The sequence below is a fragment of the Triticum urartu genome, chromosome 3A (assembly GCF_056163025.1).
Source record: "Triticum urartu cultivar PI428250 chromosome 3A, HENAU_Tu73, whole genome shotgun sequence".
Classification (NCBI taxonomy): Eukaryota; Viridiplantae; Streptophyta; class Magnoliopsida; order Poales; family Poaceae; genus Triticum; species Triticum urartu.
This window is the reverse complement of record NC_141875.1, coordinates 601383163-601455089: the sequence shown is the minus strand read 5'-3', so window position 1 is coordinate 601455089 and position 71927 is coordinate 601383163. Positions and strand designations below refer to the sequence as shown.

Here is a 71927-nt window from a genome sequence, read left to right as displayed (position 1 = left end):
CCAATCTATCCCCCTAGGAGCATGCACGCAGTACTTTGCTTCGATAACTAATAGATTTTTGCAATAAGTATGTGAGTTCTTTCTGACTAATGTTGAGTCCATGGATTATACGCACTCTCACCCTTCCACCATTGCCAGCCTCTCTAATACCGCACACCTTTCGCCGGTATCATAAACCCACCATATACCTTCCTCAAAACAGCCACCATACCTACCTATTATGGCATTTCCATAGCCATTCCGAGATATATTGCCATGCAACTTTCCACCGTTCCGTTTACTATGACACGCTCCATCATTGTCATATTGCTTTGCATGATAATGTAGTTGACATCGTATTTGTGGCAAAGCCACCATTCATAATTATTATATAAATGTCACTCATGAGTCATTGCACATCCCAGTACACCGCCGGAGGCATTCATATAGGGTCATACTTTGTTCTAGTATCGAGTTGTAATGTTTGAGTTGTAAATAACTAGAAGTGTGATGATCATCATTAATAGAGCATTGTCCCAAAAAAGGCCAAAAAGAAGAGAAAGGCCAAATAAAAAAGAAAGGCAAAAAGGAGAAAAAAGAATAAAAAAAATAAATGGGACAATGCTGCTATCCTTTTTTCCACACTTGTGCTTCAAAGTAGCACCATGATCTTCATGATAGAGAGTCTCTTGTTTTGTCACTTTCATATACTATTGGGAAATTTTCATTATAGAACTTGGCTTGTATATTCCAACAATGGGCCTCCTCAAGTTCCCTAGGTCTTCGTGAGCAAGCAAGTTGGATGCACACCCACTTAGTTTCTTTTGTTGAGCTTTCATACATTTATAGCTCTAGTGCATCCGTTGCATGGCAATTCCTACTCACTTACATTGATATATATTAATGGGCATCTCCATAGCCCGTTGATACGCCTAGTTGATGTGAGACTATCTTCTCCTTTTTGTCTTCTCCACAACCACCATTCTATTCCACCTATAGTGATATATCCATGGCTCACGCTCATATATTGCGTGAAGATTGAAAAAGTTTGAGAACACCAAAATTATGGAACAATTGCTTGCCTTGTCATCGGGGTTGTGCATGATTTAAATACTTTGTGTGGTGAAGATGGAGCATAGCCAGACTATATGATTTTGTAGGGATAGCTTTCTTTGGCCATGTTATTTTGAGAAGACATGATTGCTTCGTTAGTATGCTTGAAGTATTATTATTTTTATGTCAATATTAAACTTTTGTCTTGAATCTTATGGATCTGAATATTCTTGCCACAATAAAGAGAACTACATGGATAAATATGTTAGGTAGCATTCCACATCAAAAATTCTGTTTTTATCATTTACCTACTCGAGGAAGAGCAGGAATTAAGTTTGGGGATGCTGATACGTCTCCAAAGTATCTATAATTTTTGATTGTTCCATGCTATTATATTATCAACCTTGGATGTTTTATATGCATTTATATGCTATTTTATATGATTTTTGGGACTAACCTATTAACCTAGAGCCCAGTGCCAGTTTCTGTTTTTTCCTTGTTTTAGAGTATCGCAGAAAAGGAAAATCAAACGGAGTCCAATTGACCTGAAACTTCACAGAACTTATTTTTGGACCAGAAGAAGCCCACGGAGTATCGGAGTTGGACCAGGAGAGTCCCGGGCTGCCCACGAGGGTGGGGGGGCGCGCCCACCCCCTGGGCGCGCCCCCTGCCTCGTGGACAGCCCGGAGGTCCACCGACGTACTTCTTCCTCCCATATATATACCCATATACCCTAAAAACTTCGGGGAGCACAATAGATCAGGAGTTCCACCGCCAGAAGCCTCCGTAGCCACCGAAAACCAATCTAGACCCGTTCCGGCACCCTGTCGGAGGGGGGCCCTCTCCAGTGGCCATCTTCATCATCCAGGCGCTCTCCATGACGAGGAGGGAGTAGTTCTCCCTCGAGGCAGAGGGTATGTACCAGTAGCTATGTGTTTGATCTATCTCTCTCTCTCTCGTGTTCTTGAGGTGGTACGATCTTGATGTATCGCAAGCTTTGCTATTATAGTTGGATCTTATGATGTTTCTCCCCCTCTACTCTCTTGTAATGGATTGAGTTTTCCCTTTGAAGTTATCTTATCGGATTGAGTCTTTAAGGATTTGAGAACACTTGATGTATGTCTTGTGTGGGATACCTGTGGTGACAATGGGGTATTCTATTGATCCACTTGATGTATGTTTTGGTGATCAACTTGCGGGTTCCGTGACCTTGGGAATCTATGCATAGGGGTTGGCACACGTTTTCGTCTTGACTCTCTGGTAGAAACTTTGGGGCACTCTTTGATGTAATTTGTGTTGGTTTGAATAGATGAATCTGAGATTGTGTGATGCATATCGTATAATCATACCCGCGGATACTTGAGGTGACATTGGAGTATCTAGGTGACATTAGGGTTTTGGTTGATTTGTGTCTTAAGGTGTTATTCTAGTACGAACTCTAGGGCTGTTTGTGACACTTATAGGAATAGCCCAACAGATTGATTGGAAAGAATAACTTTGAGGTGGTTTCATACCCTACCATAATATCTTCGTTTGTTCTCCGCTATTAGTGACTTTGGAGTGACTCTTTGTTGCATGTTGAGGGATAGTTATGTGATCCAATTATGTTATTATTATTGAGAGAACTTGCACTAGTGAAAGTATGAACCCTAGGCCTTATTTCAACACACTGCAATACCGTTTAGTCTCACTTTTATCATTAGTTACCTTGCTGTTTTTATATTTTCAGATTACAAAAACTATTATCTACTATCCATATTGCACTTGTATCACCATCTCTTCGCCGAACTAGTGCACCTATACAATTTACCATTGTATTGGGTGTATTGGGGACATAAGAGACTATTTGTTATTTGGTTACAGGGTTGTTTGAGAGAGACCATCTTCATCCTACGCCTCCTACGGATTGATAAACCTTAGGTCATCCACCTGAGGGAAATTTGCTACTGTCCTACAAACATCTGCACTTGGAGGCCCAACAACGTCTACAAGAAGAAGATTGTGTAGTACACATCATACGCCATGCCTCGTTTCCATCGGCTGTTCCGTCCAAGCCGGTTGGCTCCCGATGAACAGCACGCGTTCCGTTGCCTCCCGATGAACAAGACGCATTCCGTTGCCTCCCCATGAACACGACGACGGTGCAACTTCTCCGTTCCGACCCGGCCATGTACACGAGCCCTGGCCGTACGTATGCGCGAGTAGGCATTCGAGACCCCGTCCGTATGTAGGTACGTGGCCGTATTTTCTTTCTTGCACCCTGGCCACTGTACGTACGTGTACATGCTATGTGCGCGCCTCTACTACGACACGTGCGCGCCTCTACTACGACACGTGCGCGCCTCTACTACGACACGTGCGCGCCTCTACATCGACCAGTATGTACGTACTCGTTCGCGACCAGAATGACAAAACTACGTACGCTTCGACCAGGTGGGTCCCGACTGTCAGGCACTTCCTTGCGTGCGAAGATGTAGCTGGTGGGTCCCAGCAGTCAGGGGGGGCGAATCATTTTTTCCCCGTAATATGGACGCACTTCCTTGCGTGCGAAGATGTAGCTGGTGGGTCCCAGCAGTCACATGGGATTTTTTTCATGAAATACGGTGGCCCGTCCGATGGGTCCCTGCTGTCAGGTGAGTGAATAATTATTTTGTGCGTAATAAGGAGGCACTTCCTTGCTGCGGCCGTGGACCCAGCTGTCAGCCTCTCCACGTACAGTACTCTTCCGACGGAAGTTGTTCGTTGACCACATTGACCATGCCGCACTGAGAGCACCAGGGCGGTGGACGACGGCGAGGCCTAGGAAGGGGATGACACGGAGCCGGGGAAGACGCGACAATGGATGCCCACGCGGAGGGGACTACGTGGATTGACTGCTTCGGCTGCGGTGTGAGGCTACCATCGCCGGAGAATAACAGGAGGTATGGGTGAGTATAGAGGGATGGCATGGCCAGCGGTGGCAGCACAGCCGGACATGGGAGGCAGGAGCAGGCGGCACGACCAACGCTTGTTTGGGCGGCTGGAGCAAGAAGACCAGATGTTGAAGAAGCACTACGGCCGTTGGATGGACATCGTACGGTCACTGGAGCTAGAATCGTTCATATTGACTAAGTTGACAAAGCCCTCCATCCCCGTCATCTTAGTAGGCCCACAAGTCAGCCTCCCACTATGGTGGATCCCAGTTAGCAGGGGGTATTCATTTTTTTGTGCGTAATAATGAGGCACTTCCTTGCGTGCGAAGATATAGCTGATGGGTCCGACCTGTCAGCGGGGGAACATTTTTTTCACGAAATACAAAGGCCCTTCCGGTGGGTCCCAACTGTCAGGTGGAGGAATCATTATTTTGCGTGTAATAAGGAGGCCTTTCCTTGCGTGTGGCCGCGGACCTAGCTGTCAGCCTCTCCACATACAGTCCACTCCCGATGCATGTCGTTCGTTGACCACGTTGACCATGCCGCGTCGAGAGCACCAGGGCGGTGGACGACGGCGACTGCGAGGCCTAGGAAGGGAACGACATGGAGCAATGGAAAACTCGGCAGTTGTTTCCCACGCGCAGGGGAGTGCGAGGGTTTACTGGTTCGTCTGCCGTCGCCGAAGAATAACAATAGGTGTGGGTGAGTAGAGGGATGGCTAGGCCAGCGATGGGAGAACGATGGGGCAGTGAGGCCTGCGCGGCAGCATAGCCGGCCACGGGAGGAGGGAGCAGGCAGTCCCGCGGACGCTTGTTTGAGCAGCTGGAGCAGGAAGAGCAAAGATTGAAGAAGCACGACGGCCGTTGGATGGACATCCAATAGTCACTGCTCTCGTGTGTTGACTAAGTTGACACGTCATTGCGTGTGGTTAACCTTATTTTTTAGGAAAGCATACGCGTCAACCTGTAGTAGGCGCACAAGTCAGCCTCAAATCTATGGAAAACAGCATACAACCCATCTGCCATTATTTCTAATAATTTAAAGCCCATTTGCCAATTCTTAAGAATTTTTTTGGAGCCCATCTTCTTTTTGTTAGCATTGCACCCCATATTGTGGCCACGGTTAAAAATTATACGAAATTTTGCATATTTCAGTGCGGTCAACTGTTTTTAATCCTGAAATATCGAGTCACATTCAAACTATTTTGAAAAATAATTTATATAAATATAAAATCCAAATAATTGTCCAGGCATAAAAATCAATGGAATTTAAAATCTTGTAAGTAAAAAAATGAAACTAATTCCCGGTTTGATGTGTTTTAAAAATGTACAGCCCATTTCTAGGCAAACCGAATGAAACTCTCTCCTCGTCTTGAAAGATTTGCAGCCCAGCTAGGCTAATAAAGCAAGTAGGCCTCGTTTAGGTATTTCTTAAAAAAATAGAACTGGGCTAGCCATTTTCAGCAAGAAAAAAACACAACTGGGCTCATGATGTGGTAAACATAAATAAAACCCTGGCTAGACGGGCCACAGCCCCCGCACAGCCCCATTGTTACCCTGATCTGTCGCTAAAACTAGTATAAATAACAACTGCTTGTTCCTAAAAAAGTAAATAACAACTGCGCGACCTGCTGGGTCCCTGGTGTCAGCCGCTCGTTGTGTAATTCTCTCGTTTATTGACTACATTGACAATGGCGTGAGCCCCAGATGTCCAACCATTAGGAGGGACCATTTTTTTGGGGCTTGTAATAACGAAGCACTTGCTTGCGTATGATGACCCACAAGTATAGGGGATCTATCGTAGTACTTTTGATAAGTAAGAGTGTCGAACCCAACAAGGAGCAGAAGGAAATGATAAGCGGTTTCCAGCAAGGTATTCTCTGCAAGTACTGAAATAAGTGGTAACAGATAGTTTTGTGATAAGATAATTTGTAACGAGCAACAAGTAACAAAAGTAAATAAGGTGCAGCAAGGTGGCCCAATCCTTTTTGTAGCAAAGGACAAGCTTGGACAAACTCTTATATGATGTAAAGCGCTCCCGAGGACACATGGGAATATCGTCAAGCTAGTTTTCATCACGCTCATATGATTCACGTTCGGTACTTTGATAATTTGGTATGTGGGTGGACCGGTGCTTGGGTACTGCCCTTACTTGGACAAGCATCCCACTTATGATTAACCTCTATTGCAAGCATCCGCAACTACAACAAAAGTATTAAGGTAAACCTAACCATAGCATCAAACATATGGATCCAAATCAGCCCCTTACGAAGCAACGCATAAACTAGGGTTTAAGCTTCTGTCACTCTAGCAACCCATCATCTACTTATTACTCCCCAGTGCCTTCCTCTAGGCCCAAATAATGGTGAAGTGTCATGTAGTCGACGTTCACATAACACCACTAGAGGAGAGACAACATACATCTCATCAAAATATCGAACGAATACCAAATTCACATGACTACTAATAGCAAGACTTCTCCCATGTCCTCAGGAACAAAAGTAACTACTCATAAAGCATAAACATGTTCATAATCAGAGGGGTATTAATATGCCTATAGGATCTGAACATATGATCTTCCACCAAATAAACCAACTAGCATCAACTGCAAGGAGTAATTAACACTACTAGCAACCTACTAGCACCAATCCCGGACTTGGAGACAAGAATTGGATACAAGAGATGAACTAGGGTTTTGAGAGGAGATGGTGCTGATGAAGATGTTGATGGAGATTGCCCTCTCCCGATGAGAGGAGCGTTGGTGATGATGATGGCGATGATTTCCCCCTCCGGGAGGGAAGTTTCCCCGACAGAACAGCTCCGCCAGAGCCCTAGATTGGTTTCGCCAAGGTTCCCCCTCGTGGAGGCGGAGTTTCATTCGAGAAGATGGCTTATGATTTTTTCCCATCGAAAGACTCCATATAGAAGAAGATGGCCACCAGGGGGCCCACGAGGTAGGGGGGCGCGCCCTAGGGGGTAGGGCGCGCCCCCACCCTCGTGGGCAGGGTGTGGCCCCCCTGGTGAAGTTCTTGCTCTCGGTATTTTTTATATATTTGGAAAACATCTTCTGTGAAGTTTCAGGACTTTTGGAGCTGTGCAGAATAGGTCTCTAATATTTGCTCCTTTTCCAGCCTAGAATCCCAGCTGCCGGCATTCTCCCTCTTTATGTAAACCTTGTAAAATAAGAGAGAATAGGCATAAGTATTGTGACATAATGTGTAATAACAACCCATAATGCAATAAATATCGATATAAAAGCATGATGCAAAATGGACGTATCAGCGTACTGCCATGACGCTGGTGGGTCCCTACTGTCATACTCACCACGTACAGTCATATCCTTGTTCCTCTCGGTTGTTGACGGTGTTGACAACGCAAGAGGGTGGCGCACCGTGCACGGCGAGCGAACTAAGGCCGAGCACAACGGCGAGGCCTCGGACGGAACGAACAGGAGCCGTGGAAGATGCGCCGGTCCAGTCACAGGCGGAGGGGAGTACGAGGGTTGACTGGTTCGGGTGCGGGTGTGTGTTGGGGCTGACATCGCCGAAGAATAACAGGACATGTGGGGGAATGGACGGAGGGACCGGCCAACGTTTGAGGGTACGGTAGGGCGGCAGAGGCGCAACCAGCCATGGGAGGCGGGAGCAAGCGGAGCCGACGGGGTGGTTTGGTTTGGGCGGGCGGAGGAAGAAGACCAGAGATAGAAGATACACGACAGATGTTGGATGTCAATCCAATGGCTGGTAGGAAGAAACATTTTTTGAATAGCTAGTAAGTCGACACCACCTTGGATAGGCTATTTCCTAGTGGGTCCCTGAAAGTGCGTTATATCGACTAGAGGGGGGGTGAATAGGCGATTTTTATGAAAGTCTTCAAAACGTGAGAGTTATGAAGACAAACAGTGAAGATTATGCCTATTACTATGCAGCGGAAGTTAGATTACACTAGTCCAGCCATGGTCATGTATTCAATAGAGTGAAAGCGCAGTGACAAACAGCTTCAGTGTAATAAGGATCAGGTAGGAAGAAGTTATGAAGCCAAACAAATCATACATTCATGTTGTGAAGACAAAAGATAAAGCAAGCATGCAATGGCTTCACAATGAATAACTGTAAGCGAAAGGAAGTGAAGATGAAACCAGTGACACGTTGAAGACAATGATTTGTTGGACCAGTTCCAGTTGCTGTGACAACTGTACGTCTGGTTGGAGCGGCTAGGTATTTAAACCAAAGGACACACAGTCCCGGACACCCAGTCAAGGACACTTAGTCCAAGACACCCAGTCCTCACCGTTTTCTCCTTGAGCTAAGGTCACACAGACCTCGCCCAATCACTTAGGTAAGTCTTCAAGGTAGACTCCCAAACCTTCACAGACTTCGTTCACTGATAATCCACAATTTCTCTTGGATGCTCAGAACGCGACGCCTAACCGTCTGGAGGATGCACAGTCCTCAAGTGTAATAAGTCTTCAAATCACACAGACACGAAGACTTAAGTGATGCCCAATTTACTCTTGCTCTGGGTGGTTAGGGCTTTTCTCCTCACTGGGAATTTTTCTTTCAAAGGCTTCGAGGTGGGTTGCTCTCAAACGACAAAAGCCGTGCACTGAAATCTGAGCAGCCAACCGTTTAAGGTTGTGGGGGGTGGACTATTTATAGCCACTTGGCAACCCGACCTGATCTGTCCGAAATGACCCTGGGTCACTAAGGAACTGACGCGTGTACCAACGGTCGGATTTCGAACTCACACGACAACTTTACTTGGGCTACAAGTAAAGCTGACTTGTCTGACTCTGGACAAGATTTTCTCTCATAGGCCTCGCTCGAAGACATAGGATTTGAATTAGGCATCACTTCAGTCATTCTGACTGGTTCTCTTCGACCCCACTTAACAGTACGGTGGTTCCTATGACACAACATGAATGAAATAAAACTACGAAGGATCTAGGTCTTCGAGTTTCAAAAGCTTCATAGGGAGTCTTCTCATGTCATTGTCTTCAATATGAATATCTTCATAAACCACCATTGTCTTCAATGTCTTCGTACATTTTTAGGGGTCATCTCTGGTAGTAAAACCGAATCAATGAGGGACTTCTACCTGTGTTTTCCTGCAATTCTCACAAACACATTAGTCCCTCAACTAGGTTTGTCGTCAATATTGCAAAACCAACTAGGGGTGGCACTAGATGCACTTACAATCTCCCCCTTTTTGGTGATTGATGACAAACTAGTTGAAGTTTTCAAAGGGAAACATAATTTGTGAAATTGTAAAAGAATTGTCTTCATAAGTTGCAAGGGCTCCCCCTGAAGATGTGCATATAAGTAATTTGCTTCTTGAATGCAAATGCACATGGCAGGTTGTACTTGTGGAGATCCACTTCAACTTATGACAATCCACTATGCATGTGAAAGTATATGAAGATAATGACATGCATAATGGAAAATGGACGTCTGCAGAATGAGATGAGTGCGGAATTTATCTTCGCAAACCGGAGTGACAAACAGGTAGCAGACGACCATCAAGGCTAAGTGTTACAACTCAATGAAGCAAATGTAGCAAAAAAACGGGAGTTGTAAGGACGAAGCAAAATGTAGCAAAATATGAAGGCACCCGCCCATAGTGACCCGCTTGAAGACTATAACCATCATATGCTTCTCCCCCTTTTGTCAGTGATGACCAAAAAGGTTTGAAGACATAGAGGTTTCTACGCGTTCCCAGGCGCAGCAGGGTCGGTGGAGTTGTTTGGCGGTGGTGCAGACGAGCTTGGTGCAGATTCGACGCGCGTTGAAGCAGGTGGAGATGATGTCGTGTCGTCTTCTTCTTCAATAATCCGGGCAGACACGGTGGCAGCAGAAGAAGAGAACTCTGACTCTTCAAGTGATGGTGTGCTGCGCATCACCGCTCTTCTTGGAGGCGTGGAGTCAAATTTGAAGTGCTCTGTGAAGCCATCCTGATGCAGTTCAGCTTCAGGGCACATCATGGTGAGGCCCTTCCAAGTGCGGCGACAGGTCTCGTGTGTGACAAATGCATTCTTGGTTGCCATATTTCTGATGCGATTGACGTCTTGCATGATGCTTCTCATCTGCCTCTTGAGCCAGTCGTGATGCCTATCTTGCTTTTGGTGAAGAGCCACAAGAAGCTCTCTGTTATTGAGTGCACGAGCGCGCTTCTTGGGTCTCTTTGCAGCTGTGCTGTTGGTGGCTTCAGTTGATGCAGGGGCACGTGTGGTGCCAGCCATTGGATACACTCGGGAGAGAGCTTCAACACCTTCAATATTTTGAGTGAAGCTCTGGTGTTCTGCATTCTGAAGACTTAGTGGTTGCTTGGCCGGCTCTGGATATATTGCTTCAGCAGATGTGTCCATATCTGGCAAAAATATCCTATGATTGCGGGCTGAGGGTTGATAGGAGATTGCAGAGTGAAGCTTGATTAGCCTCATAACCCAAGGAGGATAAAACTTTAATCCAAACATTTCTGAAGCAGACGCTGCAAATTGACGGATGAAGAGATCCTGTGTATTGAAGCATTTGCCGTGAAGAATGCAGAAGATGAGAGTCTTCATTGCACCATCAATCGTTGCATATCGAGAGTGTCCCTTGACTGGCCAGAGAGTCCGCCTTATGATGTGATATATTGTTCTGGGCAGGTACTCTAAGTCTTCAACGAAGAACCTAGTTGGATAGGGTGCATTTGGAGGAAATGGCTTCATCATTGAGAGCATCTGACTCATATCTGGCTCAGGACGCTGAAATATGCTCTCAATTGCTTCAGCATGGAGTTGGCACCCTTCTTCAAAGAATTCGCCAGGAGTGGGAAGGCCGGTAAGCTCAATTAGGTCGAAAGCATTGGCTTCATGATGGATATTGCCTGTCATCCACTCCAGGATCCATGTCTTCGGATCTCTGTTATAGCCTTTGATATGCAAAGTGGCATAGAACTGGAGCAGAAGCTCTTCGTTCCAGTGCTCTTCGTTAGTGATAAATGGCAGCAAACCCACTTGCTTGAAGCAATCCAGTGCTTCTTCCAGACCAGGCAGACCTGCAACAGCTTCAACCTCAAGGCGCTTGTGAGGAAAGATGCGGCCTTGGTTGTAGAGGATGCATGAATAATAGCTGCGCTGTTGATGGCTCCAGAACCTATCTGATACAATCCGTTCCCTTGAATAAGGGTTCTTGGAGCGGTCGAAAAACGTGTTATCTGCCCTGAAGCCGTTGATGTTGAAGGAACCAGGAGCTGATGCAGGACCTGGGAACCTTGGTAGTCGTGGGATCGGCTTCTGGACCTGGGGCCTGTGCGCAATATGATAGTTGAATTGTGGTCCGGCAGCAGACTCAGGCACAGAATGTTCAGGAGCAGTAGCTTCGGTGTCTTCTGAAGCTGTTGTTGGGGAGGGCTCCACATTTGCTTCGGCGTTGTTTGTGGCAGCCTCAACATTTTTAGCTTCAGGCACGTTCTCCTTGAGAACTGCTTCTTGTTGGTGCGGGGGAGTTGGAGCTTGTGGTATTTCTGCTTGCTCTTCGGCTGATGCAGCCGGAATGTCTTCAGCAGCCTGAGCCCTTGGCCCTTTGCGAAGCCTATGGAGTGTAGGCGCTGGTGGAGTTGCAGTGGGTTGGGGCTCATCTTCCTCCTGTGGGCGATCTGCCCACGACGCATTTTGTGTGATTGGCGTCAATGGACGACCAATACTGATCTGTTCGCTTGTCTCAAGCTGAGGAAGGGCTGCATCACCTTGCACATTGTCTTGGGGACCAATGTCTTCAGCAGCATTGGGGTTGGCTGCTGGAATGTCTTCAGCGTGCGGAGCCTCTATGTAAGCAGGCTCATGCACTGTCAACTGACGATCTGCGTCAGGATAGCGGACGCAGAGTGGTTCAACTATCAGGGGCTCTGTGGGAGCAGCCCGAGATTTCTTGGTCTTGCGCTTCTTGATGATGGGTTCAGAAGGAGAGGCTTCAAAATGTTTTCTCTTCTTAGCTTCAGCCTCTGCAGTCCGTGTCTTCTTGTGCTGTGAGGCGGTTGATCGACTCTTTGGCTTCGAGCCAGTCGTTGCAGCGGGGAAGACAATCGGAGCATCAGGTTCTGACCTTGGCACTTCAGGTTCGGGCACAGCCGCCTTCTTTTTCTTCTTCGCGGCCATCCTGGGGTCAATGCCGGGACGCCCAAGTGCCTTGCGCTTTTCTGCCTCATTGTAGGCTTGCACGCAGCGATCAGCCAAAGTCTTCATGCGTTCTCGCGAGCCTTGAGCTTCGGCACGCGTCTTCAGGAAGTTTTCTTTCAGCTCGTGCAACATGATCTTGAAGTTTTTCACTTCTTGCACACTGAGCTTGGCCACGTGCTTCTTGAACTGAGTCTTTTCATGATCAATTTTCTGCTTCAGTTCTACAATTCGCTGGGCTATTGCAAGTTCTGAAGCGATTGCACCTTGAAAGGCAACGCTGAGGCCTATGGGTAGCTGCAGATCATTGAAGCTTATGTCTGGTGTGTCAAACCATTCATTGATGAAGTTGTGGATGATGGCGACATCAAACAGAGGCAGATTGTTGAAGATTTCAGCCTCCTCCTTGCTCTTGATGAGCTGCTCAAGAGCATCATCTCCAAGATCTTCATCGCTTGAGAGATCAATGGCTTCGCAGCGCAGAATGTCAGTAGCTGTGAGCTCTTTGCCTGTGTGTGGCTGAGGCTTCTTGGCTTCTTGGGGCTTGGACACTCGTGATAAGCCTTCTGACTGCACACTGGCTTCAGGAGCTGCAGTTGCTAAAGGCTTCACTCTTGCGATCTTGGGAGAAGCGGCTGGCTTTGAAGCTTTTGGAGCTTTTGGCTTCTTCTGCTTTGGCTTCAGAGCAGCAGGGGCGTCATCTGACTCAGTACCTGCTGGAGGGTCATTCACAGCAGTCCCTTGGACTAGGATGCGAGTGATGAGGCCTGCAAGATTGGCATACGGCCCGATGATATTGGGATCGGCGTTGCGTGTGCCATCTGCCCTTGGTGAGGAGGGACCAGGGTTGAAGTCAAGCCCAAATTTCTTCTTGTTTATCTTCGCTGACTGTTGTGCAAACTGAAAGTTGCGCTTGAAGAGATTATCATCGTGGCACCAGAGAAGTGATGACGGATGTGCCTCAGCTGGCTGTGGTCCTCTCACCATGCATGGATAGAAGCCTTGAGCAATGGCTTCGTCTCTGGACCTGGGTACGAGATTTTTGTATAATACATCTCCCCACGGTCTCTTGATGGCGCACTTCTCCGCATATTCCTGAGTGACGAAGCGGTAGTGGAACCATTGCTCTGCCCAATATCTTCGAATCCATTGGATTCGTGTCTTGCGCTGACCATAGCTTTCTTCAGGATCACTTTTGTACATCTCTGCCAATTCATCAGGCAGATCTTTGGACGTTTCACCACGTCGATGTCTGCCTCCCTTCCTTGCTGCTGTTTCTGAAGCCATGAATAACTTGGAAGGCTTCAAGATGTTCAAAGGCTTCAAAGGCTTCCTTTTGCAAGAACTGGCTTCAGGCGAGTTGATGTGATGCTGCAAGTACTCTGCAAATGAATGCAGACTATGAGAACCAAAGGATTCTCCCACGGACATGTACCTGTGACAGCATTAAGGTGCGAGGGAAGGGGAAGAGGTCATATGCATTCTCAGAAGATTTTGAAGATAAATCGGTTTAGAAGACATTGACCTCATTATGCGAAGACATTCACTTATAGATAAGAAGTTGGTTCCAGATTTGTACGAACCCATAGATCAGTACAAGTGAGGAATCTAACTACTTTATGAAGCACAAGTGAATATACTAGGCATGTTATGAGATGCAGCGAGAGATTTAACTGGTGTGAAGAGAAACTTCTTATGGCAGAAAGTGACTGAACTGTAGGATCAAAAGAGGCTGTAAAAAGAGGTTTTATTTACCACACTTGGAACTGCTAGACGAAGTGAGAGTTGAGGCCCAGCAGTTCGATCCTCCGTGCCCTAACTTGGCAACGGAAGACACCTACGGCGACGGCGGAGAGAGCGATGTCCGCTGTCGGCGTGAAAACGGCGTCGGAGAGGTTGCGGCAGTGAAGCGCTTCATCGCTGGCATCGTCGAGTGCTAGCGGTGGCGCTAGGGTTCGTGCGAGGGTGGAAGAAGGAGATAACGACCGCAGTGAATCGTGTATTTATAGGGATAGAGGCGGCACTGCGCTATTGCGCAGGTACCCCTGGCGGTTTGCATTTGGGGCACGCGTGGCCAGTTAGAGGAAGATTGGGATTTGTTCCATGTCCCACGCACGCCTAAATTGTCGGGCGGTCGTTCCTTCTTCTCCGGATCTTATGTGGAGGAATGAGCTTTAAAAACGGACTTTTATGGTTGTCACTATGTCTTCAGCTGACAAGGACACAGTGAAGACATTTGACAGTTTCAACAGAATGCATATGACTTGGAGAGATAGAGTTTGAGATAGAAAGCATAGAGAGGTTAGGGTCCGATCACATTCACTTAGTTCAAAAGATTCAACCAAGAAGACATAGCTATAAGTGAATGCTGTAGAGGACAGAACATCAGTACATATATATCCATATAATCAACGCAGTGAAGATAATCATGAAGACATATTGAGAATGAAATCAAACCAATTGTGAAGACATTGAGAGGTAACGCCATGAGAGAAATACTTCAAAATGGAACGTTTGGTGGTGGCGTTACCCACCGTATAGGAAGTATTAGACCCAGACACGGCGCACAATTATCGTGGCGCTCCGAAGTCAAATTCCACATTAATGTATTCACACTTAGAATGTATGTCTTCATTGTTTGAAGATATACGCTACTTCGTGTGTTGCACATCTAAGTCATCAATATGCTTAAGTGTTAGGATGTGTGCCTGATCACAGGACATTTGAGGATTCCAAGATATTTAGCTCACACCGTAACTTGCAAAATCTCTTCTCATCCAAGGGCTTTGTGAAGATATCTGCCAATTGCTCTTCAGTGTTGACGTGTATGATATCAATGTCTTCCTTCACAACATGATCTCTGAGAAAGTGATGACGAATTTCAATGTACTTTGTCTTCGAGTGCTGAACTGGGTTGTTGGCAATCTTGATGGCGCTTTCGTTGTCGCAGTAAAGTGGCACTTGCTTCAGATGAATGCCATAATCCTTGAGTGTTTGCTTCATCCACAGAAGCTGAGCGCAGCAAGATCCAGCAGCAATGTATTCAGATTCAGCAGTGGAGAGAGATACACAGTTCTGCTTCTTTGAAGACCAACATACAAGTGATCGTCCCAGAAAATGACATGTGCCTGATGTAGATTTGCGATCAACTTTGTCACCAGCATAATCAGCATCCGAAAATCCAACTAAATCAAACTCTGAGCCCTTTGGATACCATAATCCTAGAGTTGGGGTGTGAGCCAAATATCGAAGAATTCGCTTCACAGCTAAGTGATGCGACTCCTTTGGTGTCGCTTGAAATCGAGCACACATGCAAACACTAAGCATGATATCTGGCCTAGATGCACATAAATAAAGCAAAGACCCAATCATGGAGCGGTATACCTTTTGATCGAACTCTTTACCATTGTCGTCGGGACCCAGATGATGCTTGGCTGGCATTGGTGTTGTGAAGCCTTTGCAGTCTTGCATACCGAACTTCTTCAGGCACTCTTTAAGATATTTCTCTTGTGATATGAAGATGCCGTTGCGTTGTTGCCGTATTTGAAGACCGAGAAAGAACTTCAGCTCCCCCATCATGGACATTTGATATTGCTCTTGCATCATGTATCCAAACTCTTCACTATACTTCTGATTGGTGCAGCCGAAGATAATGTCATCCACATATATTTGGCACACAAACAGTTCACCATCATATGTCTTCGTGAAAAGAGTGGGATCCAGGGAACCAGGTATGAAGCCTTTGCTTTTCAGAAAGTACTTGAGTGTATCATACCAGGCCCTAGGGGCTTGTTTGAGGCCATACAGTGCCTTGTTGAGCTTGTATACCATATCAGGATGTTTTGGATTTTCAAAGCCAGGTGGTTGTGCAACATACACTTCTTCTTCAATCTTGCCATTGAGAAAGGCACTTTTCACATCCATCTGATAGAGAAGTATGTTATGATGATTTGCATAGGCCAGCAGTATGCGTATGGCTTCAAGCCTAGCCACAGGAGCAAATGTTTCATCGAAGTCAATGCCCTCCACTTGAGTATATCCTTGAGCAACTAGACGAGCTTTGTTTCTGACAACTTGACCATGCTCATCTTTCTTGTTGCGGTATATCCATTTGGTGCCTATTATGTTGTGCTTCCGTGGATCAGGACGCTTAACCAGTTCCCATACATTATTCAGCTCAAACTGTTGAAGCTCTTCTTGCATAGCTTGAATCCATTCAGGTTCCATGAAGGCTTCTTCAACTTTCTTGGGTTCTGATATTGAGACGAATGCGAAATGCCCACAGAAGTTTGTTAGCTGAGTTGCCCTTGAACGAGTGAGTGGACCAGGTGCATTGATGCTGTCCAGTATTTTGTCAATTTGTACTTCATTTGCAACACGAGGGTGTGTGGGGCAAAGACTTTGCTCTTGCTGATCTATGTGGTCATTTGAAGGTATATCTTCAGTTTGAGCATTGTCTTCATGTGGATCAGGTGCTGAGATGATAAGTTCTTCTTCAGGTTGAGCTTCAGAAGGTACAATTTCTCCAGTTCCCATAAGCTTGATTGATTCATTTGCTGGAACTTCATCTAGCACATTTGGCAATTGCTCTCTTTGTGATCCATTGGTTTCATCAAATCGCACATCCATTGTTTCAACCACTTTGTAGTGGAAGAGATTGAAGACTCTGTAGGAGTGTGAATCCTTTCCATATCCAAGCATGAAGCCTTCATGTGCTTTTGGTGCAAACTTTGAGGTGTGGTGTGGGTCCTTGATCCAGCATTTTGCGCCAAATACTCTGAAATAACTGACATTTGGCTTCTTGCCAGTTAGGAGTTCATAGGATGTCTTGTTCAGAAGCTTGTGAAGATAAACACGATTGATTATATGGCATGCAGTATCAATGGCTTCAGTCCAGAATTTTCTTGGAGTCTTGTATTCATCTAGCATTGTTCTGGCCATCTCAATGAGTGTTCTGTTCTTGCGTTCGACGACGCCATTCTGCTGTGGCGTGTATGGAGCTGAGAATTCATGTGTGATGCCCAAGGTATCCAGCTATGTATCAAGGCCAGTGTTCTTGAATTCAGTGCCATTGTCACTTCTGATGTGCTTTATCTTGGCGCCAAAATTGTTCATAGCTCGATTTGCGAAGCGTCTGAAGACATCCTGCACTTCAGTCTTGTAAAGGATTATGTGCACCCAAGTATATCTAGAATAATCATCAACAATTACGAAGCCATAGAGGCATGCAGAAGTAGTAAAAATTGAGTAGTGAGTGGGACCGAAAAGATCCATGTGAAGCAGTTCAAAGGGTTGTGTAGTAGTCATGACTGTCTTCGAAGGATGTTTTGCCCTTGTCATCTTCCCTGCTTCATAGGCACCGCATAAGTGATCTTTCTTGAACTTGATGCCTTCGATGCCTATGACGTGCTTTTTCTTCGCAAGGGTGTGGAGGTTCCGAATGCCAGCATGCCCAAGCCTTTGATGCCAAAGCCAGCATTCTGAAGCTTTTGCAAGAAGACATACTGCAAGTTGTGGTCCTGCTGAGAAATCTACCACATACAAATCACCTTTCCTATACCCTTCAAACACTAGAGATTTGTCAGATTCCATTAGCACCAGGCAGCGATATTTGCCAAACATTACAATCATATTCAAATCGCAAAGCATTGAGACAGACATTAAGTTGAAGCCAAGGGATTCAACAAGCATGACTTTATCCATGTGTTGATCCTTTGAGATTGCAACTCTACCTAGACCCAATACCTTACTTTTACCAGTGTCAGCGAATGTAATGTGGCTCTTGTCGGATGGACGTAAAGTTGAGTCCATAAGAAGGCTTCTTCTGCCAGTCATGTGATTTGTACACCCACTGTCAATAATCCATTCTGAAGACTTTGAAGTCGCTGGTATCGTACCCTACAGTGCAGTTAGGGGGATAGGCTTCACGAAGAGTGTTGTGAAGCATAAACATTTGACGAACCAGTGGGTTATGAAAACTTAGATCCAGATTAGGACTAATGGGGAGAGTAGCATGCGATTCAGGAACGAAGTACATAATGATGCCATTTGGGCATTTTATCTTGCGCCCCACAAGATTTCTATGGTCCCCAGCAATAGCATCGGAAGATTTTGTTTTTGTGCTGGAGACCTTTCCCTGCAAAGGAGAGTTAAGCTTTCTTAACCACCCACATCTTCAAGGGTGGCTTAGAAGCTATAAGTCTAAGTGCAGCATCTGAGAATTTTGGCTTTGAAACCTTAGCAAACAGTCTAGCAGGTGGACAATAATACTCATAGGAATAAGCAGAATAATTTTTGGTCATATGAACATGACGGTTCGATGAACCACTCTCATATTCATATGCCTGAGTATGGTTCCCCTGCAAAACATTTGCGTTAGTGCGACTCAGGTGAGTCCCCTGTTTGTATGAAGCATTTGGACCATATGAAGCCTTTGGTCTGAGGTTTGTCTTCTTCAAGTGAGGTGTCATGAATACATTCACAGGAAGATTTTCCAGACATGTTTTCGGAACCCAGATCTTCTTCATAGGCGGTCCATTCCTGCAGTTAGTACCAATGTACCTGGAAAACACTTCATCATTCTGATTCTTAAACAGTTTATAGTTTGCATCAAAGGATTCATCAATGATAATTGGGTTAGCACAAGTGAAGCCAGACAGATTGGATGGATCTGTTGAGGATTCCTTTGCAGCAACCCATGTGGTTTTGGGGTACTGCTCAGGTTTCCAGTAAGACCCATCTGCATTAATTTTCCTCACGAACCCAACACCCTCTTTCCTAGGGTTTCGGTTCAGAATCTGCTTCTTAAGGACATCACATAATGTCTGATGCCCTTTTAGACTTTTGTACATCCCTGTTTCAAGCAATGTCTTCAACCTAGCATTCTCATCAGCAATAGCAGTGGTATCCTCAGCAGATGGGTTAGTTACCACATCAACAGTTGAAGATATTGAAACAGTAGTAGCAGTGGAACATTCAGCAACAGAAGCAGCATTATCACGCTCAATGCATTTAAGACATGGTGGTTCAAATCCTTCCTGAGTGGGACTGATCTGTTCAGCACGAAGTGACTCGTTTTCCTTTTGAAGATCTTCATGAGCCACCCTCAATTTCTCAAGTTCTTGCTTCCTTTGAAGATAATCATAGGAAAGCTTTTCATGAGTTGTTGAGAGAGTATCATGACGATCTTCAAGTTCCTGATACTTAACGTGAAGGTTTTTTATGTCTTCAATTAAGGATTCAGATCGAGTCATTTCAGCACCCAACAGATCATCGCTTCTGTCTAACAATTTTTGAATATGTTCCATAGCTTTCTGTTGTTCAGTTGCAATTTTAGCAAGTGTTTTGTAGCTAGGTTTTGAATCACATTCAGAGTCATCGTCACTAGATGTTTCATAGCGAGTTGTGCGTGTGTTTACCTTGGCACCGCGTGCCATGAAGCAGTAGGTAGGAGTGGAGTCGTTCTTGTCATTTGCGTCGGTGTCGGTGATGCAGTCATTGTCTTCAGTATTGAAGATGGACTTGGCGATGTATGCTGTAGCCAGACTCGCAATGCCAGAATCAGACTCCTCCTCAGACTCCACCTCTGCCTCCTCAGATGCGGATTCCTCCTCTGAATCCATCTCCTTGCCTACAAACGCACGCGCCTTGCCAGATGAGCTCTTCTTGTGTGATGAAGACTTTGATGAAGACTTGGAAGAAGACTTTGAGTGTTTCTTCTTCTTCTTGTCGTCAGAATCATATTCCTTGCTCTTCTTCTTTCGTCTGTTCTCATTGTCCCACTGTGGACACTCAGAGATGAAGTGCCCAATTTTCTTGCACTTGTGACATGTTTTCTTCTTGTAGTCATGAGCAGAAGCTTCATCATTCCTTGAGCTTGATCGTGAAGATTTTCTGAAGCCTTTCTTCTTGGTGAATTTTTGAAACTTCTTCACTAGCATTGCAAGTTCTCTTCCAATGTCTTCAGGATCATCAGAACTGCAGTCAGATTCTTCTTCAGATGAGGAGACAGCTTTTGCCTTCAAGGCGCGAGTTCGCCCATAGTTTGGACCGTAGATATCTCTTTTCTCAGAAAGCTGAAACTCATGTGTGTTGAGCCTCTCAAGTATGTCAGACGGATCGAGTGTCTTGAAATCAGGACGTTCTTGAATCATCAGGGCCAGAATGTCAAACGAACTATCAAGTGATCTCAGCAGCGTCTTGACGATTTCATGTTTGGTGATCTCAGTAGCGCCGAGGGCTTGAAGCTCATTTGTGATGCCAGTGAGCCGATCAAAGGTGTGCTGGACATTCTCATTGTCATTTCGTTTGAAGCGGTTGAAGAGATTGTGAAGCACACTGATTCTTTGATCTCTCTGGGTTGATATGCCTTCATTAACTTTGGAGAGCCAATCCCAGACCAGTTTGGATGTCTTCAAGGCACTCACACGGCCATACTGTCCTTTGGTCAGATGACCACAGATGATATTCTTGGCAGTAGAGTCCAGTTGAACGAACTTCTTGACATCAGCAGCAGTGACACCTTCTCCAGCCTTGGGAACGCCGTTTTCGACGACATACCATAGGTCGACGTCAATGGCTTCAAGATGCATGCGCATCTTATTCTTCCAGTAGGGATATTCAGTTCCATCGAAGACGGGACAAGCAGCGGAGACTTTGATTATCCCTGCAGTCGACATAGCTAAAACTCCAAGTGGTTAAACCGAATCACACAGAACAAGGGAGCACCTTGCTCTGATACCAATTGAAAGTGCGTTATATCGACTAGAGGGGGGGTGAATAGGCGATTTTTATGAAAGTCTTCAAAACGTGAGAGTTATGAAGACAAACAGTGAAGATTATGCCTATTACTATGCAGTGGAAGTTAGATTACACTAGTCCAGCCATGGTCATGTATTCAATAGAGTGAAAGCGCAGTGACAAACAGCTTCAGTGTAATAAGGATCAGGTAGGAAGAAGTTATGAAGCCAAACAAATCATACATTCATGTTGTGAAGACAAAAGATAAAGCAAGCATGCAATGGCTTCACAATGAATAACTGTAAGCGAAAGGAAGTGAAGATGAAACCAGTGACACGTTGAAGACAATGATTTGTTGGACCAGTTCCAGTTGCTGTGACAACTGTACGTCTGGTTGGAGCGGCTAGGTATTTAAACCAAAGGACACACAGTCCCGGACACCCAGTCAAGGACACTTAGTCCAAGACACCCAGTCCTCACCGTTTTCTCCTTGAGCTAAGGTCACACAGACCTCGCCCAATCACTTAGGTAAGTCTTCAAGGTAGACTCCCAAACCTTCACAGACTTTGTTCACTGATAATCCACAATTTCTCTTGGATGCTCAGAACGCGATGCCTAACCATCTGGAGGATGCACAGTCCTCAAGTGTAATAAGTCTTCAAATCACACAGACACGAAGACTTAAGTGATGCCCAATTTACTCTGGCTCTGGGTGGTTAGGGCTTTTCTCCTCACTGGGAATTTTTCTTTCAAAGGCTTCGAGGTGGGTTGCTCTCAAACGACAAAAGCCGTGCACTGAAATCTGAGCAGCCAACCGTTTAAGGTTGTGGGGGGTGGACTATTTATAGCCACTTGGCAACCCGACCTGATCTGTCCGAAATGACCCTGGGTCACTAAGGAACTGACACGTGTACCAACGGTCGGATTTCGAACTCACACGGCAACTTTACTTGGGCTACAAGTAAAGCTGACTTGTCTGACTCTGGACAAGATTTTCTCTCATAGGCCTCGCTCGAAGACATAGGATTTGAATTAGGCATCACTTCAGTCATTCTGACTGGTTCTCTTCGACCCCACTTAACAGTACGGTGGTTCCTATGACACAACATGAATGAAATAAAACTACGAAGGATCTAGGTCTTCGAGTTTCAAAAGCTTCATAGGGAGTCTTCTCATGTCATTGTCTTCAATATGAATATCTTCATAAACCACCATTGTCTTCAATGTCTTCGTACATTTTTAGGGGTCATCTCTGGTAGTAAAACCGAATCAATGAGGGACTTCTACCTGTGTTTTCCTGCAATTCTCACAAACACATTAGTCCCTCAACTAGGTTTGTCGTCAATATTCCAAAACCAACTAGGGGTGGCACTAGATGCACTTACAGTCCCAAATGTCAGAATCCAAATCTGTAAGTTTGTGGGTGCTGGTGGGGGCTAATCACTTGGCTTCTGTAATGCACAGTGAGCTCAAGCAGTCGGTGAGAGTGATGTTATTTCCCTTGGTTGGGATTTGTTACAATATTTCACTCTAAATTAAACGAATGGCAAGCCATTTTCCTTGTTTCAAAGAAAATATAACAGTCACAGCCGAGTTGAAAAGGGCAAGAACATCTAACTCCAGCTTACAAACTGTAAAAAAGCACGAGGGTTAATTGTTCATCAGGTTTAGACAAAACCCAGGTTGAAAAGGGCAACGACATCTAACTCCAGCACTGTTTTTGGCAGTCACAGTCTGTCGGATTTCGAGTTCCGGCAGACCCTTGAGGTTCGAACACTGGGGTGCGCGCGGAGATCTCTCCCCTACCGATCTACGTCCGATCCTCTCATGTGAACTAAGATGAAAATGATGAACAACACAAGAGACACGAGGTGTATACAGGTTCGGGCCACCGTTGTGGTGTAATACCCTACTCCAGTGTGTGGTGTGGTGGATTGCCTCTGGTGCTGATGATGGACAGTACAAGGGAAGAACAACCTCGCGAGGGATGTTCTTGAGCTTATGCGGTGTGTTCTACTTAGTCTCTACAGGGTTTTCCCCCCTTCTCTCTCTCTCTCCTCTCTCCTCTTCTCTTCTCCTCTCTTCTCTTCTCTTCTCCTCTCTTCCTTTTGTGGAGGCTAGCTCTATTTATAGAGGCCCTGGGCCTCTCCCCGAATAATTGAGCGGGAAGGGCACCAACAATTGTCCATTTTGAAGGGGAACATCTAGTACAAGTTATCCTGACCAAAGGTGGTCTTCGGCTGCCAAAAGCACTGGTGATGACGCCATCTTGGGCTCCACGGTGACCTCCGTCCGGCTGTCCGGCTGGTCTTGGTCTCGTTGCACTGGAATGGTAACCTTTGCCTGATACCTTGGCCTGTGCTTGCCCTCTTTGCACCAAAGGGGAAACAAGGACCCTGCGCAGGCCGGCGCCCGCCTGGCGCTTGCCTGGCCTTGATCGTCATGGCTTGCGTCATGGGATCCTCGCGAGGTACCCTTGCATTGATCTCTCCGCCTCCTCGTGAGCCTGCCTGATGAGGCCGCTCTTGAGGAAGCTTCATGTCGTTCGCCCTGCGAGGATTGGCCCCTCGCGAGGGTCTTGAGCTTGGGCTGATGAAGATGGGCCGCGCTGGGCCCCCACCTGAGCCACGCCGTAGGCCGCAGGCAGGCAAGTCTGGGGACCCCCTGTCGGTGTCAAAACCGGCGGATCTCGGGTAGGGGGTCCCGAACTGTGTGTCTAGGCCGGATGGTAACAGGAGGCAGGGGACACGAAGTTTTACCCAGGTTCGGGCCCTCTCGATGGAGGTAAAACCCTACGTCCTGCTTGATTAATATTGATGGAATGGGTATTACAAGAGTTGATCTACCACGAGATCAGAGAGGCTAAACTCTAGAAGCTAGCCTATGCTATGATTGTTGATGTGTATGATGTCCTACGGACTAAAACCCTCCGGTTTATATAGACACCGGATAGGGTTAGGGTTACATAGAGTCGGTTACAATGGTAGGAGATCTGAACATCCGTATCGCCAAGCTTGCCTTCCACGCCAAGGAAAGTCCCTTCTGGACACGGGACGGAGTCTTCAATCTTGTATCTTCATAGTCCAGGAGTCCGGCTTGAAGGTATAGTTCGGCTATCCGAACACCCCCTAATCCAGGACTCCCTCAGTAGCCCCTGAACCAGGCTTCAATGACGATGAGTCTGACGCGCAAATTGTCTTCGGCATTGCAAGGCGGGTTCCTCCTCCAAATACTTCATAGAAGATCTTGAACACAAAGATGGTGTCCGGCTCTGCAAAATAAGTTTCCACATATTGCCATAGAGAGAATAATAATATTAACACAAATCTAATCTGCTGACGTATTCCGTGGTGCGACACGCCACGGCCAATCCTTTATCCAAATCGTTTCACTATCCCACCTCAGCCTGTTATGCGAGGCGGTTTCCTTGGCACGTCTTGTCAAAGCAGAGATCGTGTCCCCTCATTATGGGATTCTCATCAATATGGGCGTGGGTAACCCAACCGCTTCTAGGATTTTTAGATCATAGGCAAGTCCAAACGGACACAGGGAGGACGCTTGATATCCACCCTCTCTATAAAGGGGCAAAGCTTTTACTTTTCCCTCCCGTGCTCAATCGAATCCTTCCTCCGCCTCAAGCTCAAACGCCCAAAGCTCTGGTCAGGTGCTCCGAACCTTCAGTCATGTCCGGATCCAGCCTTCAAGGCCGATGGATGCCCTCCTCCGTAACGGAAGAAGACATCAAAAAGTTGAGGGAGGCCAGGTATCTAACCGTCGAAATATCGCATCAGCTGCCTCTCCGGGGCAGGCCGTCCCCTCTCCCAAACCCAACGAGAGCGTTGTGTTCGTCCCCCACTTCCTCCGGGGTCTAGGTTTTGCACTGGATCCTTTCGTCAGGGGCTTGATGTTTTATTACGGGCTAGATTTCCATGATCTAGCTCCGGACTCCTTCCTGCATATCACGACTTTTGTTGTCGTATGCGAGGCCTTCCTCCGGGTTACCCCCCACTTCGGCTTATGGCTCAAGACCTTTGAAGTAAAGCCGACGGTGATCGAAGGGCAACATGCAGAGTGTGGAGGCGCCTCAATACGCAAGATGACGGGAGCTCCGTGGCCCAAAGGTTCCATCCCAGAGGTGTCTGCATTGTGGCAACAGAAGTGGTTCTACGTCACGACTCCTAGAAGTGCCAAGTGGGCGGCCGCCCCCGTTTTTCACTCGGGCCCTCCACCACGACTGATGTCATGGATCGGCAGAGGACTAGGCTGGGGTCCAGCCAAGGACGTGCCTTTACTGCAAAGCCGCATTCGAGATCTGTTCAACGGAGACCTCAGCTTGGTCGCGGTAATACAAGTTATGCTGGTTCGTCAAGTCCAGCCCTGCAAACGTCAGCCCCTTCGCTTGTGGGAGTTCAATCCCGAGGGTCCGCGTGCCATTCAAATTTTTCTTGGCCTGACGCATGAGGATATGTATAAGTCATTCTTCGGACATCAAGTAGAGTGTCCGGAAATCACCGAGGACGTGGGCCTGAGCAGTAACCGCACCACCGAACAAGTAAAGAATCTTCCGGCCAAACACATTATCGTTCCTTCGTTGCGAAGTTATTGAGAGTTTGCTTTTTCGACCAGGACTGGCTAACAAAGGCAAAATTGATTCGGTGTTCGGCCCCCTCCCTGAAGGCTTGGAGAATCCGGTATTGGAAAAGATGCTCCAGACCGCACCTTTCCCGGATCCCTTGAAGGAAGATACTGTGGAGGGTAACGCGGGTGGACGCGGGCCCCCAATGCTGCCTATTCTAACCGAGGGAGCAAGCATCTCCACGAAGGAAGGCGACCGGAAAAGGAAAAGGACTGCGCCCGGGAATTCGGAAGCCGAAGCTTCCAAACGGGAGAAGAAATCTTCTACCGGGGCCCTACCTCGGGGGGCGGTGCTGCCGCACAAAGTCCGCGGGGGGATCAATTCTCTCGGGAGTCGTAAGTGACCTGAAAACTTTAGTGGTACAGATATGCCATATTTTTTCTTCTGAGAAAATAACCACCGCCTGTATTTGTGCAGTTCGGGCCTTAGCCCCTCTCAAATGAGTTCGTCTTCGGGGGATCTTCTTCCAGAGATGATGGAGAGCGAAACGCCTCCTCCAGACTCCTCCGCTCCGGAAGCGGGCGACCCTGAAGTGTCGTCGCGGAGGGCCTCTCCGAGTGCGGAGAGGCCAGAAGGTGATCCAATCAATCCCCGAGGCTCCCAGTGTCCGGCTCCCGAAGAGGGTAGACAAAAGAGTCCGGCGCCGTCTAGTGTGCGATCGGATGTTCTGAGGGAGTTGGTGGGGCGAGCGGCCATCTCAGATGATCACCGTGTGCTGATGAATATGGTGATGGAGAGGATATCGTCCGCCGAAAGTGGATTGCATGAAGCTTTTATGAGTCTACTGACAGGCTTTGAGGTACGTGAAAAGGGATGTGTAATAGTCCTGCACATGCTAGGTGTGCCCTATGTAGATAATAGCCCCTGAGACTCTGGTTGTCGTCGGAAACGATGACGAACGGAGGATCATATTCCCAGGTAATAACCATACTGCCTTTATGTGCAGGAGATGGAAGCTCCGGTGGCCAGTCGGACTAGCCAGTTTGCCCGTTTAGAATGGCGGTTGGATGCGGCAGATGCCGACATCAAGCTTGTTAACAGAAGGCTTGACGAGGCGCAGGGTAAGGATCCTTGTCTGGTAAACGCCAAATAGGAAGAGTATGATGCCAGTGTTTTTAACATGTTATGACTGCAGATGGAGCTGCCACTGTTGAAGCCTTGCGGGCGGAACTTGCCCGAGCCAAGGAACAAGCAAGATTGGGTAATGCGGCTGCTTTGAAGGCGGCCGAAGAGTTGCGAGCCGAGAAGGACGCACATGGCGAGAGCCGGAAGAAGATGGCTAATATGGCTGTAGAATTAAAAGCCGCCGTAGACCGTTGCCGGGCTCTTGAAAAGGAAAACCAGGCGAAGGCATCGGACCTTGAGAAGGCTGCTGTAACAGGAAAAGACCTCCGCTCTGCTATGAGGGCAAAGAAGGAGGAGCTGCGGGAAGCCGGAGATATTGTAGCCGGGAAGTCCTTTATGCTGCAGAGGAAGTACGGAGATCCACGGTATGCGCCTCTGGATCGGCTGTGGAGTTCGTAGGATGCGTATATGGATTTGGCGGCGAGCACTGCCGATGCGGCCAAGTACTTCCAGAGTCAGACGGACCGTGAAGTAGACTAGCTGTTTTGGAAGCAATTCCTTTCTCCCGAGCGTCCGCTTTCGTTGACGGACCAATTAGCCGGATGGGCCGAACTAAATAGGTTGTCCGGACTCTCCATGAGGTCTGTTGTGGATCAACCATGGCCCGGAAGGTCAAGACCGAGCAGCTATTTCAACTTGGTGCAGCAGGTCCTCGATGTGGTGCCGCGCATAAATGCGATGAAGAGGTCGGCGTGTATAGAAGGCGCACGGATGGCCTTTGCCCGTGCTAAAGCATACTAGGCAGAGATGGATGCTACCACTATTGCAGCGCAGGATTCGGCCGTAGGTCGAAGGGCTGCTGAGCACTACTTTGAGGAAGTTCTTGAGGGTGCTCGTTTGATAGAGACCCAGTGCTCAAAAAATATTATGTTTGATTGACATGTAATCTCATTGTAAGCGAAATGCTTTTTAAATTTTTATGAGGCTACTTTTATACTTTTGCTTGAAAGTAATGTGATACCTCCTGGGTGGCCGTTTATGTATACATGTGTATAACCTGAAAGATTGCAGTCGTCGGCTTCAACCCCCATGCATATAATGCGGAGGTGTTCGCAGAAACACACGTTCACACTTAACCCAACGTCTTGGTCCTATTAAGGAGGTGATAGCGGAGCGAGCGAGGCAACCAGACTATAATGCTTTAACACTTTCACTTAGCCATAGGAGTTTGATAGTGGGGCTACTAGATAGCCCCTGGTGGCTCCGCACTCTCCTGATCCCGGGGTGCGTATATGCCTGGCCGAAAAGCGGCCCTTCGTTAAGGCAGAGGAATTCTAACATTCCCATGGGTCATCGAGTGGTTGACCAGTCTCACGCTAGATCATGACAGTCAGTTTTCGGCTTTCTCTACTGAGGCGCTCGTCCGGATGAACCAGGGCACAATCGCAGTAGTTCTCCTGGTGCTACCTTAGCCAGTAAAGCAGAACGTAAGGCACCAAAACATAGGAGCCGGGCAAACCCAACATTTGACCAAAGACAATGATTCAGAGTTGATGCATATAGGGCCAAACTCGCGACGCCGAATACTCCCTAAGGTATTCGGTCTTTGTGGTATAAACCGGGCCTGAAGAATGGCCTTTGTAAGAAGCCCCTTGTGTCCAGGTACATGCATTGTTCTGGCGTGGCCACATGCCAAAACGTCAGCATCCTTCTCAACGGTGGATATGTATCAACAAGAGACTGTAAAAAAGGTTTACGCAGGGTCTTAATCTAAAAAGAATCCTTGGGTCGTGTCCCTGCTTGTCACGCCCCAAAACTTGGTTCGGACGTAACAGCCGCCACGCGTTTATAAACAAAAGATTATAAACGTGTGAGGCCTAAACTAAAAATTTTCACAATAATACACATAATAAGCATGTATTCTTTATTCTGGGGATACATAGTTCTTGCTGAAAATAAACTTCTAAAGTACTTCAATTTATTCCCTCCCGGCGCGTGCTACGCCTACTGCTCAAAGCCAAGCTCAGGATCATTACCACTTTGGGCTGCAAAAATAGAAATTAAGCAAGGGTGAGTATGATGATTCACACCCAGCAAGTAGCATTTATTCAAGGGTACAAAAGGAGAAAGTGTTATGGATATCACAACGGTGTAATTCAGTTTCAAGGAAATGATACGACAACAATGGACAGATTTAGCGGCGGAAAATAAAGTAGTGCAAAAGGCTGAATTAAAAGATAATATTAAACAGAGTTCAAGGGAAATACTGAAAATATTTATAGCGGTGTATAGGGAAAATATTGGTATCACACGTGACCAGCAAGGTTCCCTACCCGGGACTCACAGGGGTGAATATTCACACTTTTACACTCTTAAGAGGGGTACTCCGACATCGACAGTCTCGACCAGAACTACGTGGGTTCTAGAAGAGCAGAGCCCTTCGACCCCCTGAGGCACGACAACTTGACTTACTAGTATGGGTCGTTCCCAATGATCCATCACCGATACCCTGTTCGGAACAAGTGTCGCCCCAGCGGAGAACTCAGATAGTCCCATACCTGAACCATGACCGGTACAATATGTTTGCAGTTGTGACACCAATATAGACAATATGTGAATATGGAAATAAGGAGGTCAGTGGTATGATGAAACTTATGTAGTAATCCTCACGTCTCCACGTAAGCCCAAATAATCATGACGATTACTTGCTCACCGGAACATATTTCTCTTCAACAGTACCGTGGCCAATGAACAGAGGACAGTTGCAGAAGAACTCATATATCACGGTACAGTGGCTAGCAAAAGAAATACTAGCAGCAGTATATCTCTAGATCAGTGTAACAGTGTGCAAGTCCTAGGACCAAGCACAGCAACGGAATATGAACAGAGGAACTGCTACTTGCCTGACAGCAGTACCCGTCTACCACGCGGTCGCTAGGAACAACACCACCGAGAGCTCCAACTTCTTCTTCCAGCAGACGACTCTGACTAGTGTGTCAATGGTCCTACGCTACAACACCTGGTCGCCTTATATACTGGTAACAAGTGAGTAGCTCCTTGTGAACACATTAATCGTCGTCCAGCTGCCGCCGTAACTCCTGCTTGGTCCAAAGGATAAGCTAGTGCCCCTTTGCTTCACCTAATGGCTGGTTCGATGCACCTACTAGCTCATGCATGCATATGTTTCTAACCAGAGCAATGACACGTACATTCTATCTCTCAAGGAAAAGACACGTAGCCATGCAACAAGCCTTCTCATCGCTGCATGCAAAAATATCTACTGCCCTAGACGGTGGTACAGTGTAATCCAAGAGCTAGCTGGCCTGTGAGAAGAAAATACAACTAACCTTACTGAGCTAGTCGGGAGGCTACGTACATGCATTACGGCAACGGTGACTAGATGGATGCATGCAGTGCGTTGAGTACAGACCATGGATGTGGTGCATGCCATGCATTGATGCATGCATGTAAGTGTACGTGGATTGCTCAAGCAAATGCAATACTCCACCATCTTCTAATACAAAGAAAATCTACTAATGATTGGGATGCACCTATTGGTCTTAAGATATTTATCTCCAACATTATTTATAAATACTAGCATGCCTGAGTTATTAGAAAAATGATAGTTAAGCAAAATTTAATTCTAGATGACAATCGATGCATTTTAATTATCCTTAAGTAACACACGGGTGTTACATCCTCCCCGCCTTATAAAAATTTCGTCCTCGAAATTCAATTACCGGTCGATAGAAGATGCAGAAAGTTTTTGTGAAGTTCGTCTTCTTTTTCCCTTGTCGCCTCGTCCTCATTGTGGTTACTCCACTGGACTTTGACAAATCGGATAGTCCTTTTTCTCATTACTCGATCTTTGACATCTAGTATTCTCAGGGGGTACTCCTCGTATGATAGGTCTGGTCTCAGTTCCACGATTGGTAGTTGTGTTGCTTCTGGCAGTGTCTCGCATTTCTTCAGTGTGGATACATGAAAAACATTATGTACCCCTGACAAGTTTGGAGGCAGCTCTAATTGGTAGGCTACTGGTCCAACTCTGCCAATAATTTGAAAAGGTCCTACATACCTTGGACTCAACTTTCCTTTCAAACCAAAACGTCTCGTACCTTTTCGAGGTGAAACCTTTAGGTATACTAGATCTCCCTCTTGAAATTCAACTTCCCTCCGTTTGGTGTCTGCTTGTTTCTTTTGACGGTTCTGTGCCGCCATTAAATGCTCCCGAACTACTCGTAGTTTTTCCTTTGCCTGTTGAACTAATTCTGGGCCTATATACTTCCTCTCACCAATTTCTTCCCAGCATATAGGAGAACGACATCTCTTACCATACAAAGCTTCATACGGAGCCATCTTTATACTGGATTGATAACTGTTGTTGTATGCAAATTTGACTAGAGGAAGGGACTCATCCCACTTTTCTTTGAAGTCCAACATGCTTGCTCGAAGCATATCTTCCAGTATTTGTATGACTCGCTCTGTTTGTCCATCAGACTGGGGATGATAGGTTGTACTAAAATTCAGTTTGGTCCCCAAGGTCTTATGTAAACTTCTCCAAAATCTTGAAACGAACCTTGGATCTCGATCTGAAGCAATATTTACAGGGACGCCATAGTTCGTAACTATCTCCCTAATATATAACCTTGTTAATTTTTCAAGGGTCATTGTTTTCTTGACTGGTATGAATTGTGCCACCTTGGTCAATCTGTCTACTATAACCCATATAGAATCATATCCTGCGGAAGTTTTCGGCAATCCGGTAACAAAATCCATACTGATATCCTCCCATTTCCAACTAGGAATTCTTAGCGGTTGCAGGAGGCCTGGTGCTTTTTGTGGTCCACCTTTACCTGCTGACATATTGGACATTCCAGGACGATTCTTGCTAATTCTCTCTTCATATTTGGCCACCAAAAATTTCCTTTAATATCTCGATACATCTTTGTGCTACCAGGATGTACAGTGTATGGAGTGGTGTGAGCTTCTTGCATGATCTCCAATTTCAACTCTGCATTTTTAGGTACACAAATACGTTCTCTCAACCATATAGATCCATCCATCCGTATGTGAAATTCTGATGGCTTTCCTTGCTCTATGCTTTCTCGGAGACTGACAAGAAAAGGATCTTCCAGTTGCTTTATCCTAATTCTTTCTTGAAGATCAGGTTTGACCTGTAGTGCCATAATAGTGATTGATGGGTCACGTACATGCACCCCTATTCCCATCTTGTCCAAGTCCTCCAAAATCTTCCTTTGTGAGGTGATTAAAGATGCCACATTGCAATCAGCTTTTCTGCTTAGCGCGTCAGCTACTGCATTTGCTTTACCCGGATGGTAATTGATATTGACATCGTAGTCTTTAAATAGCTCGATCCATCTTCTCTGCCGCATATTTAATTCCTTTTGTGTGAAGATATATTTTAAACTCTTGTGGTCAGTAAAAATCTCACAGTGTTCTCCATACAAATAATGTCTCCATATTTTTAGAGCAAAGATTATAGCACCTAATTCCAGATCGTGTGTTGGATAATTTTTCTCATATGGTCTAAGTTGTCGAGAGGCATATGCGATTACCTTGTTGTTCTGCATGAGGACACAACCGAAACCAATTTTTGAAGCATCACAGAAAATAGTAAATCCAATCCCATTTATTGGTACTGCGAGAACTGGGGCAGACACTAGTCGACGTTTTAATTCTTGAAAACTTTCTTCGCACTTCTCGGTCCAATCGAACTTTACTCCTTTGCGAGTGAGCTGTGTCAGTGGCGCTGCAAGCTGAGCAAAACCTTCAATAAATCTCAGTTAATATCCGGCTAACCCAAGAAAACTTCTTATCTCAGTAATCGTGGTTGGTCTGTTCCAGTCCAACACTGCCTGAACTTTTGTTGGGCCTGCAGATATACCCTCTCCAGAAATAATGTGGCCTAGGAATGATACTTTGTCTAACCAAAAGTCGCACTTCTTGAGTTTAGCGTATAACCGGTGTTTCCTCAATGTTTGAAGTACTGCACTCAAATGTTCGGCGTGTTCCTCTTCTGTCTTTGAATATATTAAAATATCATCAATAAATACCACAACAAACTGGTCCATGAATGGTCTGAATACACGATTCATTAAATCCATAAAAGCTGCGGGTGCATTTGTTAATCCAAACGGCATGACTATATATTCGTAGTGTCCGTATCTGGTGCGAAAAGCTGTCTTTGGAATATCTCCTTCTTTAATTTTTAGCTGGTGATACCCCGATTGCAAATCTATCTTTGAAAATACCCGCGAGCCTTGTAGCTGATCAAATAAATCATCGATCCTAGGCAAGGGATATTTATTCTTAATAGTTACCTTATTCAGCTCCCGATAATCAATACATAATCGCCAACTGCCATCTTTCTTCTTTACAAATAATACCGGAGCGCCCCATGGTGACATGCTTGGACGAATAAATCCCTTTTCTTCTAACTCTTTGATCTGTTGCTTGAGTTCTTTTAGTTCTGCTGGAGCCATTCTGTATGGGGTCTTTGAAATAGGATTAGTACCAGGGACCAGGTTTATGCTGAACTCAATCTCTCGGTCCGGTGGAATTCCAGGTAACTCTTTAGGAAATACATCAGCAAATTCTCTAACCACAGGAATATCCTCTATACGTTTCTCCTTTATTTCCAAGTTCCTAACTTGTGCGTACCTTGTTTTCTTGTGACTCCCTTGGTACACTATTTTCTGTTGACCAGGTACTTGAAGTATCACTTTCTTCCCATGGCAATCAATAGTTGCATGATTTTCAATCAACCAATCCATAACTAGTATTATATCAAAATCATGCATATCTAGTACTATCAAATCTGCCCGAAGTTCATGTCCCCTTATAATAACCGGACAATTAGTGCATACCCTTCGAGTTATTATCTCAGCCATTGGAGACTCTACCATGATTTTTTCTTTATAGGTGTACTTTCTATTCCATGGGTACCAATAAATTTAGAAGATATAAAAGAGTGGGTAGCACCAGAGTCAAACAAAACAACCGCATTATGAGAACATACTCGGAACGTACCTGTAACCACATTGCTATCATTGTCCACCTCATTTTGGGTCAAATGATTTACTTTAGCACGAACAGGCTGTTGCTTCCTTCCAGGATTGTTCGTGTACCGAGGAGCAATATTCGCCTTAGGAGGCGGTGCAGGTAGGTACAATGGTGTTTTTGGTGCAGGCAAAGCAAATGACTGATTATGAGTAAAATTCTTGTTCCGGCACTGACTGATAACATGTCCCTCCTTGCCGCATCCGAAGCATTTTCCCTGTCGCTGCTCACACTGGGAAGCCATATGATCTCCATGACAAATAACACATTTATTAACTATGGGCTGATATGTTGCTCGATTATTTGGGCGCCAATTTTGATGTGCCTTCCTTTGCATGTTTCCTTGACCACAGTCGTCGAACCTCATCTTTTTGTTTGGTTTCTCAACTTCAGCACGTTCTTCAAGGTATGCTTGTTCCACTGTAAGAGCCTTGTTAGCTATGTCACGAAATGATTTTAATTCAAATACCTCCACGCGCGCCTTGATGGGTTGACGTAAGCCTTGAGCGAACCTTCGCGCCTTTACTTCATCATTTTCAACGTACGCCATCGCATAACGGGCAAGTCTAGAAAAATTAATTTCATATTCTGCCACGCTTTTATCACCTTGCTTTAGCTGTAGAAATTCAAGCTCCATTTTCCTCTGAACACTTTCAGGAAAATATTTTCTTTGAAATTCTTGCCTAAATATCGCCCAAGTAACCAAATAATTTTCTGGATATTTCTTTTTGTGCACATTCCACCAGTCAAAAGCTCCACCTTGTAACATAAACGTAGCTAGTGTCACCTTCTCTTGCTCTGGACAGTGCCTTGCTTCAAATATTTTTTCTATCTCAGTTAACCAGTCATCTGCGTCCATAGGATTAGCACTGTCAAGAAAGGCAGGCGGCTTCAGTCGCATGAATTGGCGCAAGCTGTCCTGTGTCCCACCCTCATGAGAGTTCTCTCCTCGGGGTGACTGTTGTACTAACTGCTCCAAGATTACAGTCTGTCGCATTTGAGTTTGTTCCTGGTGGTTCAAAATCTCCAAGAGCAAATTACTTGGAGGAAGTTGATCTTCTGCGGTCCTTTGAGATCCATCGCTACCTCCAGCGTGGGTAGTAGAAAAATCTCCATGATCGTGGTTAGCCATCTATACAATCATGAAGGATGGAGAGCAAAATAAATAAATAAACTGTCACTCTTCATAGCATGCATCAGTACATAAAAGTTGATTTTACTATATAAGAGGGGTTGACATGTACAACCAAAATTTGCACAGCCTCACCTGACAGGAGTGCTAGTGTCAACATCAAGCTACATGCAAAGGCTAGTAAAAGTGGAAGCAACCTACTACTACTAGGGTTGCTACAGGAGGCAGACATCACATGCGAACTGGATTGGTCACACCATTACACACTAGATACTAGTAGCTCTGCCACTTCATTTATTTAAGCTAGTACGTACGACCACTCAAGTTGTACTATCGCCTGCTAGCTAGTACGTTGCACGCCCTTAGTTCTTTCCTTTCTCATCCTTCATTGCTACAAGCTGCTGACGGAGGCACCAGTTCTCTGCCTTCAAATCCATCATCTCACTCTCCTGTTTGTTGTTGACGTCTTCCAGCTCATCTCTTTCTTGCTTCAGCTTCTTGGTCTTGTGTCCCTCCTCTTCGATCCAGCGATCGCGGTCCTCCACCTCTATTTCATGGTCATGCTTTATTTCATAAAGTTGGGCCTGATGCTCCTGCTCTAACTCGTCTAGTTCTTGCTTCCTACGAACCTCATGGTACTGCTGGAGTTGTGCAATCTCCTCCTGGTGTTGCTGCTCAGAACGTGCCAAGTCCAGCAAAGTCTCCCAGTACTCATAGCTGTGCAAGTCCACTAGGCCAAAGTTCAGACTAAAGTAGAGTGATTTAAGCGCTTCATGAGCCGCCGAGCACCCAGCTTCATGATCATCCTCGCCATAGCCATAGAAGGTAGTGTATGCACCAGGGTCATGTGGAGTGACCTGCACGTGCACAGCTCCCTGGATTCCTCCATCCGAAAGAGCACTAGTAGAGATCACTGGTGGCTCTAGGTGAAAATGATCGGCTACCTCCTCGAGGATTTGCACAAAGTTAAGATGGAAGATGGTTGGGCCATCCATCCCTGATTCCAACCACACATATTAGCACTAACAAAATGCATGCATAAGAAGTGAAATACTAAATTTCATGACAGGACATATAATCAAATGAGCCACGTAAATGTTAGCTTCACATAAAATAAGCACAAAAAAGAGCATTTCTAACTTACACGCACAATATAATACCCTGGTTATTCCCCATTAGTTGCAACAGTTTTTAATTTTATTTAAACCTGGCTCTGATACCACTTAAGCTGTCACGCCCCAAAACATGGTTCGGACGTAACAGCTGCCACACGTTTATAAACAAAAGATTATAAACGTGTGAGGCCTAAACTAAAACTTTTCACAATAATACACATAATAAGCATGTATTCTTTATTCTGGGGATACATAGTTCTTGCTGAAAATAAACTTCTAAAGTACTTCAATTTATTCCCTCCCGGCGCGTGCTACGCCTACTGCTCAAAGCCAAGCTCAGGATCATTACCACTTTGGGCTGCAAAAATAGAAATTAAGCAAGGGTGAGTATGATGATTCACACCCAGCAAGTAGCATTTATTCAAGGGTACAAAAGGAGAAAGTGTTATGGATATCACAACGGTGTAATTCAGTTTCAAGGAAATGATACGACAACAATGGACAGATTTAGCGGCGGAAAATAAAGTAGTGCAAAAGGCTGAATTAGAAGATAATATTAAACAGAGTTCAACGGAAATACTGAAAATATTTATAGCGGTGTATAGGGAAAATATTGGTATCACACGTGACCAGCAAGGTTCCCTACCCGGGACTCACAGGGGTGAATATTCACACTTTTACACTCTTAAGAGGGGTACTCCGACATCGACAGTCTCGACCAGAACTACGTGGGTTCTAGAAGAGCAGAGCCCTTCGACCCCCTGAGGCACGACAACTTGACTTACTAGTATGGGTCGTTCCCAAGGATCCATCACCGATACCCTGTTCGGAACAAGTGTCGCCCCCAGCGGAGAACTCAGATAGTCCCATACCTGAACCATGACCGGTACAATATGTTTGCGGTCGTGACACCAATATAGACAATATGTGAATATGGAAATAAGGAGGCCAGTGGTATGATGAAACTTTTATGTAGTAATCCTCACGTCTCCACGTAAGCCCAAATAATCATGACGATTACTTGCTCACCGGAACATATTTCTCTTCAACAGTACCGTGGCCAATGAACAGAGGACAGTTGCAGAAGAACTCATATATCACGGTACAGTGGCTAGCAAAAGAAATACTAGCAGCAGTATATCTCTAGATCAGTGTAACAGTGTGCAAGTCGTAGGACCAAGCACAACAACGGAATATGAACAGAGGAACTGCTACTTGCCTGACAGCAGTACCCGTCTACCACGCGGTCGCTAGGAACAACACCACCGAGAGCTCCAACTTCTTCTTCCAGCAGACGACTCTGACTAGTGTGTCAATGGTCCTACACTACAGCACCTGGTCGCCTTATATACTGGTAACAAGTGAGTAGCTCCTTGTGAACACATTAATCGTCGTCCAGCTGCCGCCGTAACTCCTGCTTGCTCCAAAGGATAAGCTAGTGCCCCTTTGCTTCACCTAATGGCTGGTTTGATGCACCTACTAGCTCATGCATGCATATGTTTCTAACCAGAGCAATGACACGTACATTCTATCTCTCAAGGAAAAGACACGTAGCCATGCAACAAGCCTTCTCATCGCTGCATGCAAAAATATCTACTGCCCTAGACGGTGGTACAGTGTAATCCAAGAGCTAGCTGGCCTGTGAGAAGAAAATACAACTAACCTTACTGAGCTAGTCGGGAGGCTACGTACATGCATTACGGCAACGGTGACTAGATGGATGCATGCAGTGCGTTGAGTACAGACCATGGATGTGGTGCATGCCATGCATTGATGCATTCATGTAAGTGTACGTGGATTGCTCAAGCAAATGCAATACTCCACCATCTTCTAATACAAAGAAAATCTACTAATGATTGGGATGCACCTATTGGTCTTAAGATATTTATCTCCAACATTATTTATAAATACTAGCATGCCTGAGTTATTAGAAAAATGATAGTTAAGCAAAATTTAATTCTAAATGACAATCGATGCATTTTAATTATCCTTAAGTAACACACGGGTGTTACATCCTCCCCGCCTTATAAAAATTTCATCCTCGAAATTCAATTACCGGTCGATAGAAGATGCGGAAAGTTTTTGTGAAGTTCGTCTTCTTTTTCCCATGTCGCCTCGTCCTCATTGTGGTTACTCCACTGGACTTTGACAAATCGGATAGTCCTTTTTCTCATTACTCGATCTTTGACATCTAGTATTCTCAGGGGGTACTCCTCGTATGATAGGTCTGGTCTCAGTTCCATGATTGGTAGTTGTGTTGCTTCTGGCAGTGTCTCGCATTTCTTCAGTGTGGATACATGAAAAACATTATGTACCCCTGACAAGTTTGGAGGCAGCTCTAATTGGTAGGCTACTGGTCCAACTCTGCCAATAATTTGAAAAGGTCCTACATACCTTGGACTCAACTTTCCTTTCAAACCAAAACGTCTCGTACCTTTTCGAGGTGAAACCTTTAGGTATACTAGATCTCCCTCTTGAAATTCAACTTCCCTCCGTTTGGTGTCTGCTTGTTTCTTTTGACGGTTCTGTGCCGCCGTTAAATGCTCCCGAACTACTCGTAGTTTTTCCTCTGCTTGTTGAACTAATTCTGGGCCTATATACTTCCTCTCACCAATTTCTTCCCAGCATATAGGAGAACGACATCTCTTACCATACAAAGCTTCATACGGAGCCATCTTTATACTGGATTGATAACTGTTGTTGTATGCAAATTTGACTAGAGGAAGGGACTCATCCCACTTTTCTTTGAAGTCCAACATGCTTGCTCGAAGCATATCTTCCAGTATTTGTATGACTCGCTCTGTTTGTCCATCAGACTGGGGATGATAGGTTGTACTAAAATTCAGTTTGGTCCCCAAGGTCTTATGTAAACTTCTCCAAAATCTTGAAACAAACCTTGGATCTCGATCTGAAGCAATATTTACAGGGACGCCATAGTTCGTAACTATCTCCCTAATATATAACCTTGTTAATTTTTCAAGGGTCATTGTTTTCTTGACTGGTATGAATTGTGCCACCTTGGTCAATCTGTCTACTATAACCCATATAGAATCATATCCTGCGGAAGTTTTCGGCAATCCGGTAACAAAATCCATACTGATATCCTCCCATTTCCAACTAGGAATTCTTAGCGGTTGCAGGAGGCCTGGTGCTTTTTGATGGTCCACCTTTACCTGCTGACATATTGGACATTCCAGGACGAATCTTGCTATTTCTCTCTTCATATTTGGCGACCAAAAATTTCCTTTAATATCCCGATACATCTTTGTGCTACCAGGATGTACAGTGTATGGAGTGGTGTGAGCTTCTTGCATGATCTCCAATTTCAACTCTGCATTTTTAGGTACACAAATACGTTCTCTCAACCATATAGATCCATCCATCCGTATGTGAAATTCTGATGGCTTTCCTTGCTCTATGCTTTCTCGGAGACTGACAAGAAAAGGATCTTCCAGTTGCTTTATCCTAATTCTTTCTTGAAGATCAGGTTTGACCTGTAGTGCCATAATAGTGATCGATGGGTCACGTACATGCACCTCTATTCCCATCTTGTCTAAGTCCTCCAAAATCTTCCTTTGTGAGGTGATTAAAGATGCCACATTGCAATCAGCTTTTCTGCTTAGCGCGTCAGCTAATGCGTTTGCTTTACCCGGATGGTAATTGATATTGACATCGTAGTCTTTAAATAGCTCGATCCATCTTCTCTGCCGCATATTTAATTCCTTTTGTGTGAAGATATATTTTAAACTCTTGTGGTCAGTAAAAATCTCACAGTGTTCTCCATACAAATAATGTCTCCATATTTTTAGAGCAAAGATTATAGCACCTAATTCCAGATCGTGTGTTGGATAATTTTTCTCATATGGTCTAAGTTGTCGAGAGGCATATGCGATTACCTTGTTGTTCTGCATGAGGACACAACCGAAACCAATTTTTGAAGCATCACGGAAAATAGTAAATCCAATCCCATTTATTGGTACTGCGAGAGCTGGGGCAGACACTAGTCGACGTTTTAATTCTTGAAAACTTTCTTCGCACTTCTCGGTCCAGTCGAACTTTACTCCTTTGCCAGTGAGCTGTGTCAGTGGCGCTGCAAGCTGAGCAAAACCTTCAATAAATCTCCGGTAATATCCGGCTAACCCAAGAAAACTTCTTATCTCAGTAATCGTGGTTGGTCTGTTCCAGTCCAACACTGCCTGAACTTTTGTTGGGTCTGCAGATATACCCTCTCCAGAAATAATGTGGCCTAGGAATGATACTTTGTCTAACCAAAAGTCGCACTTCTTGAGTTTAGCGTATAACCGGTGTTTCCTCAATGTTTGAAGTACTGCACTCAAATGTTCGGCGTGTTCCTCTTCTGTCTTTGAATATATTAAAATATCATCAATAAATACCACAACAAACTGGTCCATGAATGGTCTGAATACACGATTCATTAAATCCATAAAAGCTGCGGGTGCATTTGTTAATCCAAACGGCATGACTATATATTCATAGTGTCCGTATCTGGTGCGAAAAGCTGTCTTTGGAATATCTCCTTCTTTAATTTTTAGCTGGTGATACCCCGATTGCAAATCTATCTTTGAAAATACCCGCGAGCCTTGTAGCTGATCAAATAAATCATCGATCCTAGGCAAGGGATATTTATTCTTAATAGTTACCTTATTCAGCTCCCGATAATCAATACATAATCGCCAACTGCCATCTTTCTTCTTTACAAATAATACCGGAGCGCCCCATGGTGACATGCTTGGACGAATAAATCCCTTTTCTTCTAACTCTTTGATCTGTTGCTTGAGTTCTTTTAGTTCTGCTGGAGCCATTCTGTATGGGGTCTTTGAAATAGGATTAGTACCAGGGACCAGGTTTATGCTGAACTCAATCTCTCGGTCCGGTGGAATTCCAAGTAACTCTTTAGGAAATACATCAGCAAATTCTCTAACCACAGGAATATCCTCTATACGTTTCTCCTTTATTTCCAAGTTCCTAACTTGTGCGTACCTTGTTTTCTTGTGGCTCCCTTGGTACACTATTTTCTGTTGACCAGGTACTTGAAGTATCACTTTCTTCCCATGGCAATGAATAGTTGCATGATTTTCAATCAACCAATCCATGCCTAGTATTATATCAAAATCATGCATATCTAGTACTATCAAATCTGCCCGAAGTTCATGTCCCCTTATAATAACCGGACAATTAGTGCATACCCTTCGAGTTATCATCTCAGCCATTGGAGACTCTACCATGATTTTCTTCTTTATAGGTGTACTTTCTATTCCATGGGTACCAATAAATTTAGAAGATATAAAAGAGTGGGTAGCACCAGAGTCAAACAAAACAACTGCATTATGAGAACATACTCGGAACGTACCTGTAACCACATTGCTATCATTGTCCACCTCATTTTGGGTCAAATGATTTACTTTAGCACGAACAGGCTGTTGCTTCCTTCCAGGATTGTTCATGTACCGAGGAGCAATATTCGCCTTAGGAGGCGGTGCAGGTAGGTACAATGGTGTTTTTGGTGCAGGCAAAGCAAATGACTGATTATGAGTAAAATTCTTGTTCCGGCATTGACTGATAACATGTCCCTCCTTGCCGCATCCGAAGCATTTTCCCTGTCGCTGCTCACACTGGGAAGCCATATGATCTCCATGACAAATAACACATTTATTAACTATGGGCTGATATGTTGCTCGATTATTTGGGCGCCAATTTTGATGTGCCTTCCTTTGCATGTTTCCTTGACCACGGTCGTCGAACCTCATCTTTTTGTTTGGTTTCTCAACTTCAGCACGTTCTTCAAGGTATGCTTGTTCCACTGTAAGAGCCTTGTTAGCTATGTCACGAAATGATTTTAATTCAAATACCTCCACGCGCGCCTTGATGGGTTGACGTAAGCCTTGAGCGAACCTTCGCGCCTTTACTTCATCATTTTCAACGTACGCCATCGCATAACGGGCAAGTCTAGAAAAATTAATTTCATATTCTGCCACGCTTTTATCACCTTGCTTTAGCTGTAGAAATTCAAGCTCCATTTTCCTCTGAACACTTTCAGGAAAATATTTTCTTTGAAATTCTTGCCTAAATATCGCCCAAGTAACCAAATAATTTTCTGGATATTTCTTTTTGTGCACATTCCACCAGTCAAAAGCTCCACCTTGTAACATAAACGTAGCTAGTGTCACCTTCTCTTGCTCTGGACAGTGCCTTGCTTCAAATATTTTTTCTATCTCAGTTAACCAGTCATCTGTGTCCATAGGATTAGCACTGTCAAGAAAGGCAGGCGGCTTCAGTCGCATGAATTGGCGCAAGCTGTCCTGTGTCCCACCCTCATGAGAGTTCTCTCCTCGGGGTGACTGTTGTACTAACTGCTCCAAGATTACAGTCTGTCGCATTTGAGTTTGTTCCTGGCGGTTCAAAATCTCCAAGAGCAAATTACTTGGAGGAAGTTGATCTTCTGCGGTCCTTTGAGATCCATCGCTACCACCAGCGTGGGTAGTAGAAAAATCTCCATGATCGTGGTTAGCCATCTATACAATCATGAAGGATGGAGAGAAAAATAAATAAATAAACTGCCACTCTTCATAGCATGCATCAGTACATAAAAGTTGATTTTACTATATAAGAGGGATTGACATGTACAACCAAAATTTGCACAGCCTCACCTGACAGGAGTGCTAGTGTCAACATCAAGCTACATGCAAAGGCTAGTAAAAGTGGAAGCAACCTACTACTACTAGGGTTGCTACAGGAGGCAGACATCACATGCGAACTGGATAGGTCACACCATTACACACTAGATACTAGTAGCTCTGCCACTTCATTTATTTAAGCTAGTATGTACGACCACTCAAGTTGTACTATCGCCTGCTAGCTAGTACGTTGCATGCCCTTAGTTCTTTCCTTTCTCATCCTTCATTGCTACAAGCTGCTGACGGAGGCACCAGTTCTCTGCCTTCAAATCCATCATCTCACTCTCCTATTTGTTGTTGACGTCTTCCAGCTCATCTCTTTCTTGCTTCAGCTTCTTGGTCTTGTGTCCCTCCTCCTCGATCCAGCGATCGCAGTCCTCCACCTCTATTTCATGGTCATGCTTTATTTCATAAAGTTGGGCCTGATGCTCCTGCTCTAACTCATCTAGTTCTTGCTTCCTACGAACCTCATGGTACTGCTGGAGTTGTGCAATCTCCTCCTGGTGTTGCTGCTCAGAACGTGCCAAGTCCAACAAAGTCTCCCAGTACTCATAGCTGTGCAAGTCCACTAGGCCAAAGTTCAGACTAAAGTAGAGTGATTTAAGCGCTTCACGAGCCGCCGAGCACCCAGCTTCATGATCATCCTCGCCATAGCCATAGAAGGTAGTGTATGCACCAGGGTCATGTGGAGTGACCTGCACGTGCACAGCTCCCTGGCTTCCTCCATCCGAAAGAGCACTAGTAGAGATCACTGGTGGCTCTAGGTGAAAATGATCGGCTACCTCCTCGAGGATTTGCACAAAGTTAAGATGGAAGATGGTTGGGCCATCCATCCCTGATTCCAACCACACATATTAGCACTAACAAAATGCATGCATAAGAAGTGAAATACTAAATTTCATGACATGACATATAATCAAATGAGCCACGTAAATGTTAGCTTCACATAAAATAAGCACAAAAAAGAGCATTTCTAACTTACACGCACAAAATAATACCCTGGTTATTCCCCATTAGTTGCAACAGTTTTTAATTTTATTTAAACCTGGCTCTGATACCACTTAAGCTGTCACGCCCCAAAACATGGTTCGGACGTAATAGCTGCCACGCATTTATAAACAAAAGATTATAAACGTGTGAGGCCTAAACTAAAACTTTTCACAATAATACACATAATAAGCATGTATTCTTTATTCTGGGGATACATAGTTCTTGCTGAAAATAAACTTCTAAAGTACTTCAATTTATTCCCTCCCGGCGCGTGCTACGCCTACTGCTCAAAGCCAAGCTCAGGATCATTACCACTTTGGGCTGCAAAAATAGAAATTAAGCAAGGGTGAGTATGATGATTCACACCCAACAAGTAGCATTTATTCAAGGGTACAAAAGGAGAAAGTGTTATGGATATCATAACGGTGTAATTCAGTTTCAAGGAAATGATACGACAACAATGGACAGATTTAGCGGCGGAAAATAAAGTAGTGCAAAAGGCTGAATTAAAAGATAATATTAAACAGAGTTCAACGGAAATACTGAAAATATTTATAGCGGTGTATAGGGAAAATATTGGTATCACACGTGACCAGCAAGGTTCCCTACCCGGGACTCACAGGGGTGAATATTCACACTTTTACACTCTTAAGAGGGGTACTCCGACATCGACAGTCTCGACCAGAACTACGTGGGTTCTAGAAGAGCAGAGCCCTTCGACCCCCTGAGGCACGACAACTTGACTTACTAGTATGGGTCGTTCCCAAGGATCCATCACCGATACCCTGTTCGGAACAAGTGTCGCCCCCAGCGGAGAACTCAGATAGTCCCATACCTGAACCATGACCGGTACAATATGTTTGCGGTCGTGACACCAATATAGACAATATGTGAATATGGAAATAAGGAGGTCAGTGGTATGATGAAACTTATGTAGTAATCCTCACGTCTCCACGTAAGCCCAAATAATCATGACGATTACTTGCTCACCGGAACATATTTCTCTTCAACAGTACCGTGGCCAATGAACAGAGGACAGTTGCAGAAGAACTCATATATCACGGTACAGTGGCTAGCAAAAGAAATACTAGCAGCAGTATATCTCTAGATCAGTGTAACAGTGTGCAAGTCGTAGGACCAAGCACAGCAACGGAATATGAACAGAGGAACTGCTACTTGCCTGACAGCAGTACCCGTCTACCACGCGGTCGCTAGGAACAACACCACCGAGAGCTCCAACTTCTTCTTTCAGCAGACGACTCTGACTAGTGTGTCAATGGTCCTACGCTACAGCACCTGGTCGCCTTATATACTGGTAACAAGTGAGTAGCTCCTTGTGAACACATTAATCGTCGTCCAGCTGCCGCCGTAACTCCTGCTTGCTCCAAAGGATAAGCTAGTGCCCCTTTGCTTCACCTAATGGCTGGTTCGATGCACCTACTAGCTCATGCATGCATATGTTTCTAACCAGAGCAATGACACGTACATTCTATCTCTCAAGGAAAAGACACGTAGCCATGCAACAAGCCTTCTCATCGCTGCATGCAAAAATATCTACTGCCCTAGACGGTGGTACAGTGTAATCCAAGAGCTAGCTGGCCTGTGAGAAGAAAATACAGCTAACCTTACTGAGCTAGTCGGCAGGCTACGTACATGCATTACGGCAACGGTGACTAGATGGATGCATGCAGTGCATTGAGTACAGACCATGGATGTGGTGCATGCCATGCATTGATGCATGCATGTAAGTGTACGTGGATTGCTCAAGCAAATGCAATACTCCACCATCTTCTAATACAAAGAAAATGTACTAATGATTGGGATGCACCTATTGGTCTTAAGATATTTATCTCCAACATTATTTATAAATACTAGCATGCCTGAGTTATTAGAAAAATGATAGTTAAGCAAAATTTAATTCTAAATGACAATCGATGCATTTTAATTATCCTTAAGTAACTCATGGGTGTTACACTGCTGCACGTCTGCGCCTATGTCTCCGTTGTGCCGTGTCCTGGACGGGTGTAGCACGATGATTATCTGTAAAAGAGAGGAATTTAGGTAAAAAGGTTGTCGTGCAAAAGGATAGTTTTCTAAAGAAACCATGTATAATTCAAGATAAGAAGAAATCGCCACTCGTCCGCGTGCGTTGAGCCCCTTGTACTTTTGAAAGATAGGGGTGTGACCGTTTATTTGATATGAGCAACGACGCCGGATTTGGTTAGTTGTCTCTGAGGTCTTGACGACCTATTGGATGCTTTTGCTGGTCCAGGCGCCTTTAGTGTGCGGCTGCTAAGGCGGCCTCACTCTCTTCGGTGCGCAGAGATCGCTTGATACTTCCGTGCACTGAAATGATGCCTCATGGACCGGGCGTCTTGAGTGTTAGGGAGGCGTAGTGTGGTATTGCATTAAAGCAAGTGAAAGCTTCGCGTCCGAGTAGTGCTTGATAGCCACTTTTAAACGGAGCGATGTGAAAAGTTAAATGCTCGCGACGGAAGTTATCGGGGGAGCCGAATATAACTTGTAGTAGGAGGGAGCCCGTACAACGAGCCCCTGGGCCTGGCGTTACTCCTTTAAAGGTAGTATTGCTATGGCGAATTTGTGTTGGGTCTAACCCCATCCCGTGGATTGTATCCTGATATATTAGGTTTAGGCTACTACCGCCATCCATCAGGACTCGTGTGAAGTGGTATCCGCTAATTACTGGGTCTAATACCAGTGCAGCCCATCCTACGTGCCGGATACTTGATGCATAATCACGGTGGTCGAAGGTGATCGGTTGAGACGACCAGTGGCGGGACTTCGGGGTGATGGGCACTTGGGTATATTTTTCGGGGAGTGCCGCATTGTTTTTCCTCTTGATCACATGTAACACGTTTGCTGTTTTGACGTCGGGTGGAAATTTCTTTTGTTCTCCCTTGTCTTGATTGGGAGGCTCGTCCTCGTCTTCACTTGGTGTATCTTCCCCTTTGTGCATGGCGTTAAGCTTGCCGGACTGCTTGAAGACCCAACATTCTCTATGGGTATGATTAGCAGGTTTGCTAGGGGTACTATGGATCTAACATACTTGGTCCAGAATTTTGTTGAGGCTGGACAGTTCATCTCTGGTGCCTTTGGAGGGCGGCTTTTGGTTTGGCCGAGGGACTTTGAATCCGGCATTTACTACCATGCCCTTCGTGCTGTCTTCTTTATTCCGACGTTTGTTATTGCTGTTGCGCCGTGATTTCCCGTTTCCAGCTCTAACTTCAGATGTGCTGGGGTCGCTGGTGCTGCATCTGGCTAGCCAGCTGTCCTCACCCGCGCAGAAGCGGGTCATGAGGTTTGTTAATGCGGCCATTGTTCTCGGCTTATTTTGGCCGAGGTGCCTAGCGAGCCATTCGTCGTGGACGCTGTGCTTGAAAGCTGCTAAGGCTTCGGTGTCCGGACAATCGACAATCTGGTTCTTTTTAGTAAGGAACCTGTTCCAAAGTTTTCGGGCTGACTCTCCGGGCTGTTGAGTTATATGACTCAAGTCGTCCGCATCCGGAGGTCGGACATAAGTCCCTTGAAAGTTTGCCCGAAAGGCGTCTTCGAGCTCTTCCCAACTTCCAATGGAGCTTTCGGGGAGGCCTTGGAGCCAGTGACGAGCTGGCCCTTTGAGTTTGAGAGGTAAGTACTTGATGGCATGGAGATCATCCCCTCGAGCCATATGTATATGAAGGATATAGTCCTCAATCCAGACCCCAGGGTCTGTTGTTCCGTCGTATGCCTCTATGTTTACGGGCTTGAATCCCTCTGGGAATTCGTGGTCCAGCACCTCATCGGTGAAACATAGGGGGTGTGCGGCACCCCTGTAGCTAGGTGTGCCGTGTTGTTCGGATGCTTGTTGTGTTGCATTGTATGCTGGGGCACGCTTGCATGGTCCATAGATGGATCTTGTTGCGCCGTCCTTTGGGTGCGAGCCCTCGCATGGGTCGCGTGTTGTATTGTGAGCGGCGTTGAATGCCGTTCTGTGGTGGTAGAGGGGTCGTCTATCCGACCAGGTGGCTGCTTTGATATTTGGTTGTGGGGGGTCTGAGGCCTCCTCATCGAATTCGGGTAGCAGCTTCCGCTTTGGGTAGCTCTTGGAGGGATGATTGTCGCCGTACCTTGCTGCAGTGTTGAGTATTTTGCTCCATCTGAACTGGAGCGTGTTTTGCGCGGCCTTGAGCCTCCGCTTCTGCTTTTTGAGGCTCCTTGCGGTGGCGACGAGCCTTTTACGGGCATTCTACTGCTCCAAGTGCCTGTCCGGCGTTGTGTCGTCCGGACCAATATCATTGATAGGGTTTGTTTGTTCGGTTTGATTATCCGGATTGCCGTTGTCTGGCAGCAGTTCGCCCTGCTCCAGCGCTGGATCAGTGTGATCACTATTTCTGTCGAGGCGGGATTTGGGGCGGCGCTTGCGTCGCCGCTTTGACTGCTTTTCGAGGGAACAATCCTTCGGTGTGTCCTTCCGTTCCTCGCCGTCATCTTTGGGTGCATCCACCATGTATACGTCATATGACGAGGTGGCGTTCCAAGGCTCGATAGGCGCTGATTCTTCATCGTCTCCTTCATCGGCATCCATACCGTCGATGTCGTCGGAGTTGAAGTCGAACATGTCGGTTAAATCGTCGACGGTGGCTACCAAGTGGGTGGTGGGTGGGTTTTGAATTTCTTCATCGTCCGAATCCCAACCTTGCTGACCATAGTCCAGCCAGGGTTCTCCTGATAAAGAGAGAGATTTTAGTGACTTCAGGATATCACCGAAAGGCGAGTGCTGAAAGACGTCCGTGACCGTGAACTCCATGATCGGTGCCAATCGGATTCGCTCAGCAGGGGTGCGGAGGGTTCGGAGTCCGGAGAAGAATCCGACTCCATGGAGTCACGAGTCTTGCAGAGTACGGGGCTAGTGTTCGGCTCAACCGCCATTGGGATCGCAGCCTTCGAGGCAGCGTCCAACCGCCCATCCTTGATCGGCGCGGTCGGCTCCGAACCAGGGGCCGGAGCCGATGCAGGTGTGGCCTCAGGGGCACTGTTCGGTGGCAGAGCTAGATCATGCTCGTCGTGATAGTGCGGCGCGCTCGGCAGTGGTTCGAATCCGTCGAAGATCAAGTCCCCCCGGATGTCGGCCGTGTAGTTTAAACTTCCGAATCTGACCTGACGGCCAGGGGCGTAGCTTTCGATCTGCTCTAGATGGCCAAGTGAATCAGCCCGCAGTGCAAAGCCGCCAAAGACGAAGATCTGTCTGGGGAGGAAGGTCTCACCCTGGACTGCATCACCATTGATGATCGTAGGAGCCATCGGGCCTGACGGCGACGGCACAGAGGAACTCTCAATGAAAGCACCAATGTCAGTGTCAAAACCGGCGGATCTCGGGTAGGGGGTCCCGAACTGTGCGTCTAGGCCGGATGGTAACAGGAGGCAGGGACACGAAGTTTTACCCAGGTTCGGGCCCTCTCGATGGAGGTAAAACCCTACGTCCTGCTTGATTAATATTGATGGAATGGGTATTACAAGAGTTGATCTACCACGAGATCAGAGAGGCTAAACCCTAGAAGCTAGCCTATGGTATGATTGTTGATGTGTATGATGTCCTACGGACTAAAACCCTCCGTTTTATATAGACACCGGATAGGGTTAGGGTTACATAGAGTCGGTTACAATGGTAGGAGATCTGAACATCCGTATCGCCAAGCTTGCCTTCCACGCCAAGGAAAGTCCCTTCCGGACACGGGACATAGTCTTCAATCTTGTATCTTCATAGTCCAGGAGTCCGGCTTGAAGGTATAGTTCGGCTATCCAAACACCCCCTAATCCAGGACTCCCTCACCCCCGTTCCTAGAACGCCGACAGTAGCCCCCGGGCCCAAGGCACGCGCGGGCTTGGCTTAGCAGAGAAGCGAAGGGGCAAGCGTGAAGCGCCGCGGGCCCTAACAGCCTGCGGCCTTGGGCACCGCGTGGTGGTTGATTGGACGTGGGCGTCTGCACTTCCCACGACGCCTCGGCAACCGCATGACTTAACAAGTCCCTTCATGCAGAGATATGGGTCATGATTACCTGAGGTCATGGTGCTCGGCGGTTGGCCTTCCCCGACTATAAGTATGGGGCTGCGTGAGCTCCGCCAGTTCACCCCTTTTCGTTACTCCTCCTCTTCTTCTTCCTCATCCTTGCTTCCTCTTGCACCAATGGCACTGTTCCACCGGTTTTCAGCTGAGGAGAAGGGAAAGGCCCCCAGAGAGGGTCCTGACCCCCTCCCGCCGAAGAAGTGGCCAATCCTCTGTCACTAGGACGAAGGCGCCTGGCTGGAGGTGTCGAGGCCGTGGTATGAGCGGCCGTCGCCTGGGTTTCCGCTGCCCTTGTACGCCCGCATCATAGGCCCCAGGGGGGAGGGCGCCGAGCAACACTAACAGCGTCGCCGCCGACGCCGGCGAGTCACAGTGGTGCGCGTCGTCCCCCCTGGAGTCCACGCGGAGCGCTCCTCTCGCGAGCTTGTGCTCCACGCCGCCATGCCTCCAATTTCATGGATCCGCCTTCCTCCCTCCTTCGCCTTCGAGATGCCGCCGAGCGGGGCCGTGGAGCTCTGGCTGCAGCACGCCGACTGTGGCACCCCTGCAACCGGAGCGAAGGTCGCTGTCGTCGCTCCGGGCAAGGTCTTCATGACCCGGGGCTGGGGTGAGATTGCCCGGGTCTGTCGCGCGGACGGCACCTTGGTGATCCATCTTGAATACGATGGCGCCTCCTTGATGGATGTTCTTCAAGGTCTTTGATGCAAAAGGACGCCGGCTGGAATGCTGCCCTAAGGGAAGCGGCAGGGGTGACGAACTGGCGAGGACCAGCCCCGCCCGTTGGTCCTCCCGCAGCTCCTCAGGCAGCAGCGAAGGGACTGAGGGCTTCAGCGGCTCCCCCGAACTCCTCGCGACCCCGGAGACGAGCGACGATAGCTACGAGCCTCCGAGCTCGCGCCGCGCTCGGAGTGGGGCAGCTGCATCGGGCCGCTGACGCCACTGATCTGGATGGGATTGGCGCCATCACTGGGCAGCCCACTGTTGATGATGGCGTCGCTTGGGGAGGTGCTAGCAAGTAGCGTCCCTTAGGGTTAGCACCTTTTGTTTCATGCGAGGAATTAAAGCAACACCCCGCGGGGGTATGTAAGGTGTCTGTCATGCCTTTTGTAAATACTATATCCTTAATATGAATTGGCGTGGGGTGTTTGTTCTGTTCCGGCTAAGCTCCCCCTTTCTATCCTCACGAGGACTTGGCGCTCTACGCTGACAGGTCCCAGTCCCCAGGCAAGCTTCAGCCGTCACTGGTATGCCAGGTCGCAATGCCGTGGTCAAGGCCAGGAGGTGTGCGGCCCGAGGTCCGGTAAGAGCCCCCCGAGTCGCGATGCTCGGGAGGTCCCCTTTAGCGCTAAAGCAATCCTTGTTGGGCGAGAAAGGAAGGTAGCGTCGCCGTGACAGAGTTGCACTGGGCGGGGATTTAGCGCTGCGTTGGTCTAGCTCTTGCGAGGGCGCGACTTATCTTGTTCGTCTGACGTAGTTCCTCGGAGAGGTGCCCGGCCCGAGAGGCGGTGGTCGAGGTACTGCTGGGTTAGGCCCTCGCGAGCTTCTTCCCACTCCCTCGCACTTTCCTTAACACTCTACGTCCTCGGGTCCCGGCCCTCGAGCGAGCTCAGCCGCTGCTAGTATGACAGGTCGCGATGCCGTGGGTCAAGGCCAGGGGGTGAGGGCTGGAGAGCCAGTAGGAGCCCATGAGTCGCGATGCTCAGGTACCCCCCTTTAACGTGCAAGCGGTCCGTGCCGAAGAGGGGGAGAGAGAGCTCACGATGCCCCCAACGTTTCTCCTGGAGTAGGTCCTGCACACCAATCATGAGGGGAAACAAGGCTTGTCGTTACGGTCGCCGGCCAACCTATGGTCACTCCGAGGGAGCGGTTAGGGCACTGAGGGCCTGGTGAGGTGGCGCCGTGCGGGGCTGCCGTGACCAGAGCTCGACCACTCAAGTTTATCAACGCTGTAGGGACGGACCCGTGCGCACGCGCCGTGCCAAAGCGAGCGGCTCTTCACATAGGCGTCGATCGAGCAGGTGATTAGGTCAGGTATGTTAAGCACATAGGAGGAAATCCAATTTCAAGCAAGCGCGGGTAAAAGCAACCGCCGCTGGGTCGGGCCCGAGCGGCGTGGGGATGATGCAGCCCAAGGGGCGCCCCCAACAAGGTAAGTAAAGAGCATAAACAAAATGGATACATGCCGCGGGGACGGACCCACGCGGCCTGGGAATGGTGCGGCCCTGTGGGCGCTCCCAGTTGAAAGTAGAACTCTAAAAGATGTCACCTGGTGCTGTTGAAGATGAAGTGATGCTGAGGAAGTGAGCGATGCACGGTGAAGACGTCAGCCCTCATGAGCCCCCAGGCCCAGGGGCCTCGGGAGGCTCCGGTGGCACGTGCAGGTCTTCGGGGACCATCGCCACCTCCGCCAGGACCGCGTGATGCCTGACCTCCTGAGCCTCCAGAATGCTCCTCAACAGGCGCTGATGTGTGGCGACCGCGCTCGGCAGGCCGAAGGGCATGCGGACGTAGCTGTGAGGTGGTCCCTCGCAGCGCCCTACGGCCGAAGGCCATAGGCGCTCCTGGGACGCAGCTCGGTTGAGCCCTGGTACGTTGACGCAGACGCGCAGTCCTCCATCCTCGCCTGGATGTGGGGCCACGGCAGGTAAGCGGTGGCTGCCGCGCATGACTCTGGACTCTTGTAGCTCATGGGTGTTCCTTGCGATGAACTCCTGAGGGTTTGGTCTCCTTTGACGTGTACCTTCCTGAGGGAAGCGTACTTGAAAGCACCCCTCCAAGTGGTGCCCGAGCGCCTCCCCCGCGACCTTGGCAAGGTCGGCGGCTCTCCAAGAGAGAGCCCCCGAGCCCTGCCTGAGGAGGGCGCCAGGCACGCCTTCCTATGCATGAGAGGGTGGCGCTCCCTGATCGGGCGCGAATCCCGACGCAATACCTCCGGAGGTGCCTGCCTCCTTGTGGCTCGGGCCAGGTGAGGTCTTCTTCTTCTTGAGGGTCGCCTCGGGAGGACTCCCGCTCCTATGATTTGGGTCTTCGATTGCTGCGGCTTGGAACGCACGCTCAAGCGAGCACACTGCGTCCCTTTCTTCATAGGGTACGGTGATGACTCCACCGCTTCCTGGCATCTTGAGGACATTGTAACCATGGTGAGTCACTGCCATAAACTTGGCTAGGGCTGGGTACCCGAGGATGGCATTGTACGACAGGCGGATGTGAGCGACGTCGAAGTCGATGAGCTCGGTGCGGTAGTTGTCGCATTGCCCGAAGGTGACCGGAAGGCGAACCTGCCCAATTGGAAAAGTGGAACCATCGGTGACTCCTGAGAAAGGCTTGGTCAGCTGAAGCTGGTCGTACGGCACTTGGAGATTGTCGAACGTCTCGACGGACAGGATGTTGAGTCCTGCCCCGCCATCGATGAGGGTCCTGGTGACCTGCACGTTGCTGATGACCGAGGAGCAAAGCATCGGGAGGATTCCGGCCGTTGCCGTACACTTGAGCTGGTCTGCGGAACTGAATGTGATCGCGCACATAGACCACCTGAGAGGGCGCGTGGCCTCAATCTTGGGAAGGGCTGCATTCACCTCGCGAGCAAACTGCTTGAAGATGCACTATGAGGCTGGGGCCTGGGCGCCACCCAAGATGCAAGCAATTGCACACGGCTCTTGGAAGCCCCCAGCCCCATCGTCTTGGTGTTGATCTTCGTTCCTCCTTGGTGGAGGCGGCAGAAGAGGGAGGCCTGCGTTGCCGTGCGGGTGGCCCTTACGAGGCTGGTCCCTCCAGCCTCCCTCGCGAGGCTGGTCCTGCCAGCGGTCCTCGCGAGGGCGGTCACGCCATCCCTGGCGAAGGCCACGGTCTTCCCATCGTCCGCCACCTCTTCCTCCTCCTCGGCCATAGCCCCTGTCGTTGTGCTCTGGGCGTCGGCCGATTCGCCCATCTTGCACGACTCTGAGCTCTTGACATTCATTGGTGTTGTGGGTGTGGAGGTCGTGGTACACGCAGTACCGTCCGACCTTGGATGACTTAGGCTGATCCCTGCCTCGCTTGGTGTCCGGTTCCGCTGCTATCACGGCAGCCCCCTTGCGCTTCACGTCTTTGGCCTTGAGCTTCTTTTCTTCCGGGTCGGCTGCCTAGAGCTCGAGGAGGGAGATACGCCCTTCCTCAGCCCTGGCGCACTTGGTCGCGAAGTTGAACAGCTCCAGGGATGTGCACAGGTCTTCATGGATTGCTAGCTCTTCCTTCATCTTGACGTCGCGCACGCCGTCGGAGAAGGCTGAGATGATAGCTTCTTCAGTTACCTTGGGGATCTTGAGGCGAGCGTAGTTGAAGCGCTGGATGTACTTGTGCAGGGTTTCTCCTGGCTGTTGCTTGATGCGGCGCAGGTCGCTCACGGCCGGGGGTCGGTCGCGAGTGCCCTGGAAGTTGGCGATGAAGCGGGTGTGCATCTCGCTCCAGGAGGAGATCGTGCCGGGAGCCAGGTTTAGGAGCCAGGTGCGGGCGCCGTCCTTGAGCGCCATGGGGAACCAATTCGCCATGACCTTTTCGTCTCCGTTGGCGGCTACGATGCCCAGCTCATAGAGTTGCAGGAACTCCGCGGGGTCCGTTGTGCCATCGTAGTGGGGAGGGAGGTCAGGCTTGAACTTGCCTGGCCATGTGACGCCGCGCAGCTCGGGGGTGAAGGCGAGGCAGCCTGCCGTGGCCACCGGCGCCCTTTGCTGGTGCTGGACTTGTTCTTGCGGGTCACCATGCGCCTCCACTGGGAGCAGCGCAGGGTCTTGTCGTGGAGGCGCTGGGGCGCGACCTTGGCGCACCGGCGCTGGGAGCGCGCGAGCACCATCCCGGGGACGTGGGATCTCTTGGCAGCTCCCTTCTTGCTGTGCAGGCGCCAGACGTGGAGGGTCCCGCCCTGGGGCTGCGCGCCATGGAGCCAAGGCACCTTCTTGGGGAGGAGGCGGCGGAGGCGCCTCCTGATCCTCGCCCCTGCACGGGACGGAGGGCGAGGCAGCGAGAGGGACCGCAAGGGGGAGCCCCCTGCGGCACTGACGAGCTCGGTGATGCGGGCGAGCCAGTCCTCATAGAGGTCGTCGACGGGGCGATAGTGCAGGAGCTCCCGCGCCAAGAGCAGTGAGGCATGCGCATCCATGGGTGCGCGACGGGCATGGGACGACGAGCCAGCTGGAGTCAGCGACGGGGTGGCAGTGCGGCCATCCCGCCGCACTGAAGGATGCTGGGACGAGGCCTGCTGCTCATTCCCCGCCGAGCTGGTGGCAGCGTTAGCGGCGGGCAATGGGGAATGACGAGGGGGGCTCCGACGGGCGTCGTCTGGGCGACGCGAGTGGCGCGAGCAGCCCGGCGCTCGGCGCGAGCCCGATGAGCGTCAGCCATGGACACGATAGAAGATCACACGCGAACAGTGGAAGGACTCCGACGCACCCCTACCTGGCGCGCCAAATGTTGGATTTCGGGTTCCGGTAGACCCTTGAGGTTCGAACACTGGGGTGCGCGCGGAAATCTCTCCCTACCGATCTACGTCCGATCCTCTCGTGCGAACTAAGATGAAAATGATGAACAACACAAGAGACACGAGGTTTATACTGCTTCGGGCCACCGTTGTGGTGTAATACCCTACTCAAGTGTGTGGTGTGGTGGATTGCCTCTGGGGCTGATGATGGACAGTACAAGGGAAGAACAACCTCGCGAGGGGTGTTCTTGAGCTGATGCGGTGTGTTCTACTTAGTCTCTACTGGGTTTTCCCCCTTCTCTCTCTCTCTTCTCTCCTCTTCTCTTCTCCTCTCTTCTCCTCTCTTCCTTTTGTGGAGGCTAGTTCTATTTATTGAGGCCCTGGTCCTCTCCCCGAATAATTGAGCGGGAAGGGCGCCAACAATTGGCCATTTTGAAGGGGAACATCTAGTACAAGTTATCCTGACCAAAGGTGGTCTTCGGCTGCCAAAAGCACCGGTGATGACTCCGTCTTGGGCTCCACGGTGACCTCTGTCCGGCCGTCCGGCCGGTCTTGGTCTCGTTGCACCGGAATGGTAACCTTTGCCTGATACCTTGGCCTGTGCTTGCCCCCTTTGCACCAAAGGGGAAACAAGGACCCTGCGCAGGCCGGCGCCCGCCTCGCGCCCGCCTGGCCTTGATCGTCATGGCTTGCATCATGGGATCCTCGCGAGGTACCCTTGCATTGATCTCTCCGCCTCCTCGCGAGCCTGCCTGATGAGGCCGCTCTTGAGGAAGCTTCCTGTCGTCCGCCTCGCGAGGCTTGGCCCCTCGCGAGGGTCTTGAGCTTGGGCTGATGAAGATGGGCCGCGCTGGGCCCCCACCTGAGCCACGCCGTAGGCCGCAGGAAGGCAAGTCTGGGGACCCCCGTTCCCAGAACGCCGACACAGTCAAATGGATCGGTCAGGTCCATAGAATGAACATCCTGGTTGTAAAATTTACTGGATTATGACCATAATATGTTGTAAATAGAAGCCCAACATGTTCAAAAGCTCGTTTGCCCACCTGAAACTCCTTTTTGCGCTTCGACATACCCATCCGACAAAACCATGCTGCTGATAAACTTAAGCCTGATGGACAATAGTAACCTCGCATTCAGCAAGAAGAATGTGACAAACCTAGTGTTTGCATGGTTGGCTACATATCGTTCTAGCGTTATTGTCTTCAATCGAATGTCATGAGAAGTGAGAAAATCCCGGTGCTTACGAATGCACTGCTTGGTTATAACTTTCTTACCCCGTCCGGTTGCCTAAATAGAAACAATTACTACTAGTACAGTGGAGACACTCTACAGCTACCAGAAAAAGAATTACTTATACTACTAGTACAGTGGGTACACTATCGCTTCTGGCTCCTCCTAGGTCATCGAAACGTCTCCCACTACTGAATGCCATTTTACTTTTGTTCATCGACATGCGGGCTATGCCGCGTGCGGGCCCAAATGCCATCCACCAAATTAGAAGGCAATTGTCAGGACCCCGATTCCAAGTCACATCGATCTAGCCGGTAACACCTCATATCACATTGCTGCCTCACGCACGGTATCCCCACGGGTGTCGCCTTACCATGGCCCGGGACCGTTTGCGCCTTTTGGTTCACGTATATGATAGTGTCGCTAGCATCCATATGACAGAGAACCCGTGCCGACATGGCTAGTCGTGAACCCAAAACGGCACAGACCTATGGAGACAGGCATACATGAATCACATCGAGCATGTCGGTCAACAGCGTGTGAATCCGAGCTGTAGCACTGGGCTAACAGGACTCCGGGGAACCCGGGCTATAGCAGGCTAGGCAGGACTCCGGATGTCACCGCGTGACATTTCCCCGAAGGGACAGACATAGGAACGAAGTGAAACACATGCCGGCCAGTCAAGTGTCCTGACCAGTAGTGCTGGGCTAGCAGGACTCCGGTGAACCGGGCTGTAGCGGACTACTATGACTCGAGGAGCACTAGACTACATTTCCCCATAAGATAGGCTGCCAAGGATAAACAACTAGATTGTCGGATCCCACACATACCAAGCATTTCAATCGTACACACAATATGCTCGATATGTGCAAATACAACATGGCATCACAACAAAACTCTACAACTCAAGTACTTTATTTAAAGGCTCCAAAGAGCCATACATAACATGTTCATACAGGTAGGGGTCACATGACCCGACACTCAAGTCATACAAGCATACAAGCACATGCGGAAGCAAATAGTCTGAGTACAGACACTAGAAAGAAAGAAGGCTTGTCGAAGCCTGTCTATCTACAAAGGGCCATCCATGGCCAGGATCACCACCTGGGTGGCAAGTTACTCATCGACGTCGAGGTCTACATAAAACCCATCGGAGGGGGTGGTGTTGTCGTCTGAAAACAGTAATTAAGGCAAACATGAGTACAAAGGTACTCAGCAAGTCTTACAACAGAACCTACTATACATGCTCATTCTCAAGAAGGTGGTGGAGTTATTGCAGCAAGCCAGCTTTGAATCTTGGCTAAGCTATCCTACGAGACACCACTAGTAAAATAGTTTTTGCACACGAGTCCACTAATCACCAACACAATACTCCACCGGGGATCCTCCCTCGTCATCCTACGAGAGGGCCATCCTCGGTACTCACACTTATCTTGAGTCTTTTAGTAGTAACCATTAACTTGTCTATGAACTGTATAGGCTACCAAGTAGTCCTTTACCGCGGACGCAGCTATTCGAATAAATGATGTTAACCCTGCAGGGGTGTACTTCTTCATACACGCTCTCACCACTTACCGTCGTTTACACGACATGTACTCGGCAACCTTCAAGCAAAAGCCCAATGAGGGTGTCGGCCACGGCCTACCTAAACACTCAAGTCTCTAGTCCAGGTTTATCGCCTATCCAGGTTCCATCCGCAGGGAGTCCGGCCGAGGTTTCCACATACGGCCCCGAACGATGTGAACAGGGTTCCCGAGACACCAAACGGGTGACTCGGTACACCGTGCCACGGTGTATCTACCACATCATAGCCCACCCCTAGGGTCAGCGCTACGCACGACCACCAACACATAACCTACAAACACCAGAAACTAGTTGCAACTCCTGGATAGAGTACTAGGGTGATTAAGAAGACGAGAGGGTCCATTGGTTTCGGGCCCAATGTATGGTAGTAGCTGATTCTTAAATCACACATACAAATCTCAGTTCTTAGGGACGGCCTCAATGAAACAACCCACCATGTGCTCCTACATGGCCTCTCATCGATACCTTTACCAAAACATGTTCAACACATCCCTCACACTACCGACATAATCATTTCACTCTAGCCCATCACCCAAATGAACCAGACCTGACACAACTCTAAGCATAGCAGGCATAGCAAGGTAGGAAACACATACATGGCTCAATCAACTCCTACACATGCTAGTGGGTTTCATCTAGTTACTGTGGCAATGACAGGTCATGCAGAGGATAAGGGTTCAACTACCGCAGCACACAGCAGTTTTGAAACGTTGTTGTCTTAATGCAGTAAATGAGAGCAGAGGCAAGAACATGGGATTGTATCGATATGATCAATGGGGCTGTTTTCCTGATGGAGTGGTAGTAGGGTACTGCCCTTCAGCTGGATACTCGGAGATATCCTCGAAGGCAGAACCTACCACGAAAGACACCACAGTATATAATCAACACATGACAATATGCAACAATATGATGCATGCTATGACATGGCAAGATGATGTGTCCTGCCTAATGCAATGTGAAACAAGTTGAAATGGGTCCATTTGAATCAAAGATTCAAATGGAATCTTAAGTTCTTATGCATAATAAGTGTATTAGCTTGTTTCACCTAAACAGCAAGGTTAAAGTGTTTGTCATGCATGAAACCATTACATATGGAAAGATTGTATTTTTCTGATCATTTTTCATATATAATTTGTTTGATTTGGAGCTATGGTTGATTTTCTATGATTTTTAGAAGTTTAGGCTATTTTCTGGAATTTCCTATATAAGAATAAATCCAGAAAATAAATAATTGTGTCAGCACTGCGTCACTGTGACGTCAGCGAGTCAAAGGCGCCAGCCCAGGTCAAACCTGACGGCTGGGACCCACACGTCAGTGAAACATCTAATTAACAGGGTTAAATTAACACTAACTAAACTGTCAGTGGGGCCTGGGCCCACATGTCAGTGACCTATTGTGTTAACTAAAAGTTAATTAGTGCTAAACTAAAATTAGCAGGGCTCTGGGCCCACCTGTCATTGAACCAGGGGAGTTAAACCCCTGGTCAGACGAGGTCAACTCACCGGCGGTTTGACGCCGGCGACGACAGACGCGGCGGAGGGGCTCGGGTTTGCGTCTCCGGCGACCAAACGGGCGGCCGAGACCATCTACGGGGAGCTGGAAGCGAGCCGCGTCGTTTGGTGGTGGAAGTGGAGCTCGGGGAGGCCGGGAACGACGCCGGCGACGACCTTGGCGGTCGCCGGAGTTCGGGCGAGGTCGGGCTCGTTGCTGGAGTGGCCTAGGCGGGGCGGCGCTAGCATCTACGGCTCCTACGCGATGCGGGGAGTGCGTTGGACAGAAGCTCGGGACCATATGGTCACCGGAGCATGACCGGCGACGACGCGGGTGGCGGCGTGTGCGGGTGAGCTTCGTGCAGTCGATGCAGGGGATGACAGCGAGAACAGAGAGGATGGGAATGTAGCTGTGCTCACAGCGGTTGCGACGATCTAAACGGCGAGGTCGGGGATGAGCTGGAGCAGTGGTGACGGCGAAAGGGATCTCCGGCGGCGATCAGCGAAGACGAGGACGAGGCGGTAACTCCAGGGCGAGCGAGCGCTCGGGGCTCGGTCTGCTCGATGGGGAGGAGGGCGGCGAAGCTCCTGGACACGGTGGCGTGGCACGGAGACGATGGAGAGCACGGCTATGGCGATGGTGCGGCTACGACAGCGTCGGCCATCATGGGAGAGAGCGAGGGAGAGAGGCATGGGCACGTGTGAGGTGTCCACGGGGTCAGGGCGGTGCCGCAGAGGCGCTTCGAGGCGTCGCGCTGGCGCGGGCGACGGCAGGCAGGCAAGGAGGTGGCGTGGCGAGTGCGGCGGCATCGCGGTGTCCCTCCTCTGCCTACTGGCAGAGGTAGATGATGACTGGCATAGGCCAGATGGGCTGGGCCAGCCAGGTAAGTGGCCTCTGGCCTTTCTCTCTCTCTCTCTCTCTCTCTCTCTTTTGATTTGTTCTATTTTCTAATTTTCTGCAACTGTTGGGCTTTATTAAAAATACTAAAACGTTTCTAGAAATCCTGAAAATAATTGTGGGCTCTATTGGGATTATTCCTAACAACCCACACTTATTTCCAGAATTATTTGAGCATTTAAAATATTTATAGCATTTAAATGCCCAAATGCAAATACTATATGGATTAAGCCAATGACCTTAAGATGTCCTAGAAAAATGTGCACCATTTTTGTCAAAGGTTTTAACCCAAAACAAAAAGGGTGGACTTTTTAGAAGGGCATTTCAGGTTCATTGAAAAAGTTTTTAGTAAACCCTAGTTGGTTTAAGAGGGTGTTGGGGGTTCTGTTGTCCCCATTTCATCTTTCTGGGAAAATTAAACATGATGCCATCACTCTAATGCATGAGCTAGCTAGGGTGTGACAGCAATATGCAGGCGGAGAGTCACCCTAGTCGTAGCGCGACAGTAACGAGCCGTCGTATCACAAAACCCCACCTCCCCGTAGTCTAAGTTTGACGGACGAAGCAACCATCATTTCACTCTTTGCTGAATCCCCTTATCCCTCACCGTCTTCAAGAAAGCCAACACTCGCATCTGCCACTGTTCTTCTCTCCCAACGAAGGGAAGGTAAGCGGATCCATGATATTGGTATATTTTCGTTCAGAGAAAAAAAAGAGCTTTGCAAAGCAGTAACCGATCCTCACTCTCTTTTTTTGTTTCATTATCATTGCGATTGTGTTTTCCTTTCAGTGGTCTCCTAGTATTCATCAGTTTCATGATGGACCAAGAAGAACCAGGCAAAGATCTGCCGATATTGGAGCAGACGCAGGAGGCTGATCCCCACGAGACAGAGAGCTCCAAGAAGATGGAGGCAGCCACCGAGCCGACCCCAGATACGCTCACGGCCACTACTGAGATGGTCAATGCCCCGTTTGAGGTTACAACCCCCTTGGCACTACAGGAGCAGTTTCCCCCCTTCGAGGATGTATCCCCCCTCCCCGCTGAGCTGCCCAAGGTGATTTTCTTCTTTGCCGATCTCGATTGTGGTTTTTCATCTAAGTATGTGGTGATGAATAATGCAAAATTTTATTAGCTTCGATGCCATGCTATACATAGTGGTTTAAATAACTTGTGTTTCTTATACTGGGAAGTAATTCAGAATTTGTTTCTATTTCAATTAGAGCCTTGATGCAGACAAGGATTGTGTGGTTGTACATGTCACTCGCTATGAGGCGGATGACCTGAATATACGCACTAGGAAAACAAAGTTCTTAGGCTATTGGATCATGGAAGCCATTTGCGCTTATACTGATGTCGAGTTGTATTCCAGCCTCACTGTTGTCAGGCGTGTTTTCCAGGGTGTATTGAAGCACCAGAAGTTCAAAGCTACTCCTTTGTTTGTGAGGCATACTGTTCTTGTCAAGCTTACGCAGGAAGATGACGTGGCATGCCTCCACAAACAAGTTTATGAGTGGCAAGGCCACAAGGTTATCTTCATGAAGGTTCACATGATTGAGCCGCTGTCGGACGTCCTTGATGATGTTCATGGCATGGTCCGTCTTGTGTCCAGCCCAAATTAGATCGAGGCATGAAATAGTTGCCCCAACTAGTGTTTAATACTAGTTTGGATTGTGTCTACTTATCCGAACCTTGCCTATTATCAAGCTTCTAGGGCTAGTACTCTGTTTGAATCCGTCTATGGGAACTGATGCTACTTTTGTGTGCCCGTGAATCATGTGAGAACCATCGTAATTGTTGCCGAAACAGATGCGTCCTCACTAGATTTTTCATGAATATGGCATGGTAAGACATAAGTTGTCACAGTTTATCATACGAGCAGTGTGTGTTTGATGAAATAGACTACTCGTTCGAGAACTATGCGCCGACGTATACATAAGTACTTGTAAACACTGTTGGTGCTACCCCACTTGTAAGTAGTTGTGCAAAACACAACAAATTGGCTCAACTCGCTTCAACATTACGATATCGACCAACTAACAATCAATAATATACTGTCTAACATATAAGCAACTATGTATCTTGTTAAAGTGGTTCATGCAGTTAACTGAGGCCACAATGTAAATTCCAAACGTTCACACGCTAGTCGAGCGTTCATGTGGAACACTCACATTAAACTCGGCTTCATAAAAAACTTGAAAAGCATAAGTTAAGCAACTTTATACATCTCAATGATTCATAGAACATAACAAACATATACTAGTTCACATCAAAAGACAAAGTTATGAGAAGGTTTACAAATCAGGAAAAAACAAGCAAGGCTTCTCTAAGCAAAGGGCCTCTCGGCAGGCTTAAATTTCTTGGACTTCACTCTGGTTTTTTCTTGTTGCCACCATCCAGGGTTAGGTTCTCTCATTCCAGAATAACCAATTATAATTGTGTTCTCAACTGGAATGCCGAACTGAACCATGTAGTGTACTGACCAGCTGAAATTCTTGTGCATTCCACTAAATTTAAGCACCGCTATTTGCAGAAATAAGTAGACCACAATCTCTTGTTCGTGCACCTGTCCCAAAAACCTCTGTGCAGCCGTGCCAGCTAGTCCTTGGTCCATGGATCAACTCATAGAAAGTGCATTCCGGACTAGGATGCAGTCATTTTCGCTCGTCCTTGCACTGCAATCAGGAAGTAGAACGTATGAATCAGCTTCTTTTAGATTGCGTTGGTCATTCTACCTAGTTACTACCAATGTAGGAATACCTGGAACACTGGTGGTTAGAGGACGACAGCTAGCAATAGCCATCTCATTTTGTGCAGTTGTAGTAAAACTGAGGTGTGTACTTTTGATTGCGCAGATAGAAACGATATGGAGACAGACATCCCTGTTTGCGCAAATACGAAATACGGTTATTTAAACAGTGACAGATATTTGCAGTGGCGTATGATTAAGAGCAGCATCTATTGTGTTATAATTGGCACTAGATTGACAGTATGAAAGTGCCCTTAAGTAAGTAGCATCACATCACATCAACACTGCCACTAGATTAACATGCAGAACAATAGCATTAGTATTACTGTCCTGAGAGTAGCACATGGTCAGTAATGTGCAATCAAATTTGTGTAGTTCCATTGGGATGAAGCAATGTTAGCGGTGTGAGATTTAAGTGTAACTGCAAAAACACAATTCATGGGAAATAAAGCAAGACGGAAGCACTTCATAAATGGTGGTGGCATTGCTTCAATTTATCGACGGCACTAGACCATTACTTATAGTGACATTAGGTGGCATTGCTTAATGCTTCATGTGATTTTACATTAATGGTAGCGATATGGGCATAGGGACAACAGGGGCATAAAGTGGTGAGGTGTTGGAAATATGCCCTAGAGGCAATAATAAAAGCATTATTATTATATTTCCTTGTTCATGATAATTGTCTTTATTCATGCTATAATTGTGTTATCCGGAAATCGTAATACATGTGTGAATAATAGACACCAACATGTCCCTAGTAAGCCTCTAGTTGACTAGCTCGTTGATCAACAGATAGTCATGGTTTCCTGACTATGGACATTGGATGTCATTGATAACGAGATCACATCATTAGGAGAATGATGTGATGGACAAGACCCAATCCTAAACATAGCATAAGATCGTATAGTTCGTTTGCTAGAGTTTTCCAATGTCAAGTATCTTTTCCTTAGACCATGAGATCGTGTAACTCCCGGATACCGTAGGAATGCTTTGGGTGTGCCAAACGTCACAACGTAACTGGGTGACTATAAAGGTATACTACGGGTATCTCTGAAAGTGTCTGTTGGGTTGACATGGATCAAGACTGGGATTTGTCACTCCGTATGACGGAGAGGTATCACTGGGCCCACTCGGTAATGCATCATCATAATGAGCTCAAAGTGACCAAGTGTCTGGTCACGGGATCATGCATTACGGTACGAGTAAAGTGACTTGCCGGTAACGAGATTGAACGAGGTATTGGGATACCGACGATCGGATCTCGGGCAAGTAACATACCGATTGACGAAGGGGGGTTGCTTGAATCCTCGACATCGTGGTTCATCCGATGAGATCATCGAGGAGCATGTGGGAGCCAACATGGGTATCCAGATCCCGCTGTTGATTATTGGCCGGAGAGTCATCTCGGTCATGTCTACATGTCTCCCGAACCCCTAGGGTCTACACACTTAAGGTTCGGTGACGCTAGGGTTGTAGGGATATGTATATGCAGTAACCCGAATGTTGTTCGGAGTCCCGGATGAGATCCCGAACGTCACGAGGAGTTCCGGAATGGTCCGGAGGTAAAGAATTATATATAGGAAGTGCTATTTCGGGCATCGGGACAAGTTTCGGGGTCACCGGTATTGTACCGGGACCACCGGAAGGGTCCCGGGGGTCCACCGGGTGGGGCCACCTGCCCCGGGGGGCCACATGGGCTGTAGGGGGTGCGCCTTGGCCTATATGGGCCAAGGGCACCAGCCCCAAGAGGCCCATGCGCCTAGGGTTCAAGGAAGGGAAGAGTCCCAAAGGGGGAAGGCACCTCCTAGGTGCCTTGGGGAGGAGGGATTCCTCCCTTGGCCGCACCCCCCCTAGGAGATTGGATCTCCTAGGGCCGGCGCCCCCCCCTTGGACTCCCTATATATAGTGGGGAAAGGAGGGCCTCTCACAACACGCCTTTGGTGCCTCCCTCTCCCTCTCCAACACATCCTCCTCCTCCATAGCGCTTGGCGAAGCCCTGTCGGAGTACTGCAGCTCCATCACCACCACGCCGTCGTGCTGCTGCTGGAGCCATCTCCCTCAACCTCTCCTTCCCCCTTGCTGGATCAAGAAGGAGACGTTACGCTGACCGTACGTGTGTTGAACGCGGAGGTGCCGTCCGTTCGGCGCTAGGATCTCCGGTGATTTGGATCACGTCGAGTACGACTTCCTCATCCCCGTTCTTTGAACGCTTCCGCGCGTGATTTACAAAGGTATGTAGATGCAATCCAATCACTCGTTGCTAGATGAACTCATAGATGGATCTTGGTGAAACCGTAGGAAATTTTTTGTTTTCTGCAACGTTCCCCAACATGAGGTAGATGTGGCTGCCGAGAGCGGCAAACACTCAGGCAACATGTCTGCATTTGTCCCATTTTTTATCTCCTCGACGACATTTTCCTATGTGAGCACAGGAAATCCAGACCCGCTCATTCTCATTTGCGTTGTCCCCCAACACCCCTCACTTTCTTTCCTTTTTCAACCAAGAGACAGGTCCACTTCCCCCCACTCTTCTCCATCCACCATGCTTTCTTTGACTTTTCAACTAATAGACCGGTTGGGTAGCCAGTATCTACTACTTTTCCCCGTTTCCTCTTAGAACCAAGTCCTAGATTCATGCTACAGCTTTCCCAGTTTCTTTCCTATTTGAACCAACTCTTAGATTCGACTGTATGAACTAGCTTTACCTCTAATAATAGTAAAAGTCTAGGTGGCTTTGGAACAGCTGACAGAAGTAGAAAAAGATCCACACACAGCCACGTGGGGAGCTGGGGTAGTAGAGCAAGGAAGATTTCGAAGGAATATATACCTGAGGGTCTTCGGCATGTGGCAAAGACGGCGTCGGGAGGCCGCATCTTGGCCACAATACCGCAGGGAGGAAGAAGGGGTCAGAGGCCCTCCCGAGCAGGTGTGGCCGCCGATCGGGACCCGCGGGCAGCCGTTAGTCTCCTCCCTCGCCGCTGACGACAGCGTGGATGATGCACCTACACCCCTGCCCCGGTGGAGGTGGTCCGGCCGGATTTGTGACCAGCCGTGAGTAGAGAGAGATAGTGTGGCCACCTATGTTTTGCTTAGATCCAGAGAGCATGAGAGAGTGAACGAGAGGAACCTAAGGCTCCTGCTTATATATATAGTGGAGTGATTTTGTTGTAACGTCTTCAAAAAAATGCGCTCCTATGTGTACTCGCGAGTGGGTGTGAGAGAACTAGTGCGTGCGTGCACCGCTTCTTTTCGTGAGAGTACAATATACTATGCCCAAAGAACGTTCGCCACAAGAGTAATAGTATAAGTGTGTGACGTGTGAGCTAAAATAAAAGGTGCGCGACGTATTTTGTTTTTAGAAGTTCTGAGGGTAGGGTGTGAAGAGCACATATGTGTGTGACGTCTACCTGCAGATAGGCGGTGGGTGCGAGAGGACTCGGGAGAGTCGTGACTCGTGAGGGTGCGTGTGTGCGTGAGAGAGAGGGGGCACCTATCAATGCAATGCATGTGTCCATAAATCATTATCCTACAAACGTTCGCCACAAGCCGTTTCTTGATGAACGCCGTAATAACCATTAGATCGGCATCCGACAGTGTCAGTTTTGGCATGTCATTTAACAGAGTAGCCACTCCTCCTACACACAAATCTTCCACATGAGCGTTAGCAAGTGTCGTATGCTCCTCCCTCCATTCCAAAATGCAGTCCATATAGCTTTATTGAAAATTCAAACCTCGCAAACTTTTACCGAGTTTTCGTGTAGCAAAATGCACATATAGAATACCTAGTATATATCATTTCATTCATCTTCGAGAGGTAACTATAAAGATGGAGGAGGAGTCTACAAAGAAAGACCGCCATATCACCTGCAACAATTTCAACCATCCTTTGGTGTGGAGGAATATCATAGGAACTCTATATGATATGATTTTTATAGGATTTTTTCCTTTAGAGCCAATTGGTTTATAGGAATAGATTCATATACTCAACATTTCAAAGGAAATAAACATGATATCATTTTTATAGCTTTAGAGCCACTTGGTTCATATGAATGGATTCCTATACTCCCATAATTTCAAAGGAAAATAAACATTAGCGTATATTCAATAGAAAAGTTCCTATGATGTGAACCAAATGACATCTCTTTTCTAATCCCTCCTCATAGGAATTGAGATACATGCCATCTCTAGATTCAATAGAGAAGTTCCTATGAGGTGAACCAAATGACATCTCTTTTCCAATCCCTACTCATGGGAATTGAGATACATGTCATCTCTTTCCCTACAACTTCCATGTATACTTCTTCTATTCCTAAATAGCCAGTACAACCGACTAGTAGCTTTTTTCCTAGACATGCAACTATGGCACAAGAACACGTCATGCATGAAAGTCATAAATCACATTGTTTTTTCTACTCTATGCATGCAACCACCACATCATCAATTCGTGCATGTTACTCATAAGTTATTTCTTGCATTAAATTTTGCATTGACAATGTATGTGCTGGTCACGTGCACACATATGTAGTTCACATTCACATTTTTGTTAGAAATGCCATTCTTTTAACAGAAGTTCATTTTTTCTCTCTGTACTCCCTCCGTCTAGGTGTGTAAGTCATCTTCCGAAAACCAAATAATACCAAAACACTTTGGCACGGTACATTAACTCCCTCCTTGTTTCTTGTTTCATGACATATCAACCAATAAGAGATGTGGGTCGTGCATGCTTTCCCAAAACACAAGCACTGCTCCTTTGTTCTAGAATCTTCCGTATCATAATTGCACAAACATTTTTTCTAAATGAATTGCCATTATTTGTTTTTACTTAATGCTTTACAATGCACAGTCCCATGAATCTTAACCTTTTAATAAAACTAATTGATTTTGAATGAGATTAACTATAAGAACTAAACAAACATCTACATCATGCATATATGACTCAAAGCTTTACATGCTATAGTGTGTATTTATTCATAATTTGGTTTCCAAATCTCATGCGTTAAATGCATGTACCTTACTAGTTTTGAGTAGAGTAGCAAATTTCACGCGGCTGCGGGTATATCAACATGCAGGGCCCATGCATCATTGCCTTTCGGTCGAACCTATGTCCACAATTGTTTGTACGTATATCTCCACTGGTCCACGAACCCAAAATGCTTCCTCGTTCCTGTAAAACCAAGCGGTCCACACATATTAAGGCGTCGACTCTGTCGGTGTTCTGGAACGGGGGTCCCCAGACTTGCCTGCCTGCGGCCTGCGGCGTGGCTCAAAGGGGGGCCCAACACGGCCCATCTTCACCAACACAGACCCAAGACCCTCGCGAGGGGCCAAGCCTCGCGGGGCGGATGACACGGAGCTTCCTCAGGCACGGCCTCACCAGGCTGGCTCGTGAGGTGGCGGAGAGATCAAGGCGGGGTACCTCATGAGGTGCCAGTGACGCAAGCCATGACGACCAAGGGCGCCAGGCGGGCGCCAGCCCGCGCAGTGTCCTCCTTTCCTCTTTGGTGCAAAGGGAGCAAGCGCAGCCGCGGAGTACCGAGGCATCAGGCAAAGATTGCCATTTCGGTGCAACAAGACCAAGACCAGGATGACTGCAAGACGGAGGTCATTGTGGAGCCCAAGACGGCGTCACCACCAGAGCTTTGTTCAGGCGAAGACTACTTTTGTCAGGATAGCTAGTACTAGCTGTCCCCCTTCAAATTAGCCCGCCATTGTTGGCTCCCTTCCCGCTCGATATTTGGGAAGAGGACCAGGGCCTCTATAAATAGGACCAGCCACCCACAGGGGAAAGAGAGAGGTGAAGGGAGATCGAGAAAAACAATAAGACAGAAAGAGGGAGAGTTTTAGGGGGATCGAGACCAACGATAGAAGAGAGAGAGAGAGAAGGGTGACTGAACTCCTCCCAACAGTTCATCGCCCCAGCCAAGAACAGACCCTCACGAGGCTGTTCTTCCTTGTATTGTTCCTCATCATCAGCCCAAGAGGCAATCCACCACACCACACACTGGAGTAGGGTATTACACCACAACGGTGGCCCGAACCAGTATAAACCCTGTGTCTCTTGTGTTGTTCTTTCCATAGCTTAGATCTTAGCGAGGCGGAGGGGTGCAGGTAGGTAGGAGGCGAAATCTCCGCGCGCACCCCAGTGTTTGAACCTCAAGGGTCTGCCGGAACCCGAAATCCGACATTTGGCGCGCCAGGTAGGGGTGCGCCGGAATTCATCTTCCACCACCCCGTTCTCCTCCGACCATCGCGCCCATGTCTGACGCTCGTCGGGCCCGTGCCGAGCGCAGGGCCGCTCTCGCTTCCCGCGTCGCCCAGACGGCTCCTCTCGGCGGGCGTCCTCGCCGTTCCCCGTCACCTGCCGTCAACGCCGCCACCGGCCCGATGGGGGACGAGCAGCAAGCATCGTCTCAGCATCTGTCCGTGCGGCAAGACGGCCGCACCGCAACTCCCTTGCTCACCCCAGCTGGTTCTTCGTCCCGCGCGCTCCGCGCACCCATGGAGGCTCGAGCTACGCTCATCGCGGCAAACGAGCTCTTGCGCTACCATCCCATCGACGACGTCTATGAAGAATGGCTCGACCGCATTGCCGAGCTCGTCCGCGCCGCAGGGGGCTCTCCTGCGCCGTCCGTTCCGCTGCACCGCACCCCGCCCCGCGCGGGCGATGAAGCTCCGGCGGCGCCCCGGCCGCCTCCTCCTCAAGAAGGCGCCATGGCTCCAAGGCGCGTGGCCCCTGGGCGGAACTCGCTCCGTCAGGTGCCAGCGCAGCAAGAGCAGAGCTGCCAGGAAGTCCCTCGCCCGCAAGAAGCTGCCTGGGCGCTCCCTGCTCCAGCACGTTGCGACCATGCTCCTGCTCCCGCACGTCAAGACCCAGCTGCAGCGCGTGGGGACATGCAAGACCAAGCTCTCCGTCACCCAAGGCCTCCCGTGGCCACAGCAGGCTTCCGTGCCTTCACCACCGAGCTACGCAGCGTCGCGTGGCCCGGCAAGTTCAAGCCAGACCTGCCTCCTCATTACGATGGCACGGCTGACCCTGCGGAGTTCCTCCAGCTCTACGAGCTGAGCATCGAAGCTGCCAACGGAGACGAGAAGGTCATGGCGAACTGGTTCCCTATGGCGCTCAAGGACGGGGCCCGCACCTGGCTCCTGAACCTGGCTCCAGGCACGATCTCCTCCTGGGACGAGATGCGCACCCGCTTCATCGCCAACTTCCAAGGTACTCGCGACCGGCCACCCGCCATGAGCGACATGCGCCGCATCAAGCAACAACCCGGGGAGACCCTGTAGAAGTACATCCAGCGCTTCAACAACGCATGCCTGAAGATTTCCAAGGTGACTGAGGAGGCCATCATCTCAGCCTTCTCCAACGGCGTGCGTGATGTCAAGATGAAGGAGGAGCTGGCGATGCATGAAGACCTGTGCACTTCCTTGGAGCTGTTCAACTTGGCAACCAAGTGCGCCAGGGCTGAGGAAGGGCGTCTCTCCCTCCTCGAGCTGCCCGCCGCAGACCCAGAACAGAAGAAGCCCAAGGCCAAGGATGTGAAGCGCAAGGGGGCTGCCGTGCTCGCGGCAGAGCCAGACACCAAGCGGGGCAGAGATCAGCCCGAACCTTCCAAGGGCAGTCGGTACTGTGTGTACCACGACCTCCACACCCACAACACCAACGAATGTCAAGAGCTCCGAGCCGTGCGAGAAGGAAGGATCGGCCGTCGCCCCGACCGCGGTGACCGGGGCTACGGTCGAGGAGGAGGAAGGAACGCAGGACGCTGGGAAGACCGTGGCCCGCGCCAAGGGTGGCGCGATCAACCTCGCGAGGATCGCTGGCAAGACCCGCCTCGCGAGGGAGACTGGAGGGATCAGCCTCGTGAGGATCGCCCGCAAGGCAACGCAGGCCTCCCTCCGCTGCCGCCGCAGCCAAGGAGAAACGAGGACTGCCACCAGGACGAGGGGGCTGGGGGCTTCCAGGAGCCGCGCGCGATCGCCTGCATCCTAGGCGGGGCTCAAGCCCCAGCCTCTCAACGCATCTTCAAGCAGTTCGCCCGCGAAGTGAATGCAGCCCTCCCCAAGCTCGAAGCCACGCGCCCTCTCAGGTGGTCGACGTGCGCCATCACGTTCAGCTCAGCAGATCAGCTCAAGTGTGCGGCTACAGCCGGAGTCCTCCCGATGCTTTGTTCCCCAATCATCAGCAACGTGGTGGTCACCAGGACCCTCATCGATGGCAGGGCAGGGCTCAACGTCCTATCCGTGGAAACATTCAACAATCTCCAAGTGCCCTACAGCCAGCTTCAGCCAACCAAGCCTTTCTCCGGAATCACCGACGGCTCCACGGTCCCGATTGGGCAGGTCCGCCTCCCTGTCACCTTTGGGGCACGCGACAACTACCGCACCAAGCTCATCGACTTCAACGTCGCTCACATTCGCCTGCTGTACAACGCCATCCTTGGGTACCCAGCACTGGCCAAGTTCATGGTCGTAACTCACCACGGCTACAACGTCCTCAAGATGCCAGGAACTGGCGAAGTCATCACGGTGCCTTGTGAAGAGAAGGACACGGTGTGTTCCCTGGAACGAGCCTTTCAGGCCGCGTCACTAGAAGACCCGGATCGCGGAAGCAAGAGGCTTCTCGAGACCGCCCCCAAGAAGAAGAAGACATTGTCCGGCCCGGCCCCTCAGGAGGCAGGCCCCTCTGGGCCCGTGCCTGCCCAAGGGGGAACCTCCTTCCATCGCATAGGAAAGCGCGCCCGGCGCCCTCCTCAGGCAGGGCTCGAGAGCTCTCCCTGGAGGGCCACCGACCTGGCTAGGGTCACGAGGGAGGCGCTTGGGCACCACATGGAGGCATGTTTCGAAGCACGTTTCCCTCAAGAAGGAGTAAGGCAAGGAGAGCCAGACCCTCAGGAGTTCGTCA

At 48.2% G+C, this 71927-nt stretch overlaps 2 protein-coding genes across 2 annotated transcripts; one reads left to right on the top strand and one right to left on the bottom strand.

The window, feature by feature from the left end:
- Positions 1–31349: 31349 nt before the first annotated feature.
- LOC147980731 (uncharacterized) lies at positions 31350–34522 on the bottom strand. The gene is made up of 4 exons (XM_087515731.1): positions 33592–34522; positions 32883–33337; positions 32118–32126; positions 31350–31715 (listed from the first exon to the last, which is right to left on the bottom strand). Exons 1-4 carry the CDS (start codon positions 34520–34522, stop codon positions 31350–31352), a joined length of 1761 nt encoding a protein of 586 aa, XP_087371857.1.
- A 25167-nt stretch (positions 34523–59689) lies between these two features.
- LOC147980730 (uncharacterized) lies at positions 59690–61892 on the top strand. Its single transcript, XM_087515730.1, has 3 exons — positions 59690–59724; positions 61063–61327; positions 61494–61892. The coding sequence occupies exons 1-3, from the start codon at positions 59690–59692 to the stop codon at positions 61890–61892; spliced, it is 699 nt and encodes a 232-aa protein (XP_087371856.1).
- Positions 61893–71927: the final 10035 nt, after the last annotated feature.

What these genes read in the sequence shown, in the direction of transcription:
- LOC147980731 (XM_087515731.1), bottom strand. Translation starts at nt 34,522, where the DNA reads ATGCGACTGAAGCCGCCTGCCTTTCTTGACAGTGCTAATCCTATGGAC. An exon ending in TGATAGCAATGTGGTTACAG is followed by an intron (nt 33,338 to 33,591) that starts GTACGTTCCGAG and finishes ATATAATACTAG; the next exon opens with TTATGGATTGGTTGATTGAA.
- LOC147980730 (XM_087515730.1), top strand. Translation starts at nt 59,690, where the DNA reads ATGACCGGCGACGACGCGGGTGGCGGCGTGTGCGG. An exon ending in GCGGGTGGCGGCGTGTGCGG is followed by an intron (nt 59,725 to 61,062) that starts GTGAGCTTCGTG and finishes TTTTCCTTTCAG; the next exon opens with TGGTCTCCTAGTATTCATCA. An exon ending in TCCCCGCTGAGCTGCCCAAG is followed by an intron (nt 61,328 to 61,493) that starts GTGATTTTCTTC and finishes TATTTCAATTAG; the next exon opens with AGCCTTGATGCAGACAAGGA.